Consider the following 72089-nt stretch of genomic DNA (forward strand, 5'->3'; position numbering starts at 1 on the left):
CGGACAATTATACAAATGCAAGAGAACGCACCTCCATTATTAAGAACCCCTGCACTAAATGTAGCGAAGAATGAGTACGTGCCTTGAGTGAGACAATTTTGGACTAATTCCTCAACATTTTAATTGCGTCGGAATTTCAGTGCTACCCTAACACTCATCACTTGATTACAACAGGAAAAATCTTATATAACCTGTGGCGGTGACATGTACATTAAGGGGGGGGGGGGGTCCAAAAAAAAAAATGCCAGAAGAAATCTCCTTGGGAAGAGTGTGTAGAGGAATTCAAGATATTGATCTACTCTGGCCCCACGTAGTGATCAACACCGGTTCCATCTGGCAACGCTAAGCTCCTTGGGGGCAGCAAGGAGGGAGGAAAGTAACATGATCCTGAGGATTCAGCTGGAAAGGGGAGAGTCAATTTGGTGTATTCAAGTCAATTCTTTTCTTTTTTGGTTTTTTCCAATATGCTCTCCATTTTCCTGGTATAATTACTTCAATTCACTCTTTGGTTTCCTTGTCCAGCTATCTCCCAGGGCGCAGAAATGTCCCAGTGATCTTAGAGAAAGGTGTCTTCAAATGTTGTGCGGGCGTTTTATGCCACACGGGGGCGGGTAGGAAATCACCAGACTGCAGACGATTTGGAGACCATACGATAACAATGCTACCAAACATTCAAAACTGCTGAATGCATCTGATACTCCATCTCAAGCACTTGATTCTTTATCAAGAATCCTGTATTTGTGTCTATAATTGAAACACTTTGTATCTCGGCTGAGATCTGATCCCCATGGAAATGAAACTGTCGTGAAGTAAAAACAAGGAATAAACCCTGTGAACATCCAGGGCTAAATTTAATCCAAAATGAGCAAAATTCATTTAGATAAGGCACTAACAAACCAATTTATTAGAACTTGGCATAAAGGTCCCTTAAAGTAACACCCACAAGCAAAGATAGCCTGAGAAAGACAAACCCAGTCACAAATACATCCTGCTAACATGCTTTTTTGCCTCCAACAATCCTTCAACATTTACTTACATCACAGCTTGAAATTATTTATCATATTTAATTCTAAATATTAGAATGAAAAACAAAAGAAAGAAAAGTCGGCGGACAAAGAGAGCCTCTGGAATCACAGATTTCCTAAAAAAATAAAGGTCCTTTGTCTAAAGAGAGGAAATACGTATTTTGTAAGTTCATCGCTGACTTCAAATACGTCCAGAACTTTCCAGGTGACATAATGCATCGCTAAGGAAGCCAATTCTTTTTCTGATTAGAAATTCACAAATTTCTAAACACACTACCACTGTGTGGTACCAGTTAGAATGATGCCAATACTCACCACCTGAAGAAATGACTTTCACGGTCATTTTTAAACCCCATCTTCCTTCTTAACCTTGTCGCAAAGCAGATCTGAATTAACACTAACTCCTATGGAACCGGTTCATTTGCAATTTCCAGCCTTACGGACTTCAAACTGTCTCCCAATCCTAACGAGGACCCTCAGTTATAGTCCCTTCTGGCTGCGTTGTACCTTGTGTCTTCAGTGGCTGACTCATTCCACGCTCTGCTCATGTAGCTTATCATTATCTTGTCCACAGGCAAAATCTACATTGAATTCAGAGGAGAATGGCCCCTGATTTGAGACTCTTGAGAAAGCTATCAGCACTGGGGTCCAAGGAGCATGACCACTAAGGGAAATGTTGCAGCCCGTGTGGATTGTAATTTTCCCCTCTAAAAGTACAAAGTAGAAAACACGAACACTGGCAACCAATTACAGTAACTCCTTCCAATGCATTTCCCTTAGTGGTTTATTGCGGGTCGGGGGCGGTGGGGGGGGGGGGGGAGTTATCCTTCACAGAAATGGACAAGATCTAGAACAACTCTGTACACTGCCCTACCAGCTTTATTTAACACTACTTACGTAACTCACTTCCCCACTGAATAAAAACTTCTCACTTTTCCTTACGTTTATCAATTTTGAAACTACGTAGGCATTTGTCTAATCAGCTTCGCTTCGAACAGGGATATAACTCGACCACAGCATGTTGTTAATATGAAAACGAACAACACAGACCTTTCTGACTGAACATTTTCACTGTCTACCTCAAGACAGGTGTTCTGCATTATACCAATGTCGCAGACAGATGGCTTCTTAGGTTTTACGCACTATGACATTAAGATATTCCCCCCTCGTTATAACGTTCCAAAAATTACTAGTGTTGCCCCTGCTATCTACAGTTTAAAAATATTTAAACTAAGATAATCTATTGTGCTTATCTCAAAGGAAGGAAGGAAAACAACTCGACTATTCTATCAAGTTCGACCCAAACTTCCTGCCTCAGTTGCCACAATTCTGGATCCAGATTCCAAGTTTATGAAAGAAACACAAAAAGTCACAAGGCAGAGCTTCAAGTTACAATATCTTAGAAGGATGCTAGTTATTTTATGCCCCCCAAACATTTTACAAGCTCCAAACCCTTCACGAGGACAGGATTTTAGGGATCTAAAATGATTTCTGCACTTCTCACCATCCAAGAATACGACAGCTCGTAGGAAAAACAGTACGTGTGCAGCAACTCCTTGGTTAGTGTCTCTTTTTTAAGTTTTCAGGCATTCTAGTGACTGAGTCTTGCTTCTAAGAATTATTGAAGAGGTTTATGAAAACACACAGCAGACTATTCATGTGTACTTCTCCCATTAAAATCAACTGATTTCTGTTAGCACTGTATATCAGGACTAATTAAAATTACCGTATCCCACAGCCAGTCTGTACCTTTTCAAACATCCTTCTCCCGTATCCAAAACCACGCACTGTTCTGCCTTCCATCATGCTTCTTTTATTGCTGAGTGAGGCGCTCGCTCCTTCATTAAATAGCATTAAAAATAGACAGCACCGAACTCCCCAGTGGAGCATGCTCTAACAGGGCTAATGCCACAGTTCTTAAGGTAACCATACTCAGCTGGGATCTAAGAGGGAAAGTCACTGGAAGGTCAGCAATTTGCAAATCTAACAGCGCACACAAACCTGTCTCTGAGCTGAATACCGGAAAAGAGAAACCAGCGTGTTGTGAAATTAAGTCACTGAGAAGCTGAAAGTCAATTTCTAAAACTGTGTAAGTTGCTTTAAATATGCCTTACCTAAACCAAAGTATTCTGTTCAACAGGCATTCACCTACCGCAACTGGGTTATATTCTCTCTCATCAACTAACACAAAGCACGTCCGGAGAAATGGAGCCATGTAGGCATAGCGTCTGAATGTCTTAAAAACTGCATCTAAACCAAACTGTTTAAACCAAGCAAATAGTATTGATAAGCAAGGACAGGGAGAGGTTAGCCTTTTGCATCTTTTGTGATGAAGCACAGCCCTTAAAGAATATATGAAACCCACGCTGCAGAAAATTTTAAAATATTCTGCTAGTTGAAGGGACAAGAAGGAGTGAAGGAATGTGACAGAGGAAATACCGGATCAAACACAAATACATACCTTACAAATCCCATATAAACCCGAAATGAGCGCACGTAATTTCTCACATGCGATCCACATTAGGTGTGCAGCAGAAGCAATTACTGCCAAGATAGTAGATCACTTGGCTATTCGAACAGAACACGCTAGAACTCTTCAAGCCACCGTCTTTGGTGAAAAGGACATTAACTAAAATCCTATTAAGACAGGCATGTGCCATGGTGACACAAACACAGAGGATCAAAGGAGTGGGAGCATTCATTTTTAAGTGCATGTCAAAGGTTCCCTAACTTTCAGCAAATGAAAGATGATTCCCCGTCATCTCCATTTCTCTGTTTTCTTAAAACAATCATAGCAATTTTGATCTCCAAAGTAAGCGAGGAGCAGGTGGGAATCGTTTGGAATTATTCAGCATTTGAGCCAAATCTTGTACAGATTCCTTTCAACTTTGGGGAATGTCATCCTTTTGGGAGAGGCTAAAGTGGCATACCCATAGACTTTAAAAATCAGCAATCAAAAGGGATATCTGCACTCTAGACACATTCTCCAGAAAACGATTTCCACCAGCCTTGCAACGTGCACACTAGCCTCCCAATCCTTTGTAACTTTCAACGCCTCCTTTGCTTTTCCTTTTAGACTCGGACTCTGTCCTCATCTTGTATCTTGGGGAGGTGATCAAGTACTGAGCCACATCCACTCCCGCTCCATTTCCATGCAGAAACATGGACTGAGTCAATTTCTCTTCCTTAAGAAACTTTCTAAATACCTGTACTATTCCAGGCAATTCCACCAACCATACCTACAACCTGAGACAGAAGACATTGCATTCGGAGTTTGCAATGAAACACACATTTCAAACACGTAAAAATAAATGGTCACCACCATCGTCTCTACCCGCCCCCCTCCCCCACAAATCCCTTGGGAGCCCGGACCCCAATTCCTGCAAGAGCAACAAACCGATGACAACTTTTCCGCCCCTTGCACGGTTCTTTCAAATGGAATGAGAGGGTCCCAAACTTTCTACCATGAAACCCGCAGACATCGCTGTAGACTTCGCCCAGGAGAAAAACCGCCTCCTCTGTTCTCTTCCAGCTTTCCCTGTCTGCCTCATCTGGGGGAGGGGAGTCTACCCCTCCTGTGATGAAACACAGAAACACAATCAATACATGTATAACATCAACGGTTTTCTACAAACACGAAGGAGGGGAAAAAAAAAAAACAGACGATAAACAATTCCAAAGAAAAGCACAGATAAACGGCAAAAAGGAGGGGGAAAAAAATCACAAAAGACGCGCCAGGTTCACGTCGGAAGAGCTTGATTATTACCTTGACATAACAGTGGGTATCCCCCCAGCGTCTTGGTGCCTCGATTGATTTGATCTAGTTTTTGGTTTTTACTAATATCGTTTCTCAGTGATTGAACTGGCTGGATTTGTTTGGCTTGGCGCTTTTTTTTTTCTTTTTTTTTTTTTTTTTTTTTTTGGTCGATTTATTTAACTGCTAGTAAAACGAGCTCTCTGCAGCGTCGGCGGCTGGGATCCTCGCGCAGCTGCGGCGACCGTGGTGGCTTTGGCTGGCGACCCCGCTGCCCCCGCCGCTGGTCGCCGCTCCGGACGAGCTCAGGGGGCGCCGCCGCCGCCGCCGCCGCCTTCTCTGTCCCGCTGGCTCCGCGGAGCGAACGATGCCCCCGCCTCCGGTCCGGCAGTCCGTCCCTCCGCGCGTCTGTCCGTCTGCCTGCCTGTCGCGCAGCCCCGCGGCCCCGCGCGGGATTCTGGCTTTCCTGCGCTCCGCTCCGCTCCGGCCGGCTGGCGGTCGGCGCGCGAGCCGCTCTGTCCGTCCCTCGGCGCGTCGCGGTCCCTCTAGCAGGGCCGGGTCCCTGTTCCGGGTTCTGTGCCCAGCTCGCTCTCCAGCTCCCGCTCGGGGCCCCGGCCGCTTCCCTCGGACAGCGGAGGGCGTCTGGAGCGGAGGGTGCACGCGAGTGCTGCGCGCTCGCTCGCTCGCTGTCTCCCTCGCTCTCCCTCTCCCCCTCTCCCTCTCCTCCTGCCTCTCCTCTGCGTTCTGCTCTCCCAGACTCGAGCTGTCTAACTGCTCCCACCTGTCCGCGGCTCTGTCACTCCGTCGTCCCACCCCGAGCGAGCCAGCCAGCCAGCCTCGGCCCGTCCCTCCGTCCCGCGCCCCTGCCTCCCCGCCTCCGCCGCCGGCCCCTCCGCCCGTCCCTGCCCTCCCACGCACCCGGCTCCTCCCCGCAGCCCCGGCCGCATCCGTCCCCGCCCCGGCTGCAGCCTCCAGCGCCCCCGCCCCCCCGCCCCCGGCCCGCCACACCCCGGAGCCGGCCGCGGCCGGGCGCGCCGGCAGGGCGGAGGGGAGGGGGGCGGGGGGAGGGGGGCGCCGGGGCCTCTGCCCCCGGGCGCGGCCGGAGTTGGCCGGCTCGGAGCGCGGGCACCTGCCGGGTGCGCCCGGCGCGCGGGGCCATCCGTCCCCCCCCCCACCCCCCCCCCCCACCCCGGCGGTCTCCGCCAGTCCCGACGCTGGAGACAAAGCGCCCGGGCCACGCGCGGCCGCACCGGCGTCATTAATCAGAGGGGAGCCTGGCACGCCGCCCCCTGCCCCTCCGCGCCGCCTCCCCGCTCCCCCGCCGCGTACCTGTCCCCGGGGCGCCGCCGACTCCCGCGGACGCTCGCCCGGGCCCGGCTCCCCGCCTTCCTCCGCTGCCCAGTCCGGCGGCCAACTCTGCGGAGAACACCCCGCAGTGGCGGCCCCTCACTCCGCGCGATCGCGTCCCCGCAGTGGCGGCCCCTCACTCCGCGCGAACCATCCGGAGCCCGCGAGCTCTCGGCGGCTCTCGGCTTCGAGCGGGACCCAAAGTCCGGGCGAGCGGCGCCCCGTGCGCTCCCTGCGAGCCCCTGGCCCGAGCTGCGCGCCCGAGCGCGGGCCTGGGGTCGCCGCCGCGCCGCAGCGGGCAGGGCGCGGGGCGCGGAACAGAGTTGACATCCGAAGAAATTAAAGCGCTGCATTTCCCGTTTGTTCTGCAGAAGTGCTATTTTTATTATCTGTAATTCTTTTTTTTTTTTTTTTTTTTCATTGTCTCGGGGCACACACTACCAAAAGGGGGAAAAAAAAGAAAAAAAAAAAAAAAAAAGGAATCGTGGAGGAATGGGGCTACGTTTCCGGAACACCGCCCACCCTTCCCGAGTGAACGTGGAGCCTACTTTTCCAACATTATAGGTCACCAGCCAAGATATATCACTCTGGCTTTCTGCCCCCCAGCTGAGAGCAAGGCGTTTGATTCTGGGCTTCTTTGCTAGGTTGTTATTAATGTGAAGCAAAATTATACTTGTGCGCGCCTGCATGGAATTGCCAAAGCTCATTTTGACTGGATCCAGCGTTTCAGACGCTGAATAACTGTGTATCTGGTGCGACAAACGCCCCATCCCGCAATAAATGGAAGAGGAGAGAAAATCAACTCTCACCAGCTGCAATTAGTAACCCCATGAATAGACAACAAATAAATAACCAGCATCAACCATGCCACGAAAATTTCCATGTCCTTTGAGTTTCATGTATTGGCATCCATTCCTAATGGCAGACATTATAAACAGATTTATTGAGGGATATGCCTTCCACTTTCTGTAGGGATGTAATTTCAATGGCTATTTCCCTGTTCACATAGTCTAAGATATGGATTATAAATCTCAAACAGATGACGCGCGTAGTTCTAGAAAATTCTGTAAAGATAGGATGATGTTGTACTGGTCCTTCATGAACCGATTATTATTTTCCAAATATTCGAAGTTGTCTCCCTTGGGGGTCAGCTCTTGAGTTGTGCTGCATCCTCAATTCCCACAGTTGGGGCTGCTTGGGAAGAGGGTCAGTGTACTTGCCTTTCCTTCTGGACAGGACTACCTACCCCGGAAGCATCTCTTGAATGGGTGGATGTGTAATCTACTGACAAGAAACCTTAACAGCTTACTCTTAACACACAGTTTTCCTTAGAACGAATCAGATTTCACCCTGAGAGTTGAAAAAAAAAAAAAAAAAAACACAACACAAAAAACAGAAGGAACTCCATATAGACTGGATATAGAAATTATAGAAATCGAGTACCGGGAGGGGGAATCCAATCAGTTCTCTTAGCACTGGTTGTATAAAAGAATGAGACAGAATACGTCAAGAACTTCAGTGCGTAGACAAACATGATGACAAAATCTGCATTTTCTCATGGATTTCAGCCTTTATTTAAAAAAGGAAGCACCCCAAGAAGAATAACGTTAACTTGCTTCAACCAAAATTTTCTACCTTTTCTCATAATATTTTGCCAACGAATTAGGCGCTAGAGAAAGTTCAAGTGTATGCAAGGCCATGTGGACAATTAGCATTCAGCTGTCCAATTTTAAATTTAGTGTCCCAGTGTGGGACTGAAATATACTTCTGGGAATGTGAGGCAGGCCGTGACAATAAGTGATTCTTCTAGACATTCAGAAAGTATTTGTATTTCCTTAAACAGTTTGCAACACTTATCGTTCCTTAGAGTCCTTGACCTGTTACGCATTAACCACCACTAACCTCCATGAAACTCTGGGGCACCTCATTGGAGCTCTGTGTGAGAGATCCACAATGCCAGCTGCAGAAATGTTCATGCATTTGGAAGTATCCCCACTGTGGGGGTGAGAGGTGGTGGTTGTGGGGAAAGAGAAGGTTGTGGCTTCTTTCAGTCCGGATGCTCTTGAATGTATTTGGTATCAGACGGAAATGAAAAAAAGCACACATGTAACCAGGTAACCCCAGCTTGGGGAGTTGAGCTCACCTACACGCTGGCAAACATCTAAGATTGTCGACAAGCTCCTTTAAACACATATTCCCCTAAGACACTAAATTAGTGCCCTTTAATGAAGCTTCCAAATTGGATTTTCAAAAGAAGGCAAATTGCTAAAATAGCCCCGCTACCTTTATAAGCACCTTTTCAGCTGAAGCGAGAAGTAGACTTTTCCATGCTGTTGAACTTCCACCATTCCTCAACAATGAGGCAGAGAGAAACTCCCCTGCAGGGCATTCTCCCCACCACAGTAAAGAGAGACTTCTCGTTTGCCCTGTTTTCAACAAAACCGGCCAGGGTCTATTAAATGCCAGCCTCGGGTTTAAAGCCATACAAGTATGCCTGGTGCAGAAAGGCAGGGGGATAACAAGGGGTGGGGGGAAGATTTGCACGTCAACCAGAAAAGTTTAGTTCCCCATTCTTATTTTGTGCTAAGCCAAAATAACTCTAAAACACATTTCAGAACATCAACAAAGAATGTTACATCACGTATGCATCTGAGCATGAAGAAATGTCACGATCAAAAACAAAGAGGACTGGGGAGACTAGGAACCAAATGTTCCAATGGCACAGATCCCTTGACGGGCAGCCATGTTTCCTCTGGAGTCTGCTGCGCGCAGTGTAAGAAAATGATCCCCGCGAACCCTCGGTGTTCTCACAGGCGGACCAGAAACCAACGGTGTCCTGCACCCGCACACGGTGATGCTTTGCCGAGAGTGCAAACCAAGGCATTTCCTCGGAAACAAACGTGGGGAGTGTTTTCATGGCGCCGCATCTAAATCAGAGGAGGGACAATAAGAAGGAAAGGAGGGACCAAGGAGGGATGTTCGGAAAACCTGTCACTAAAACCATCTGAGCACCAAAAGACTAGGGAGGCTGTCGCCTAAATGGAGTTCCTTCTCTTCCGCATCTCCTGGGATAGAAATGCCAGCATTCAGACACGCCCTTGGGATTTGGGGGGTTGGCCCCCTGCCCCCCCTCCCCCCCCCCCCCCCCCCAGAGTACTGTGTGCCTTCCTTCTCTGCAGTCTCTGCCCTGGGGGACGTGGCTTTGGCGTTGCTGAGGCCTGTGCAGCGGGCAGCACCAGGCTCAGATGCAAAACCTCTCCGTGACTGCAGGGCAGGTATGAGCAGGCAGGGAGTCTAGCAGGCCCTGTCTACGCGGCCGGTGTTCGCGCCCTCCTCCAGGACCTGCTTCGGCAGGAAGCGTTCTCAGCCTCCTCTGAAACCTACCGAAAATGATTCCGATTTTTAAAAACCTGTGCCATCAGAACAAGCCCGGCAATGAAGCAGAAGCAACAGGAGCACAGAGGAGAAGCACAGAGGTAAATGTTATCCCGCCGAAACGCAAGGAGGGATACAGAGCATAACCTAACGCTTGCCAAAGCCCCGCACCTGCCTCCATTCTTACATTCCGGTCCCAGAGACACAGCGTTTGCCTCCATCGTGGACTCCATTCCCCTTTCCACTCAAAGGAAGACAAAGGTTACCAGGTTATTCACAACTTGGAATAATGAAGTTGGCTGCTCGACAATGAGATGATGTTGAAAGGTCTATGAATTAACCACCAGAATAAAGCAGCTCCCACGCATCCCTAATGAAATACAGGACATTTGCATTTTGAAACTGTGCTTCATAACTGAAATGGCGTGTGTGTGTGCGTGTGAGTGTGTGTGTGTGGCTAAAAGGTAAAATATATCCACCATGTTCATATTTCACGAGAGTACTGAGATCTTACTGGAAACCGGTTGCAGGCCAACACCTGGCATCTGAAGAACATTATGGAGATTTGTCATTCTGCATGAATGTACAGCGTGTTCTCCAAAGCTACCCGTTGAAGAAATTTTCTCTCTTCATTTTTTTTTTTTTTTTTTTTTTTTTTTGGAAAAGGAACATACATTTGCAAGATCTACAGAGTCTTATTGTTAAAAAAAAAAAAAGAGGTAGAAGGTCAACATTTAAAAGGAACAAAATAAAAATATCTCAAAATACTACCACCCAAACAGCTATCACTTTGGTTCTCAGCCAATCTCTGTGCATATATATCCACAAATATAAAGCAATGTGTTACATAAATGGATTGCAAAATGCATGTTACTTTATCATCTGCTTCCTGCTCTCTACTTTAGAATAAGTCATGGGAGTTCTTTCCACGACATGGACTATTTCAATATATTCGGGAGAGCAGAGTGGCCTAATGCAAAATATGTGTGTGTTACACACAAGTGAAAGATATTTGCGGGCACGGCTTCCAAACTGGAGGATTATCCCTTTTGGGCAAATCTTAAAAATTTGAATTGCTCATCAAAAGTACTTATACTTTACATTTGGGCATAATACTAGATTTCAAGATGATGTATCAGTTTCAAAATATCTTTTGTTTTGATAACTGATCTTTATTAAAGCGATCTCCTTCCTGGTACAAATTATACAGATTTAAAAATAAATATAACATTCCAAGCATACAAGACATTTTCCTGTGCATATTTGTAATTGAAGTATATGAAATTAAGGCAAAAACTGTTGTTTTGGGGAAGAGAATGACACGAATTAAATACAAATTCTGTAGGTTCACTGATTACCTTTTGGCTTCAGGCTTTTCTTTTAACACAGATACCATTTTTTTTTTCCTATAAAAAGGGTAAATATTTGAGGAAGCTGAGTGAACCTTTGTAGGCCAAGAAGCTATAATTTGGTGGATTGCTGATCTGCCTTCTTTCTCCTCAGAAATAAAGCAAATCCCTAGGAACCATGGGCAAGCCTCCAAACCATTGTTTTGATCTTCTTCCTTGGCTTACCATCGTAATCATTTTGACTACACAGAGCCAAACATCACTAATTTGACTTACATGATCACATATTTATCCTTCAGCTCTGAGGATGGGGGTTCAGACACAGATATACAGGAATACTTTTAAAAACTGGAAGCCTTAGCGGGAGAGAAAAAATAAGGGAGGAATCATCAGCCTATCAATTCAAAGTTGCTTTCGTATGACTACATGTTATTCTAATCCACGTCTATGGGACACGTCACTGTCCAGCCGGCCCTCTTGCGATCAGGAGGGGCCATGTGACGTGTCCTCACCACTATAAGTTGAATGGAACTGATATGTGCCACTTGTGGGCTCAGGCAATGAAAAGCCTCTGAGACTCTCTGGATCCTTCCTGACCCCCCCTCCCTCCACAGCTCCAGAGAAAGTCAAATGTCCAGATGTTCTAGATGATGTAGCCTCCATCAGCCTGGGTCCCTGAGTGACTGCGTGGGGGCATTATACGACTTAGTGTTGACTAACTCGTAGAAGACGTATAAACCAAGCAAGAAAAAAATATTGTATTTCAGGCATTGAGTTTGGGGGATTGTTTGTCATCAGAGCACAACCTAGGTACCCCGATTTATAAACCCTGGGCTAGTTGAACAGCATGCGAGAGAATAACATTCACTGGAGTAAACAGAGGCCAGGACTGGGATTCAGGAGACCAGAATTATGGTCCTACATCTGCCGCGGAATCACCACGAGGCTTGAATAAGTCATTTCCTCCTTAAAGCCTCAGTTATTTTCGTTTCTGAATTTCTAAAATGGGGTGAAAGCACTAAGTGTTCATCTAAGCAATATCACACTGTTGTAATTACTGTATTATATTAAGGCTGTCTATTTTCCAGGAAAGACCTTATTTTCTTCTTCATTTTCTTTTTTTTGGCTTTACTAAAGTATAGTTAACAAAATTGTCAGATATTCAGATATTTAAAGTGTGCATCGTAGTAATTTGATATATGATACAATTTGATAATTTGATACATTGAAAAAGGATTCCCATCATTTAGTTAATCAACACATCCATCACCCTATGTATTTATCTCTTTTTTTTTTTTTTTGGAGAATTCTAGAAATAGCTTAGAAAATTTTATGAAACATTTTCTTGGTACTTTTATTGCATTGAATTTACAGATTGGCACCTTTGTTTTGTCTTCCCAAGTGCAAGCCTGATGCGTTTCTTTTATATTTCAGTTGTGTTTTAGTGTCCCTTGGTATTTATCCATATTATTTTTAGTTGTGGCCTCATTAATTTCTAAAGTATGTTTAATTGTACCATCTCTTACCTATTTGTTGTTAATATTTCCAGAATTTTTTTTATTACTTCTTCCGAAAAACCAGTTTTCAAAAAAAATCTACAAATTCTATTTCATTAAGTTCTTCATTTGTATTTTTCTTTCCATTATTTGGGGTTTGTTCAATTATTATTATTTTATAGCCTCTTAAGGAGTAAGCATAGCTCATTAAAGTGTGATATTTCTTATTTCCTATTATACACACTTAATATACATTTTTTTTATCTCAGTACATTTTAACTGCATAACAAAAGGTTTACCATTAGTACTTTCTTGGCATTCAATTGTACGTTGTAACCCCTGTTAGAAGTCATTTTCATCCCATGAACTATCTAAAGGATTTTTTCTTCTTAATTTTAGTTTATAAAGGTACTATTTTTTTAGGGAATGCTCATTTTTATTACTGAGTTTTAATTTTATTTCATTTTAGTCAATGATTTTGAATTTGTTGAGCTCTTACTTAGGATCTGGAATATGAACAATTTTTGGTAATAGCCTATGTTTTTAGAAACAATGCATGCTCTCTATTTAGTACAGGGTTCTAGACAATCTATTAGCTCAGATTTCTAAAATTAACCCATTTTGTATGTTTTTAAATCTTTTATTGTCCTTTAAATTCTGGTGGTTTGATCTATTTCTCAGAGAACTGTGCTAACATATTCAATTATTCTTACGGATTTGTTATTTTTTTTCAGTCATTTCAATTTTGCTTAATGCATTTTTTATTGTGTTTTGATAGGTGGATACAAATTTACAAATAATATATATTGTGGATAGATTGGTTTTTTCAATATTACCTATGCTTTTTATATCTAGTAATGATTTTACATTTTGTCTATTTTGTCTGCCATTAATATAGTCATTAGAACTTTTAGCTAGAATTGTGCTAATATATATTACAGTCATTTCAAATTTTCTATATTATACATGTGTATTTTCTATATTGTAGTCATGTATCATTTAATACCGTAAAATGATGTCTTTTACAAAATTTAATCTTGAGGTTTGTTTTATAGTTTGCTATCATTTCTATATAGGGATATATATATATATATATATATATATATAGTAAGAAGACTTCTGTTTTTAGTTCTAGACAATTTCCCAGATTTGTTATTGTCTCTCCTATATTCTCTCTTTTTCTTGGACTCATATTCAGTAGAGCAGTAGCTTTTCTCCTTACAAAATATCCTTATCTCTCTGCACAGATTTCTGTATGATTTCCTCATATCTAACTTTGTCATTTTTCTTTAGTGTTCTTCTTAAACCATCTATTGATTTTTAATATTATTATTTCAACGACTATATATTTTATTCTAAAATTCCTATTTTGTTCATTTTCCAACACTCTATTACATGTTCCTAAATTAGATAGATCTATAGTTTTTCCTTCTTAAGTTTTCTTTATCTATTACATGTATCAGAGGAATAATTAAAACCATACAGTTAATGTACTAACTGACTTTCCATGGTTTCCTATCTTCCAGAAAAGTATTCATTAAAAGACAAATGATCTGTATTCTTAAAGTCTGAGTTTGATGGCTTGGTAAAAGGCAAAATTTAAGGATACATTTCAATTTCAGGTATGATTTCTGGCATATTCTAGTCTAATTTTTCTTGTGCTAACATGTTAACTTTATATTTCTCAAGAAAAATTTCACTTTTCTTCCACATTTTCAGATTATTGGTGTATAGCTGTACATTTTATTGTTCCATACATTAAATAAATTTTCCACTGCTACAGTCAGGTACTTCTTATTTCTTTCCTCGTCCATCCTGACCAAAACAAGGGTATATGAATGATTGGATGGATGTGTCAGTCCAAACCAGGGGCTCCGACTGTGGCTCAGAGAACCTGCTGTCTCTTTGGCTGCCACTGAGCTCCTTTTACTTCTAAAAAGCCACCACCTTTGGGACTGAAGCCCCTTTGAAGCTTCTTACTTTTGCATAAACGTTTTGGAATACATCCTCAATTTAATTCCCTCTTCCATCTATGTTTCCTTTTCCATGATAACTAATGCACTAATGACACCCCTTTGTAATTTCCCTGTGCAATTTTGTCATTTTTGTCGACTTAGGCCAGAAAGGAGACGCTTCAGCATACACCTAGCACGCCATGGTAAAATTAACTGCGTATCTTTTTTCTTGAGAAAGGTTTTATTAGTAAGGAGAGAAGCTCAGAAATCACTCTTCCCTGAAAAGATCCATAACACTATCACCCGGATTTATATTATAAAACACATCATGTTTTTGATAATTTACCCTTGGCAAGCAATACTAGTTTGGTGGGTCTGTGCCAACAGGTCAAAGACAAACTTTTAAAATGTATATTATATATTTACACATATACACACATATAAAACAGCATGTAAGTTATTTATACTAATATATTATGGCACATAGAAAAGCTTTTCAGCATGTGTTTTGATAGCTGTATGTATAGCTTTATATCTAGCTTCAAGTTTTTTCTTCTTACTGTGCTAGTCTACTTCTTAAAACAGGCATTGGTATGTGTGTGTGTATACATTCATATATCACATAATATATGTATGATATAGCATGTATACTATGTTTTACATTATATATATTCTGTAAGTTATATATTACATATGTGCATATATAAGCATTTCACATAATATATATTACATACACCCATATGTATTCACACAATGAATGTTTTAAATATATAACACATTATGATGTGTAATATATATTACATAAATATGAAATATAAGTTATATATTATGTATAACTAACACACACATCTACATACACAAAAATATATGTTAACACTTCTGGCAAGTTTCTTTGATGTCTGTGTAGTTTATCTTATCTAAGTGTTAAGATAGTGTTCAAACTTACTTCTTACATAGCCTTAAACCCACTCGGAAGTAAAATATATTCTCTGGCCTAATTAAGAGCAATTTTTATCCAGTAATTTAAAAAAGATTTCAGATACTCTAATTTTCACCTCTAGAGTTTCCATTTTATTCTTTTACAGTTTCTAATTCTTTGCTGAGGTTTCCTGTCTATTCATTTATTACAGGTATATTTTCCGTTAGCTCATTAAGCATGGTTATGATCACTGCTTTAATGTTATTTACTAATACCAAAATCAGAACTATTTGGAGGTCAGCTTTCATTGATTTTTTTTTTGTCTCTTGAGAATGAATAACATTATTCTGTAACTCTGTATATCAGACAATTTTGGATTGTATCATGTATCATGTGAATATTACATTGTGGAGATACCGTGTTGTGTTATGGTCCAATGCGGAGTGTAGATATTTTCCTTCTAGCAGGTAGTTACCTTGATTTAACTCCAACTGCACACTCAATAGTTAAGTCAGCAGCTGAAATCACAGATTTTTTTAAAAAAAATTTTATTACTTTTCTTTATTTTTGAGACGCAGAGAGAGACAGAGCGCATGTGGGGGAGGGGCACAGAGAGAGGAAGGCACAGAATCCGAAGCAGGCTCCAGGCTCTGAGCCGTCAGCACAGAGCCCGATGCGGGGCTTGAACTCACAAACCGTGAGATCAAGACCTGAGCCGAAGTCGGTCGCTCAACTGACTGAGCTACCCAGGTGCCCCACAGATTTTCTTTTTTTAATTGGACTTCTCATAGCTTGGTTAGCACAAGTGGGGCTCAGGGATCAGCTAGAGATTTTAGAAAAGTTTATAGACAGGATTCTTTCTGAATCTGTTCTTTCTAGAATTCTTTCCTTAATGTTCCAGTAGTCCTTTAGATTGTCGTGCCTGTGGGGTTTTTTTGGTTTTTTGTTTGTTGTTTTTTTGGCTTTTTATCAGAGTTTTAGTCACCACACAGGGCTGACTTCTGATCGGCCTGCAATCTACAAGCCATAAAAGATGTTAAACTCAACCATACGAGTCCTTCAATTTAAGGGTCAGTTCCCCTCCAGAATTTGTTTTCTTAATTCCCCAGAATTTTATTGTCATCTCAGGGAGATCTGGTCTGTGAGGAATTTATTCAGCCATACAGGAAGCCGACCTGAATATTCCCCTGCAGTCCATGAAGTGTGTGTGTGTGTGTGTGTGTGTGTGAAGACAGCAAGAAGTATTAGAATTTATAAAGGTCATTCTAGTAAAAATAAACTAAAACAAACTGAGTAAGAAGACTAATTATGTGGTGAGACTCTTCATGTTATAGGAAAGAAAAGGGGAAATTGGACGACAGAGTTTTGTCATTCACACCACTTTGCTTCTGCACCCAGGTTCTCTTGTGTAGGTCCCGTTGTCAGAAGCTGTATCTCATTAATGTGTCTAGACGAAAGGGACCCTCCATGTTCCCACGGCTCCCTTGTCATCCTCTAAAGTTGAGGAAGGTTAGGAAAAGGGAGCCGAGATCAGCGTTACGTGGACTGAGGTACATTACCTGCCATTGTCTCTACTTTGGCTTTTAAACTTATTACACGCCTCGTCTTCCTTATAAAGTTTGAAGGCTGGATCTTCCTCTCTGAAACAAACATACCTGTTTCAACCCATCTAGTTCGGATAGATTTTCCGGAACGTAGTTCATCAAGAATAGAAGAACAGCATCTTATGTCGTCAGCTCTCAGGCTTGAATGACAGTCGACACTTAAATCCTGTCACTGTGAACAGGGGGACGATTTCTAAGAGCTCTTGGAAGTGTTTTGCACATCCTCCTGCTGGATATACTCACCACTATCGGGTGGATAAAATCGAAGCTGGTCTCTCTGACTATGATAAACGTGTTTAAGAACGTTTCTTTTGGCTCTTTTCTTGTGGTTGTTAACCGTAGTGCAGCACGGTAGAATCTTGCAAAAAGTTGTGAAGGGTGTCTCAGTCTGTGTCTAATAATATTGAAATATCAAGTCTTGCCAGTTACTCTAAAAATACGTTAAATTCAGTGTTACTTCTCTATCAGTGTCCTTCTTACATTCTAACGTGCTTACTTGAGTAGAAAGTAAAGAGAGACATTCAAAGATTTTAAAACTTCCCTCGGGGATGCTTCACCCATAGGAAACATTTCTGGCACGGCACAGAAAAGAAAAGAAACAAAAAAATGTTTCATGACGACCTGTCCTGCTTATTAGAGAACACAGGAAGTTCCTATCTTAAACAGAGGGGTTGTGACGTGAAATGTAGCTCAGGACAAGAGGTTCGGAGTGGATGGAACATGATATCAATGTCAATGAGGACGTGAATGGATGATCATTGAGAATAAACAAGAATGGGGGCGCCTGGGTGGCTCAGTCAGTTAGGCGAACAACTTTGGCTCAGGTCATGATCTCGTGGTTCTTGGGTTCCAGCCCCACGTCGGGCTCTGTGCTGACAGCTCGGAACCCGGAACCTGCTTCGGATTCCGCGTCTCCCTCTCTCTTTCTGCCCCTCCCCTGCTCATGCCCTGTCTCTCTCAAAAATGAGTAAACATTAAAAAAATTAAAAAAAAGAATACACAAGAACACCGCATAGGTAAATATCTCCCATGTGACAGTTACTCCAGAAAAAAAGCTCAAGAGAGGAAACGAAACAAAACAAAAGCAATGAAAGAGTGTAACCTGTCCAGCATCCACAGGTCTATTAGGAGGGGGAAAATAGTGCTATGAGTCAGAAAGATGTATACACCTGCTAAGTGGTTTTTGATCCGGGCCAGAGAACACTTAGGTGAAAATAAAGAGAGAGGGCAGCAGAGTGGGATCACAGAAGGGAGGACTATCCAGGCAGACGAGGCTGGGTTCCTGGCACTGATCCTAAAGCTGATGCAGGGGAAGATACAGCAGTCATACGGGACCTCAAGCCTGTTCAATGGCTCAAAGTCTCATTTGCCTAAAAGGAGTGCACCTGATGCGTTCTTCACGTGCCTCGGGCACAATTTCATCCCTTCAGTAGCAGAAAAAGCCTATTTTGGGTCCAGATCCATGCGCTAGAGGGGAATGCATATAGACCCACTGATCTACTCACAGCAACCTTGGGATAAGGTGGGTGGGGCAGGGTCAGAAAGATTCTCTGGACTTCAAAGAAACAGTTCTGTAAAAATTCAGAAGTCTAGTGGGTACCATCTCCTTGGCCTCTAAAAAGAAAAAAAAAAAAAAATGGCTAAAGCAGGTTGGATTAATCCAAAGAAAGAACCTCTAACTTATTCCACCGACAAATAAAATTGGGTAGAGATTGATGGGATCACACAGGCAGCTCTCTAATGGGGTCAATTTCTAAAAGCCCGTGAATTAAAAATGAAACGGAACCTGACCCGAGGCCTGCGGACAGCGGCAGCAAGCGTAGAGGTTTTGTGAGCCGCGTATCCAAAGCGTGTCGCAGCTGCTGTGCGTGACATGCTGGTGGCAAGGGACACAGCCTCTGCCGCGGTGTGGCCCGGGCCCATCATTCTCTGGGGTTGGTCCTGGGGTGGCACTGCAATAGGGCTCATCACTGATTGTTCTCGCTCCCGTTGTCATCTCGGGACCCGGTCTCTAGAAAGTGATTGCTCTGGAAGTCTGCTCCCTCAGAGGTCCTGCAAAACGTCCATCAGTAAGTTCTATTTACCAGCAACGGGCTGGTCTGCATAGTTAAGCCCAAACCTCTGAGGCTGTGGCTTTCCTTCCAGGTTCCTCCCTCCTTAGGTGGGCAAAACAGAGCATCCTGTACTGCCTGCTGTTAATTAGGAAGCTGAAAAAGTTGCCTTAGAAAAACGGATGCCTTCAAATGTTCTATGTCAATGCTTGCTTTCCGCCGAAGCAGGTGCGATATGGCTCTTGCAACACTGAATTACCTTTTTTTTGTTTGTTTTTGGAGCTCTTTTCTTTCTCTAGCATTTGTACATTCTCATTTATTTAGTTACATAGAGCTCATGCACAATTATCTGTCAGTAAGAAGATGGGGAAGTACGATTTTTAGCAAAGGACAAATTGTTGCGGGGCGCCTGGGTGGCTCAGTCAGTTAGGCCTCCGACTTCCGATCCGGTCATGATCCCGCAGTTTGTGACTTCGAGCTCTGCCTCGGGCTCTGTGCTGATGGCTCAGTCTGGAGCCCGCTTCAGATTCTGTGTCTCCCTCTCTCTCTGCCCCTCCCCTGCTCATGCTCTGTCTCTCTCTGTCTCTCAAAAATAAAACAAAAACATTTAAAAAAATTCAAAGGGCCAAGAGTTGACTTGTAGAAAAACTCTTTTTCATTATATTTTAATTCTTTTAAAAAAAAAACAATTTTTTTGATGTTTATTTTTCAAGGAGAGACAGAGCATGAAGGGGGAGGGGCAGAGAGAGAGGGAGACACAGAATCTGAAGCAGGCTCCAGGCTCTGAGCTGTCAGCATAGAGCCCGACGCAGGGCTCAAACCCATAAACCATGAGATCATGACCTGAGCTGAAGTAGGAGGCTCAACCAACTGAGCCACCCAGTCGCCTCTATTTTAATTCTTTAAAATCAAAAATCTGATATATGCAAAAGAAATTTGAAATAAGTGTGAAATTGTAAAGCAATGCAATCAAACAGCTCTAAATCCATGAACCTAGACATTATCTAGAATGTTATCTAGAATATGTTAACATTCTTGAAACCTGCCCATGACCTCATCCAAAGTCCCAGTCCATAGTTTCACTGCTTGATATAATTATTACCTTGGTTTTGTTCCATCATGTCTCTTTTTAAATGGCTTGACTCTATATATATATATATATATATTGCAAATCAATGTTTTTCAGATTTCTTTGCGGGGATTTTTATGAAGAAGAAAACATGCATATCCTGTTTATACTTTCTTGAACATGCTCTTTGAACTCAACATTTTGTTGCTAAGTTCGGCTATGTTTTATATACATAGAAAACATACATTTTCTCACACTGCTACGTAATATTCCATTGCATTATTGACCATTTTTCCATGATAAACATCTGCGTTGTTACTGGTTTTCAACTACTTTAGTCAATAATGCTTTGAATACACTGGTACGTATCTCACTGTACTAGGAGTTTCTGAAGGTGCAGAAGTTTCTCAAAAATACATACCTCAAAATTGATTTGTCAGATCACAGAATATGTTCATGTTTACCTTTTGAAGACTTAAGTCTACTATGTAGCCCAAAACAGAAACATATTTTAATACATGCTAAATGTATTTCTAATGATTATAAATAAATATTTATTTAAATATTTGAATCCCAATCCAGACATCACGCTGTAAAATTTTAAAACATTTTATTTTAAATGCTTAATACCATTAATGTTTCTATACAGACTCCTGGATTAAAACAAACAAAAATTCTGATTTTCGTTGAGGGTGTCAGGCTCCAGAGGTCAAAGCAAACTTATCAAAGTCAATTGTAAGAATCTTTTTTACCTTCTGCGAGGTATTTTTAAATCTGTCTTGCAGCCAAGAAGGGGGTGGTCATATTCCCTGTTATAAACAATAAGACCTAAAGGGAAACTTGCTGGGGGAACTTCTGAGAAACCTTTTCCTTCTGGATCGACATAGAGAAGAAACAGTGAAAAGAGAAAAATTACCAAGCACATGAAAAGCTTCATTAATTTTGAAGAAACATACAACCCAAAATTGATTCCGTGAATCAAAGGGAAAGCAATATGTTGCATGACCCTTCAATTACCTGTTGACTTTGTATCTTGTTCCAGTATTTCTAAGTCTTAGATGTGCAACTTCAATGAAGTATGTGATCCAATCCGTTAACAATGAAATGATGTCAAAATAACGCAAATTCTTTGTTTGTGTATCTTTATTAACAGAGTATATAATCCATAGCAACACTGCTTGAAATCCTTTCTTCTATTGTTCCTAAACAGGCACCCATTACTTTATCCCTCTCAGATCTTCCCCCAAATTTCTTTCCTCCCCCAATCTGTTTTTATTTTTTTTCTCTATTACCTTATTTTCCTCTTCTCTTACTTCTGTGTCCCTAAGTGTGAAGGCACTGGTATGACCTGGAAAGCCCTGTCCTAGAATATAAGGGAAGGAAACATTTTTACCTTTATTGAGACATGTTTAATGACCCAGAATATTGTTCTGTCTGGGTCAGTCTTCCACGTGCACTTGGAAAGAATGTGTATTTTGCCTTTTGGGGCGCAGGGTTTTATAAATGTCAGTAACGTCAAGTGCACTGATACTGTTGTTCAAGTTTCCCATATCCTTACTGACTTTTCCGTCCGTGTGTTCTATCCGTTATTGAGAGTGGGGAGTTAGAATTTTGCTGTAATGGTGGATTTCTCGTATAGTTCAATACGTTTTTTTTTTTTAATGTTTATTTTTGACAGAGAGACGGAGTGTGAGTGGGGGAGGGGCAGAGAGAGAGGGAGACACAGAATCCGAAGCAGGCTCCATCCAGGCTCTGAGCTGTCGGCACACAGCCGGATGCGGGGTTCAACCCCACGAACTGGGAGGTCATGCCCTGAGCCAAAGTTGGACGCTTAATGAACTGAGCCACTCAGGTGCCCCATAGAGTTCAATGAAGTCTAAAAAAATTGTTTTTAATGTTTATTTATTTTTAAGAGAAAGAGAGAGCACAAGCAGGGAAGGGGCTGAGAGAGAGAGAGAGAGAGAGAGAGACACAGAATCCGAAGCAGGCTCCAGGCTCCGAGCTGGCAGCACAGATCCCAATGCGGGGCTCGAACCCACAAACTGTGAGATCATGACCCGAGCCGAAGTCAGACGCTCAACCGACTGAGCCACCCAGGTGCCCCTCAATGAGCTTTTAATTCATGTATTATGTAGTTGTTTTCAGGCACATATGTGTTTGGAATTCTTAAGTCCTCTTGATGAATTGACTCTTTCACTGTTAGAAAATAACGTTATTTTTCCCTTGTCTTTTTTTTTCCTTTAGTTTGAATCTATTTGGTATGAACTTAATATAGCCATTCCAGGTTTCTAAATCTGGTGTTCGCATGGCATACCTTTCTTTCCTCTTATTTTTAATCTTATTGGTGTGTTTCTATTTAACACGCCTGTTTCTTATAGCTAGTATACAATGACTTCTTGCTTTTTCATTCAGTCTTAAAATCTCCAGCTACTGAACAGAGTACTTAGACCACTTACATTCAATGTCGCTCTTGACACGGTTTTGTTTAAATCTGTCATCTGGCTGCCTTTTTCTGTTTACCTTGCCTATTCTTTCTTTCTCTTCTCTATAGATTTTCTGCCTGTTAATTAATTGAACCTTTTCATGATACAATTATCTTTTTTATGGACTTGTTACCGAAAACTCTCTCTCTCTTTTTTTTTTTTTTTTTTACTTTTACTTCTAATGTTGCACTTTTATCAAGTATTTAAATATGGTGGTAACCAAAAAATAAAAAATTTATAAAAGTGGGGGCGCGCCTGGGTGGCTCAGTCAGCTGGGCGTCCGATTTCAGCTCAGGTCACGATCTCATGGTTCGCGGGTTCCAGCCCCGCATCGGGCTCTGTGCTGACAGCTCAGAGCCTGGAGGCTGCTTTGGATTCTGTGTCTCCCTCTCTCTCTGCCCCTTCCCCGCTCATACTCTGTCTCTCTGTCTCTCTTTCAAAAATGAATAAATGTTAAAAAAATTAAAGTGACATGTGAAGATAAACAGACACACAATGTGAACAGGTAATAGCAGATTAAACATTAATGTGTATAAATATATATATGATTCTTTTTTCTGTTTTTTAAAAAATTACAGATACACTCAAACATGTTTATAGTCACATTAATTTCATACGTGAAATAAATGAGTAAATTCATAAGCAGATCAATTGTAGAAGAAGAAAACGTGATGCAGAGCTTTAATTGAAGGAAAGACAAAATCAATCCTTATGTAAAAATGTATAAAAATGACTAAAAATAAAAGGCATAAAGAATAAAGCATATTTTTTCTTGCTATTAAGGAAACGAGGTGTAGACCAACTCTCTCACCCAGTGCAACTACAATCCCCATTACTATTTAACATTATTCTGGGGTTTTACCATTGTAATAAAATGAGCAAACTGGGTATGGTAAGCTAAAATGCCTCCTCTACGGGGGTGCCTGGGTGGCTCAGTCTGTTGAGCGTCTGACTTCGGCTCAGGTCATGATCTCCCGGTTCGTGAGTTCGAAGCCCGCGTCGGGCTCTGTGCTGACAGCTTAGAGGCTGGAACCTGCTTTGGATTCTGTGTCTCCCTTTCTCTCTGCCCCCGCCCTGCTTATACTCTGTCTCTGTCTCTCAAAAAGTGAATAAATGCTAAAAAAAATAATAAAATAAAAAAATAAATAAAATGCCTACCCTACAAAGGAAAAGCTATCTATGTCCTATAAATCTTGTCAATGTAAAACCTGTACACGCTACCTTATTTGGAAAAGCAGGAGTGCAGATGTGGTTAAGAATCTTAAAATGAAGAGATCATTCTGGATCATGTGAGTGAGTTCTAAATCTAATGACAGGGTCCATGTAAGAGAAAGGCACAAGGAGATTACGCAGACAGAGGAGGAGAAGGCAGTGTAAAGAAAGAGGAAGAGGTTGGAGTGTCGCGGCCACAAAGAAGCCACCAGAAGCTGTAAGAAGTAAGGAACTGATTCTCCCCCTGGTGTCTAGGAGGGAGCAAGGGCAGCTGACACCTTGATTTCAGACCATTGATACTGACCTCTGGCCTCCAGAACTGTGAAAGGATAAATTTCAGTTTTTTTATGTCACCACGTTTGTAATGATTGGTTACACTAGCCGTAGGACACTAACGCTCTAGAAAATAGTTAGTGTAAATATTAGAAAGAAGAAGACCAAAATTAAAATTATTTGCAAATTAGGGGGCGCCTGGGTGGCTCAGTCGGTTAAGTGTCCGACTTCAGCTCAGGTCACGATCTCACGGTCCGTGAGTTCGAGCCCTGCGTCGGGCTCTGGGCTGATGGCTCAGAGCCTGGAGCCTGCTTCCGATTCTGTGTCTCCCTCTCTCTCTGCCCCTCCCACGTTCATGCTCTGTCTCTCTCTGTCTCAAAAATAAATAAACGTTAAAAAAAAAATTAAAAAAATAAATAAATAAAATAAAATTATTTGCAAATGATTTTATATAGATATCCTCCCAATGAAACTAAAAAAAAAAAAAAAAAAGCCAGTTCACTAAGTTCATTTGCAAATAAAAAAGACAAAATTAAATGACTTCACATAAAGGTCATTACTGATTAATATAATCAAAAAAGAAACACAAAGATTTGACGACAGTAGCACTAAAAACATATCAACTACAACAACCAAAATAACACCTTCGGATCAAACTCAATACATACTGAAGATTTATATGATTAAAACTACAAACTTTTTTAGGAACATTAAAAAGGTCTTAAATGACAATGCTTTCTAAGTCAGTCCATATATGTGAAATTCTAGTTAATATCTCAGCTGGATTCTTTTGATTGAAAAAAGAGGATTCTAAATTTTTATCTGGAGGAAAACTGTTTAACATTTACCATGGCAATTTAATGAGTGAAATATGTCAACAAAATAAATTTTCGTATGAGGAGGTAGACTGTGGCATATTCATTGTTGGGGGCAGGGGTAACTCCCTGGTTCCTGCAGGAGGACTTGATTGGCACGTTTGAGTAATTCCATGGCTGTTTCGTGAAACACATGACTCCGGTATAAGCAGGAACTCAGCCAAACACCCTTGAGAAGGAGCGGTTGTTTAGCATGAGGACTTTGTTCCAGGGAGCACAGTGGGGGAGGGGGTCTTGTGGCTAAGCCACTTGAGGCACTCCTGGTTTTACTAGATGTCAAGAAATCATGTCATCTTGTGCTTTGATTTTAGACCTTTCGCCACGCCACCGCAAGAATATGGTGCGAATGTTGCCTAACTTTTCCTTTAAGGGCCAGAGAGTAAAGATTTTACGCTTTTGGGGCAATATGGTCTGGGTCATAGCTACTCAGTTCTGTTGTAGCATAAAAGTAGCCCTAGACAATGTGTAAACAAAAGAGCATGATTGTTTTCAATAAAACTTTATTTACAAAAAAAACAGACAGCAGCCTGGGTTTGGCTTGCGGAACACCCTTGATATGATGGATGATAAAAGTGTTATTGGAAATTATTGGGGAAATTGATTATATAATAAATTTTGTCGGGAGAGCTTTCAAAAATATATAATAAATGTTGTGCTAAAATAAAATTCCAGCCTGATTAAATATTTAAATGTACATAAAGAAAGCGCAAGTATTTATATATATATAATATATATGAATATATATAATATATATGAATATACATATTCATATATGAATATATATTATATATATGAATTTATATATATAACATATATGAATATATATTCTAAGTATTTATATATAATATATATGAATATATATGAATATATATGAATATATATGAATATAATATATATGAATATAATATATATGAATATATGTATACATATATTCATATGTGTATATATACATATATACATATGTATATATTATATATACATATATATATGAATATATATTCATATATATATGTATATATATGAAAGTACAGAACTGTTGTTATTCAGGTTATGCCAGGCTGTGTTTTGGTGGGAGGAAAAAAAATTCTCTGAGATCCTTCTGGTTTTTTCTAACAAATGGTTGTTTGTTTGTTTGTTTGTTTGTTTTTGCTTTTGCTACATGAATAATATGGGTTTGGGGGTGTCTTTTCCCCCTGGTCAGAAGTGGAGGCTCTATCATCTTACTGGGCTGCTCATCCAACTTAGTCACAGTAATTGGGGACAGTTAAAGGCTGTCACATCAGTTCTGAAATGGCACAGATATGACACACAGCTCTGCTCACCGTCCTTGTCCAGAACTAGACACGTGGGCTAAGGGGGGCCTACAAAGGGGACTGGGAAATTGTTGGAGAGTAAGTACCCAGGAAAGAAGTATATCCAAAGGGTAATTTATTCACATTTACACGTAGGTATGAAGGATGTCTGGTCTGGGTCTTGTGCTTTCAAGAGCCCAGGATTTCATGAGAACACACACACACACACACACACACACACACACTGAAGAATATAATGGGCCCCAGCGTCATTGAAAATGAAGGACTTTGCACTTTAGAACATGACTCATAACTCTTAACTCTCATGACTAACACCATTTCAGGTCTCAGGTCTCAGGGGGAAAACCCTTCTCCTGGACTTCTGCCCTCCGACCTAGAAACAGAAGGCAACTGTGTTCAACCACCGTGAAAAGGTTTGCATTGCTGAATATGAAGGAGGATGCTATGTCAGGATGCAGGTGGAATTTGAGCAATGCAAGGACTTAGGTAAGAAAAAAGATAAATTAATTAACATGTCACAACTTTCCTCTGGGTGTGAATTTAATGCGTGCATGTACACATATATATATACGTTGATGTTTATATTTATACATTTATATATATTATATTTTGCTGGTACTTAATCCCTCCCAGGGTATTTACTTATGTATCATCACACTAGTTGAACATTTGTACCTAGTGGCTCTGGAACATGTGGCAATATTAAGCAAATTCTATTATTAAATTTATAAATTCAGTAGGATTGCCAGATAAAATATAGGACAGCCAGCAACATTTGAGTCTTAAATTTAAAAAGTGGATAACTTTTTTAGAAGAAGTACATCTTATGCAATATTTGGGGCACACTTGTACTGAAAACTATTGCTGTTTATCTGAAATCCAAATTTAATGGAGTGTTATACTTTTATTTGATAAAGTTGGCGATACGCCTCAAGGACAATACTGATTGTTCGCACTGGCAAATAGATGGATATTAAAGGCTAGAATTGTGCATAGTTTTATGTCAAAAAACATCGTGGGTGGGATTTACAAAGAATTTGCAATATAAATGCAAATTAATTTCATCAAGTTTTTTTAAACATTTATTTATTTTGAGACAGAGAGGGCGTGCGCGAGTGGAGGAGGGGCAGAGACTGAGAGAGAATCCCAAACAGGCTCCCGGCCATCAGCATGGAGCCCGACGTGAGGCTCGAACCTGCGAACCAGGAGATCATAACCTGAGCCCAAGCCAGGAGTCAAATAAATGCTCAACTGACTGAGCCACCAAGGCACCCCTACGTTAAGTTTTCGTTCAAATTTGTGATTTTATTTTTTACTTCTAATAAAAAATGATGAATACCTAAGAAGAAAAATAACATTCCGGAAACTATATACTCTGCTGTTTGAGTTTACATTTGTTTCATATTCAAATTGCACTTTGAATATGTTTCCACTTTATATTTTAATCTTTTATATCCCTATTGTCAGTTGAGCACAAATTAGGAGACAAACTTTGAACAACAACATAATTCTTGATTTTACCCGAAGGGAAGGCGAGAAAAGCAAATTTTATACAATCCATTGATTTGTAGTTTAGATATCTTCATATCTGCCATTTAAACACTGCTGAGCCATCACTAGAACACCTAGACATGAGCAGTAATTATTAATTCAGGGATCGTTGATATTTTTGACTTTCAGTCATATAAGTATATAAATACCACAACTTTTCATACTAATGATCATCACATATCCTTTTGTTGCCTGCTTCCCACACATAAAACAAACACTTACTCATTTGTCTTGGGAGAAAAATCTCAAATAGCAACTAAGGAGCACATTTGTTTCAAAGCCCGGGGTCTCTCAGTGATATGTAATAATTACTCTATCAGATTCCGAAGGAGCTCCATACAATATTCCAGAAAATCATGAGTTTAAAGGAGTTGCCTGCTGCCACCTCCCATCTCACCCTGATGTGCAGATTGGACGAGGAGAGGAAAACCACAGTAAACGTTCCCATTTGGAAAGTGGAAAAAGGAGAGATACCAGTCCCTGGTTTGTAGAAATTCTGAAATCTTTCTGAGCAGACATTTTTAAAGGCTTTTTACTCTCTGGGTACAGAGAATTCTTCTAAGTCTTGATCCTGCTCTTGGGGAAAGGCAACCTTGTCTTCGCTCTTGAAGGTGATGCCCTCTGGGAGGTTCTTTTTCCATTATCTTCCTTGACCCTTCTGGAAGGTCATGCAGCTTTCTTGTTGTACCTCCTGCCTGCAAAAATTTGAGAGCCAAAAGGCCATTTTAAGTCCAAGCTCTTGGTGGTTTCTTTGGTAGTAACTATCTTTCAAAACTTCGTCGGTTTCTTATATTTTGATTTCCGTAAATTCCACGTGCTAACAACTCTAGTCACAGTATTTACCTAAACTGAGTTTTTTCCTATTCCTCCTCCCTGCTCCCCGCAACTCTATTTTCTTCTTCCTCTTCTGTCTCCTCCTCCTCTCCTTCTCTCTCTCTTTCTTCTTCTCCTTCTCCTCCTTCTCCTCTCTCTCTCCTGCTTCCAACAGACTATCTACAATAGGTGTGAAGGCTACACCCTTTGCCCAATCTTTGCCCTGAGGCATATTAATCCACTGAAAAAAATTTAACAGTCAGTGTATAAGCTACACTTTGTTTTGGTTTTGGCTTGCACCATTTTAATCAAAGGATCAACTTTACTGGGTTCTTTTCCATTCAAAATCTATTAACTTGACTCTGGAAGCCGTCTGCTTTTTCAACATTAGAATCTCTGCTTTCTTTCATTTCTACTCACCACCTGCTATCTGATTGTCAAACCAAAGTCTCCTCTGCCAGGTTTTTCATTATAGCAGTTTCTCTTTTCTGTTATAAATTTATCACGAGTCATGGCAACATCACACTACGCTTCAGGTTCTTGTGTCTAAGGAGTATTAGGTAATATGATTTAACCTTACCTCCTATTTACGATGTGAATCGTAGAGGTCAGGGTTGGAATCCACATCTCCTCATTTGTCGGCCCGTGTTCTTTCAGTTTTACTCTGGAGCCGCCTTGGAAACTGTGGTTCTCCTTCCTGACTACGTTAGTCAGGTCTGATGTTGTATTTGTTCTCCAATCAAGGTGTTATTTTGAATAATGGAATGTCACAGTCTTCAAACTTCCCTTTACAGGATGAAGTAGATGTCCTTCCCTTCCTCTGCGGCCCCAGGCAGAATTACCGCCTCCCCCTTCCAAGCTCCCAGAGCACTTCCTACAGGGCCTGTTCCAGTGAAAAACACACCTTTTGTTTTTGCTTTGGATTGTAAGCTCCTTGAGGGAAGATCCTCTACCTTCTTTCTTTTTATCAGCACTTAAGATAGTAAGCAAGTATACATGTAGAAAAAATGGGGGGGGGGGGTGGAAACAGTCTAAAAATTTGTAGGAAACACCAGATGGGAGATAAAGTGTTATAACTGGGACTTCTGGGTACCACATTTTAATTCTCTTCCTTCTTATCCTTTAGTGTCTCCAAAGAATCCTCCCTCCCCCTCCTCCAAAAGATCTTAGGTGAGTTACATCAATCCCTACTAAGGATCTGGTTAGTAATTTTTAGATAACTAGTAAACCATTTATCATTTTACCTATTATAAAGAATTCAAGATTAAATAACCTTTTTAATGTGTGTGTACCCTTAGAATAATGTATAGGTAGTTAGGTAGAGACAGAAAATTTTTAGAGGGACTTATGGGCATTATGATTTTTAAGAGGACTTTACAAGATTATGATAAGGCTAATTTTAATTACAATAATAAATTACTGAATATAGACTAAGAAGTAATAGCAAAACAAAATGATCTGTTATATCTTAGATAAAATTTTGTACACTTTAAGAGATGGAATTTCCTAAATATCTTCATAAGTATATAAAAATATTATGAACAACATTAAAAGGTTGAGATTAAAGCATTTTATTAGCCCCATGTGTCAATTTTGAGCAGTATTGCTAGACTCCATGTTAAGAGAGAAGAAATAGGAATTTTTGTACTGCTGCCCATCTGTACATCTCCCCAATTTTTGTTATTCAGCAAACATAAAAAATTGACCCTCAGGAGCGCCTGGGTGGTTCGGTCGGTTAAGCGTCCGACTTTGGCTCAGGTCATGATCTCACGGTCCGTGAGTTCGAGCCCGGCGTCGGGCTCTGTGCTGACAGCTCGGAGCCTGGAGCCTGCTTCAGATTCTGTGTCTCCCTCTCTCTCTGCTCCTCCCCTGTTCGTGCTCTGTCTCTCTCTATCTCAAAAATAAATAAACGTTAAAAAAAATTTAAAAAAAATTGACTGTCAAATACAAATGACACAAATCAATGGTCTCACCCTATATTAAAGCTTTATTAATTACTTAAGTATGTAAGAATTAACATGTCCTAGCATGCCAAGAGAAGTCCCAGAGACCTTGCATGGTTCTTCAGTTTTCTTCTTTTAAGGGATAAAAGGCCTTTGGACCAGAGTAATATTTAAGTCCTCTCATTGAAATTTTCCAGAGCCTTACACAGTGGAAAACGTGTTAGTCATGAAACATTTCCATTTGATATTCCAGGTAGCCATATTGCTTTTATTTTTTAGAAATCATGCTTCATAAATCCATTTATATTAGTCTTGTCCATCATAAGCGATTCTAACCCAGGGATATTCTGGTAATTCCAGAGATAAGAACTCTTTCCTCTAGCAAACGCCATTAGTCTATTTACCAAGGCGTTTAGTTACCAATATGTTTAAAAGAAGATTAGACAAAGTTAACAGCCTTTTCCTTCCCCGACAACATCCTCCCAATAATCATGGGTCAGCTGTTTTAACTTATTTCTTCTCAATACATTCTTCATTTCTATGGTCAAAGTATACATTATGTACATTCTGTCTTATAACTATAATTGGTTGATCTTATTCCATTTATCACAGTTTTTTTAATGCAGAATTATTTATTTTGATTCATTTCTTGGTTGTCTGGATTTTATCAAATAATTATTTCAAGAAATTCTCATAGATGCTTTTTACCTTGAAATCTCAGGGTTTCAAATTTAACAGTGTTGGCCAATTACCTTGAATAATAGCTTGACAGATAGAGTGTTAATTCAATGTTTCCCTCCAAAACTAGTAGACATTGGTCAACTTTCTTTCTTATCTTGACTGATAATGTTTTAAGCTGGGAGGACAAATAGGTTTTAACTGAAGGGCAAACTATAATCAGTCGGTAGCAACTGACTCTAGCAGTGTATTCCAAGGTAGCATCTGGACTCCGCAGGAAGGAAGACCTTGGTCAATTAGCCAAGTCTGGCAAAGGCCCAGGAGCGAAGAGAGATGGCATAAATACCTTGTGATTGCCAGGCCAGCTGGAAGTGTCACCTTTTCCACAGCTGATGGCATTTCATTAAAACATTTTTTGAAAATAAAAATCCATTTGGAAACAGAGGAACCCAGTTCTAATGATAGAATTTTGAAAATGCAAAGATAGATTTCCCAATCTTTTCAAAAATATAGAGCTGAAATGGGAGAATTCAAAGGAGAAACTGACAAATCTAAAAGAAGAGGAAAATAGCAAAGATATCAGGGTTAAATGACACAATAGGTATGATCAAATAGCTCTCTAGAGTATTTCATACCTTCCAAAGAAAAAACATGCATTCTTCACAAACATATGAAACATTGTAAATACAGATTATGTGCTAGGCAAGAATGAATTTCCTCTCATAAAAAAACAAAAAAACAACAGACAACACATTTTTCTAACCCTGATAAAATGAAATTAGAAAGCAATGATATATTCATGGCTAATGCCCTCCAAAATATGTTGGGAATTTAAATTTCATACTTTTGAATAATAAACTGGTTAAAAATACAATAACAGAATATAAAAACTATTTAAAGTAAATGACCTTATATTTAAGCCAGTGGGAAGTAGCCAAAGCTGTTCTCAGAGGGTATTTCATAGCCCTTATATGATATGGATAGATAGAATAATTGAATAGTGCTTATGTAAATATTCAACTGAAAAAGGTAGAAAGACAAGTGCAGTTAAGCCAAAATTTAAAATAATATAAAAAGATAAGATGAAGTTACTGTAATTTTATTATAACTAAAACAGTTTTTTTTCAAAACAGTTTATTCTTTGAAAATCAGATAACTTTCTAAGGAAATAAGGAAGAATATAAAAATAAACACTCATAGGAAGTAAACAGGTAACAGTGCTACAATAGGAGGTTCCTTTTGTTGAATTCTAAAATGAGCTACGAACAACAAATAATTTTTAAAAGTTTAAAAAAAATGGATATCTTAAAGTATGAGGAAAAAAAAAAAAGACACAAAAAGTTACTTCAAAATCCCCAACCTCAAAAAGCAAGTATATTGTTCATGAATAGAAAAGAAAACAATCTCTATTCCTAAAGGGAAATCTATCAGGTGAGAAGGATGGTTAGCATGAGAACCTTTAAAGAACTAACATGTTTGCTTTTTAAAGAATTATTACCGTGTAATGATGTATTACTCATTTAATTTAAAGTGGATAAAATGTAATTTAAAAATAAGTAAGCAACAGACTCTTAAATATAGAGAAGACACTGATGGTTATCAGAGGGGAGGGGCGTGGGGTGACATAGATGATGGGGATTAGAGAGGGCACTTGTGATGAGCACCGGGTGATGTATGGAATTGTTGACTCACTATATCGTATACCGGAAACTAATATAACACGTAATATAATATGTCGACCAATTGGAATAAAACCTTATAAAAACTTACAATATAAAAACAAATAAGCAATTAGCAAAATGAAGCCAGTCTCTAGCTTCTGACTACTCCTTCTCAACTCCACTCTCATATGAGTTCAGGTCCTGCTAGCTTTCATTTAGACGCAGGAGTCAGGCTCCTTAAATCAAGATACAAGCCTATTCTCTGCATATCCTCTCTATGACTCTTTCTCCTTCTCCGATGCCTTTGATGTTCATTTTAAACAGGTTTCTTCTACATCAGAGCACATATGTGAAGGAAGTTCCGCTCGACACTGTTACTGACACACTCTCTTTTGCCTGGTGAGCACCCTAGGGATAAACCTGCATGAAGGATGGTGTCTCCACAGGGGGCGGGTAGAGATGCTAACTGAAATTCTGCCCTCTGAATAACCCTGTTCAGTGCTGATGTTAATGTGTGCACATCTTCTTTTCTTCAATCGCTCAGCTTTAGATTCAGTAAAGTTTTCCGAGATTCCTTTATGTGCTCAGAACTGTGTTCTGTGCGCGATAGGCTGGTCTTCACAGAAATGTCTCAGGTAACTAACAAGCTGTCTCCACTTGGGTTCCTCAGGAAGCAGATTCTGAGTCAGAGTATCGTCTGCAGAATATTTATTAAAAAGAACACTTGGCGATCCATTCCTGGGGGGGGGGGGGGTGGATGGAAAGGACAAGGGATTGGAGGAAGGAGTCCCGTCCGCCATGCAGTCCTGCTGACCACCTCAGCCAGCCTTCACACGTACACACTCATGAGGGGCCCCAGAGCTATGACAGCCCGCCAGAGCTGCTCCTGCCGAGTGGAAGGCCCACACTTTTACACACCCACAGCCATCAGTCAGCAAGCAGGGACTATCTGAGGCAGGGCCATGACCTTGTACGAGGTCATTCTTGACGACTGAAGTGATCTCTGAAGGGCTGAGAAGATAGTCCACTAGTAGCCTTCCCAGCAACTGGGGAAACTATCCTTTTTCGAAGGGAACTCCGCATACCATATCTACATGTGCACTATATATGCCCTACCGTATACATCTAAGGGGCCGGAGCAGAAATTACAACCCGAGTTTCCGACTCCAGGCTTGAGAGACTTTCCATTACATCCCAGCTCTCTCCTTGGCCTTTTCACTATAGAACATTCCTCCGCAGGGGTACAGATTTTTCCAGGTGAGTCCGGTGAGAGGAAGTTTGGTGCAAATGAAATTAAAGAGAGAAGGTTCATTGTTTGATTCATTTTTTCAGAGGTGGGGGTCAAGCAGAGGGAGAGGTAGAGAGAGAATCTGAAGCAGGCTCCGCACCCAGCAAGGAGCCAGTTGGTGGGCTGGATGTTACGACCATGAGATCATGACCAGCGCTGAAATCAAGAGCCAGATGCTTAACCAACAGAGCCACCCAGGCGCTCCAAGAGAGAAGTGTTTCATTCTTAGCTCTTCCGTGGTTGGCTGTGACTTTGAGCACAGCAATCCTAGGAGTGAGCATCCATTGAACTTTTATTACACACCAGTGACTGTGTTGCATGTATTCGTCTATCTGACCCTTTGTTGCCTTGATTTTAGGCAACGATACCTGCTGAGCAGCTTTGCAATGTGGATTAAACGCTCGAACATTACCTAAATCTTTTTCCGTCGAACGGGCTTGACATGCACGTTAGTTCGTCTCTGTTCCTTACAGGGCATGAATGATCCAGATCCCCCCGTGTATGGATTGCTCTACTAGCCTTGACTTGCGATAACACTTACCATGATAGTTACTATGCCTCCCGTTTATTGAGAATTTACTATTTTCCAACCAGTATGCTAAGCCTTTTACATACGTAGACTCACTGAGTCCTCACGATACCCTTCTCTGGCAGGGAATTGATCCCATGAGTCTGTCTTGCCGGGAAAAGAAACCCCAGAGGAGAACATTTCTCTTCCCAAACCACCACCGTCATTCATCATTCACTCTCTGTGAACACACACACGCACACAACACAGTCTTAATTCTCTTTCTTGAACTGCCTTCTTTTCGGCTTCTCTGTGCCTCCACCTGTAGACAGACTTAAGTTTTTTTCTTTTGTTTTATATCCTGAATTATGTCATGCTCAAAAATTACAGTCTCGGAGAGAAAGAAAAGCATCCTCCCCTTTGCAAAGCTCAGCACGAGTGGGAATCCTGCCATTGAACAGTCTGCCCGTGTTCAATTTTAGCATCATATAATTTCCTGCATAATTGTTTAAATGTCCTCGCTCTCATCCCTGTTGCTCTCCCCACACTTTGCTATTTTTTTTTTTAAAGCAAGCATCCAAACTGCATGTCTGGTTCGACAGGGAGTTTCACAGAGGACAAATGCAGGCTGCATCACACGCCTCGAGTTACAGCAACCCCCTAAGAACACAGTCGTGCAGCCGAGAGAGAAGTCCCCCAGCCCGCCGCTGCCTTCGGTGACCTCTCTTCTCTCTCTCTCTTCTCTGCCAGCCGCTTGGAGGCCGGGCATGTGAAAATTCCTCATGTGTTCGCGTCGTTCGATTCCCAAATACCACATAACCAAAAATATTAAAATAAAACTGCTCATAACATTTTCCTGAATGCCATCTGGGCCCCACTGGAATCCGAAACTATCTGTCAAACTCAAGATAACCACGTTTCCCCCTCCTTTGTATGTGTTAATGTTTGTCATAATGGATTTCACTTTAATGCCCCAATTACATTTATGACATTCTTTCAACCGAGTGGCACTAATGACTTTCATTATTATTTATGCTCCTCCTTAATTATAAGACTCTCACCTCTCTCATTACACACTCCTTCATAACCCCCTCACTTGCATACATGCTCTCTGGTATGAGGCTAATGTGCCTTGGCTTCCAATTTCAGAAAACACAATGATTAATTACTCTTGTTAAATCGCCCTACCCTAGGGTGATCAGATTGGCAAGATGAGAAGGGCCAGATTGCTACTCCAGAAGGATTTCCCAGGACACCTGTCAGAAAGGGGGAAAAAAAAAGGGAGGAGCCCCCCACCCCCCAAACAAATAAATGCATGGCATCCATGCTCGTCTCAGTGCCGGACGAATCGTAAGAAGATGCGAGTTCAGATTAAAATAAAATCCCAAAGCTTTGGTACAAACGCCATGCGTTGCAGATGATGGTAGTAAGACTCCGTGAGATCGTTAGCAACCAAGCGAACTACACGCAACGCACCGCTCCTTCCGTCAGTTCAAACGGTCTCCGGAAGGAGTTCACCTGCCCTGGCAGATTGCAAACATTGTACAGATTCTTTCAGCTCCTCCTTCGAGGAAAGGGATTTCTTTTATGCCCTGTAAATCCAGGCTGGGCTTCTGATTTGATATAGCCCAGAGAACGCGGCAGAAGCAACGCTGCGTTTGTTCCTGGCCTGCGTCTCAAGAGGCCTTACGGCCTTTCCCCCGCCTTCTTGGTCCCTTCCACCATTCCCACGGGGACAGACCCAGCCTCTCCAGATGGGTCAAGGCCCATTGTTCCAGACAGCCCCAGTTGACTCAGGACTGCGAGGCGGCTGTATGAGCAAGCCCGGCCAAGAACAGCCACGTGTGTAATGAGCCGCCCAGCTGAGCCCTGCCCGAACCGCCCGTCTGCGAAACTCTGACCTCGGGAAGCGATTGTTGTTACCAGTGTTTTAGAGGGGTTCGTTACACACCGCAGGCTGACTGGTGTACTTGTAAAAAGAGAGGCATCCGGGCCTCAAATCTATGATGAAGGTTGAGGAGGAGATCAATCATTTTACGGGGAGTACCGAAAAAAACGAAACAAAGCAAACGAACTCCGCAGATCTGAGAAGGAGCTAGTGTTATCTTTCCCGCTCTGCAAGACCAAGGCCCAGAGGTGGCCCGCCATCAGGCCGCTGGAATAATTTGCTGAAGACCTCGGACGGGAAAGCAAGATTCCGGAGCCTGGGTGGCTCAGTGAGTTGAGCATCCAATTCTTGATTCTGGCTCAGGTCGTGGTCTCACGGTGGTGAGATCGAGCCCCGAGTTGGGCTCTGCGCTGAGTATGAAGCCTGCTTAAGAGTCTCTCTGTCTCTGTCTCTGCCCCTCTGCTGCTCAGATACAGGTGCGCACATGCTCTTATCCTTTAAAAAAAAAAAAGAAAAGAAAAGAAAAGAAAAAAGCAAGTTTCAAACCAAAGGCTCTTCGGCTCCGAAGATGATACGGATTCAAACACCACACTTGCTGGTGCACGGATCCAGGCCACGTCTTGGTAGGAGGCCACGTATCCTGTCTTCCCTGTACCTTCCCTACGGCTCGGGGCCAGGACTGGCAAGAAGAGGTAGCTGGGGGCCGGGGACGCAGGGAGGGTTGCATGGCCTCCTGGTTCTGCCCTCCCCAGGGGACGGGCTTGGCCCTTTCGTATCTCTTTTACAAACTAATGGATTGAAAAGAGTTGGAGGCAGTTACTTAAACCACAGCCATCGGCACATCCAGGCACAGCCGTAAATTTGCTCAAATGCTGCATTTCAGTGTGTAAAATGCTTTTGCTCAGAAGTATGAGTTATGGTGAAAGAGTGAATGTCTGCTTAGAGGACCGAGCATTTCTTAGGACAGCCCCTAGGACCGCCGTTATCAGTGTGCTGGCCATTTGCTGCTCCTTCATGGCAGAAAATTTTCCATCTGAAATCACAGTGTCTTAAAAATCAAGCTGGTCTCACGGAGACACTTGCTGAGAAACTAAAAGGGCCGAATCCTTTATTTTTAAGCTATTGTGTGCCTAAATTTGATTTAAACTACACCCAAGTTGAAAAATGATAGTTTATTTACAGTGCCCCCAATCTATATTCTAATTTGGATTAAGTGTCCTTCTAAGGCCGTTATGTTTTGATTCATTCTTACCTATTTCAAATTTCGTATACCTATAACTCTGAGGGAAACTTTATTTTGTATATTATTTAATAATTTCTTCAGAATCTTTACCCATTTCGGGGCGCCTGGCTGGCTCAGTCGGTGGAGCGTCTGACTGTCAATCTTGGCTCAGGTCATGATCTCACAGTTTCTTGAGTTCGAGCCCCACGTCGGGCTCTGCCCTGACGGTGCGGAGACTGCCTGGGATTCTCTCTCTCTGCCTCTCCCCTGCTCGTGCTGTGCCTTTCTCTCTCAAAAGAAACAAACATTAAAAAAACTAAAAAAAACAATCTTTACTCACTTAAAAAATACCCAACAATATTACTCCCGTTTTTGGTGTTTTACACAGGGCTTAGCCCCGATGCTACCTACCAATGGGCCCCCTGAGCCCCTGAGTAAAAATATAAACTTTTTGATTTCCAAGATACCTTTCAAATCTATACAACTCATTATTTTATGGAAAAAGGATCTGTGCTTTACCCATGTTAGAAGAATTTGGATTCATAGGCTATAAACATAAAAGTAGAATACATTTGTATACGGAGGCTTTTCAAAAGATTTACCGGTCTTAATTTTGGAGACCAAAGTCTTCCTTTTATCTAGGTTTTTATCTTCATACCAGTTAGTTAACATACAATGTTATATTACTTTCAGGTGTACAAAATAATTATTCAACACTTCCATACATCTGGTAACTATCAGTTTCTTCTCTGTCATGAACGTCTGTTTCTAGCTTTCCTTCTCTCTCCCTCTCTCCTATTTTTTTCCCTTCGCTTGTATGTTTTGTTTCTTAAATTCCGTATATGAGTAAAGTCGTATGGTAATTGTCTTTCTCTGACTGACTTATTTCGCTTAGCATTATACTCTCTGGCTCCATCCACATCCCTGCAAATGGCAGGATTTCATTCCTTTTTATGGCTGAATAATATTCCATTGTAAATATATATACCACGAATTCTTTATCCATTCATCAATCTATGGGCACTGGGACAGTTTCCATACCATGGCTGTTGTAAATGATGCTGTTAGAAACAGGGGTGCATGTATCCCTTTGAATTTATGTTTTTGTATCCATTAGGTAAAAACCCAGTAGTTCAATTGCTGGATCAAAGGCAGTCCTATCTGCAACTTTTTGAGGAACTACCAACTGTTTTCCTCAGTGGCTGCAATAATTTGAATTCCCACCGACAGTGTAGGCGGGTTCCTTTTTCTCCACATCCTTGCCAACACCTGTTGTTTCTTGTATTGTTGATTTGAGCCATTCTGACAGGTGTGAGGTGACATCTCATTGTGGTGTTGATGGGTATTTCCCTGAGGATCAGTGATGTTGAGCATCTTTTCATGTATCTTTGGCCATCTGGATGTCTTCTTGGGAGAAACGTCTGTTTGTATCTTCTGCCCGCTTTTTAAATGGGATTATTTGTTTTTCAGGTGTTGAGTTTTATAAGTTCTTTATATATTTTGGATACTAGTCCTTTCCTGGATATGTCATTTGCAAATATCTCCCCCCATTCCATAGGTTGCATTTTAGTTTTGTTGATTATTTCCATTGCTGTGCAAAAGATCTTGGTCCCAAAGGTTTATTTTTCCTTTTGTTTCCCTTGCCTCAGGAGAACATTATCTAGAAAAAAGTTGCTATGACTCATGTCAAAGAAGTTACTGCCTGTGTTCTTTCCTAGGATTTTTATGGTTTCAGGTCTCACATCTAGGTCTTTAATCCACTTTGAACTTATATTTTTGTATGGGGTAAGAAAGTGGTCCAGTTTCATTCTGTATGTTGCTGTCCAGTATTCCCAACACTATTTGTTGAAGATATTTTCTTCTTCCCATCAAATATTCATTCTTGCTTTGTTGCAAACGAATTGACCATATAATCGTGGCTTTATTTCTGGATTTTCTATTCTGTTCTACTGATCTATGTGTCTATTTTTGTGCCAGTGCCCTACTGTATTGATCACTATAGCTTTGTAATATATCTTGAAGTTGGGAATTATGATGCCTACAGCTTTGCTTTGCTTTTCCACGATCGCTCTGGCTTTTTGGAGTCTTTTGTTCTTCCATACAAATTTTGGGATCGTTTGTCCTAGCTTTGTGAAAAGTGTTGGTATTTTGAGAAGGATTGCATTAAATGTGATTTCTTTGGGTAGTATAGACATTTTAACAATATTTGTTCTTCCTCTCCATGAGATGGAATTTCTTTTCATTTCTTTGTGTCTCCTTGAATTTCTTTCATCAGTGGTTTATAGTTGTCAGAGTACCATTCTTTCACCTCTTTGGTTCGGTTTATTCCTAGATATCTTATTATTGTGGGTGCATTGGTAAATGGGATTGTTTCCTTCATTTCTCTTTCTCTTGCTTCATTATTGGTATATAGAAATGCAACAGATTTCTGTATATTGATTTTGTACCCTATGACTCTACTAAATTTATTCAGTGGAGCCTTTAGGGTTTTCTGTATATAGTATCATTTCATCTGCAAAGTGAACGTTTTACTTCTGTACTTCCCTATATATTTGTATCCTTTTTATTCCTTTTGTTGCCTGGTTTCTGTGGCAAGGACTTACAGGACTATGTTGAATAAAGTTGGTTAGAGTGGACAACCTTGCCTTGTTCCTGATGTCAGGGGAAAAGCTTTCAGTTTTTATCCAGTGAGGATGATGTTAACTGCAGGTTTTTCATAAATGGCCTTTACTATGTTGCAGTATGTTCCCTCTAAATCTATTTTGTTGAAGTCTTCTATCATGAATGGCTGTTGTGCCTTGTTAGATGCTTTTTGCCTGCATCTAGAAATGATCATATGGTTCTTATCCTTTCTCTTATTGATGTTATGAGCCATTTTGATTGATTTGTGAATATTGACCCACCATTGCAACCCAGGAATAAATCCCACTTGATCCTGGTGATTTTTTTTAATGTAATTTTGAATTCAGTTTGCTAGTATTTTATTGAGAATTTTTGCCTTTGTGTTCACCAGGGATATTGGTCTATAGTTCTCCTTTTTAATGGTGTTGGTATCTGGTTTTGCTATCGAGGTGAAGCCAGCCTCATAGAATGAATTTAGAAGTTTTACTTCCTTTTCTATATTTTGGAATAGTTTAAGAAGAATAGGTATAAACTCTTCTTTAAATGTTTGGTAGAATTAGCCCATGAAGCCATCTGGTCCTGGACTTTTGTTGGGAGTTTTTCCATTACAGATTCAATTCCTTTGCTGGTTGTCAGTCTGTTCAACTTTTCTGTTTGCTCCTGTTGCAATTTGGGTAGTTTAGATGTTTCTAGGAATTTACCCATTTCTTCTAGTTTGTCCAATTTGTTGGCATATAGTTTTTCATAATATTCTCCTATAGTTGTTTGTATTCCTGTGGTGTTGGTTTTTATTTCTTCTCTCTCATTTGTGATTTTACTTCTTTGAGTCCTTTCCATTTTTTTCTTTATAAATCTGGCTAGAGGTTTATCAATTATATTGATTTTTTTTTATTTATTTTTGGGACAGAGAGAGACAGAGCATGAACGGGGGAGGGGCAGAGAGAGAGGGAGACACAGAATCGGAAACAGGCTCCAGGCTCCGAGCCATCAGCCCAGAGCCTGACGCGGGGCTCGAACTCACGGACCGCGAGATCGTGACCTGGCTGAAGTCGGTCGCTTAACCGACTACGCCACCCAGGCGCCCCAATATTGATTTTTTTTTTAAAGGACCAGTCCCTGGTTTCATTGGTCTGTTCTATTGGGTTTTGTTTTTTTGTTTGCTTGTTTTTGTTTCTATATCATTTATTACTGCTCTAATCTTTATTATTTCCTTCCTTCTGCTGGTTTTAGGTTTTGTTTGTTGTTCTAGTCCTAGCTCCTTTAGTTGTAAGTTTAGGTTGTATATTTCAGATTTTTCTTGCTTCTTGATCTAGGCCTGTATTGCTATGTAATCTCTCCTCTTGAATCACATTTGCTGCATCCCAGAAGTTTCGGACTGTTGTGTTTTCATTTTCATTTGTTTCCATGTACTTTTTAATTTTTTCTTTGATTTCCATCATTTAGTAGCATGTTATTTAACCTCCACATATTTGCAGTCTTTCCAGATTTTTTCTTGTGTTTGACTTCTAATTTCACAGTGTGGGGGTCAGAAAAGATACATGGAATTATTTCAGTCTTGATTTTATCGAGGTTTGTTTTGTGGGCTAATATGTGATCTATTCGGGATGATGTTCTGTGTGGACTTGAAAAGAATGTGTATTCTGCTGTTTTAGGATGGGATGTTCTGAATATATCTGTTAAATCCATCTGTTCTCGTGTGTCATTCAAAGCCATTGGTTTTTTGTTGTTGTTGTTTATTTTCAGTTTAGATGATGTAAGTGGGGTCTTAAGGTCCCCTATTATTACTGTGTTATTATCAGTTTCTTTATATTTCTTATTAACTTTTTAATGTATCCAGTCGTCCTATGTTGGGTGTATAAATATTTACAATTGTTATATCTTCTTGTTGGATTGTCCCTTTATTATTATATAGTGTCCTTCTGTGCTTGTTGTTACAGACTTTGTTTTAAAGTCTATTTTGTCCAAAATAGGTATTGCTCCTCTGGGTTTCTTTTGACATTCATTTGCATGATAGGTGGTTTTCCACCTCCTCACTTGTAATCTGCAGGTGACTTTAGGTCTAAAATGGTCTCTTGTATGTGGCATATAGATGGGTCTTGTTTTTTAATCCATTCTGTTACCTTATGTCTTTTGATTGGAGCAGTTAGTCTATTTCCATCCAAAATAATTACATATGTATATATGTGTATTTGTTGCCACTTTACTATTTGTTTTGGTGTTGTTTCTGAAGATCTTCTCTGGTCCTTTCTTGTCTTTCCCTCTTTTGTGTCTTGCGGATTTTCATTAGTCATACATGTCTTCTCCTTATTCCTTGCATGTTTATTAGTGGTTATGCATACATGGTTACCATTAGGTTTGTATATAACATCTTCTGCATTTAGCAGTCTATATTAAGTTGATGGTCATTTAAGTTTGAATCCATTTTTTTCTCCTCTTCCTTCCATTTTATATGTATGTTGTTATATTTTATATCTTCTTTTTGTGAGTTCCTTAACTGATTTTTTACAGAGAACTTCATTTTTAGTGTTTTTGTGTCTATTACCTCCTTACTGTCACTTTTTGTCTCTCTTTTCCCCACAAAGAGTTATTTTTAACATTTCTTGCAGGGCTGGTTTAGTGGTCATCAACTCCTTTAGTTTTTGTTTGTCTGGAAAACTCTTTATCTTGGAGGCTAACATCTTACTCAAATATGTTCTTACTGTCAGATAATTACATACGGAGAGACAACTGAAGAAAGCTATTAATATGGCGCCTGTAGCCTTCCCCATTGGACTTTGTGGTCATGTGATAATGAGTTTTACGCAGAAATCTACACAATAAGACTGGTGGGAATGCCCAGTGCTCACCCAAACTACAGCTGTTGATTAGCTTTCTCTGTAATTTTTCCGTGGCTGAAGTCATCCTGTCCTGCCGTAAGTTAAATATCATTCACATATTCTTCTGTACTTGAACTTCTACGTTCTAAAGTTTTGCAAGTCACAACTTCCCTGAAACAATAAAATCCAGCGGCAAATCCTAAACCCATCGCCCGGTGGGCTATGTCAGTATCCCCTGGATGGCCTTAAAAATATCTGAACTCTTGTTCTGAGCTAGGATGTCTTAATTTAGTAATTCCAGGATTGGGCCAAGGATTCTGTGTTGTTAACAAGCTCTTGAGATCTATTGGCTGTCAAATTGCTTCATGTGAGGAGATGAAAGAATGAACTGAGTTTTATTCCAAATGACAAAACTGTTATCCTTGACTTTGTGCCCAACCCCTGACAAGGGGTTGCTAAGGAGACCTGGGAAATTAACCACGGCAAAGCAGAAGGTGACACGAACGTGGGGTGCTTATTAAAACTCTTTGCTGTGTCACCTCAAGGAATCACTTAACTTTTCTGAGTATCAATATCCTGCCTTCTAAAAACAAAGTTTTAGACAAGACAGTGATCTTTGATCAGGTGACCAGGACCTTCCTCCAGGGTCACTGCAGCGGTGAGTCTGAGCAGGGGTTGGACCGACCAGGCCACACAAGGGCCCCTGTAGTTGAGTACTCCTTTTTGACTTGTTTACAATGTTAAATGGGATTGTGTCTGGAGAACGGGCTCCAGTGATAAAAGACTGGGCAAGGTGTCTCCAAGGGCCATTCTGGTCCTGCTGTTCTGTACAAATAGCCATGAAAGGGAGAATTACACCAGAACAGGATCGCTTGAGAAGGGAGGCTGATAGCACAGTCAGACCCACAGTTACCGAGCAATGAGGAGCAGCTCTGTCCGACAGACTTACGGCAAAGCATGGTCTCTCATTGATTTCTGCAGCTATTAGAAACGAACTCCCTAAGCTAAGGAAACAAGCCCGGTAATCATGATTCGAACTCAGCAATTGTGACCCTTTACTTGTCATGCTGTGCCTCTGTCATGCTGTTATACAAGGCCGAGCACTAATCATGCTTGCTACATAATAACCTCTCCTAGCACACCTTCAGGGTGAGGAGAAGGTAGCCCCTGGTATATTTGGGACAGTCCTACTCCTTCTTCAAGATGTCACTCACAAACCACCCCGACAGTGAAACCGCTTCTGATCCTGCTCATCTCCACTCGGGGAAGAATTCATCATTCCCAAACCTGAGTTTTCTCAGCACCTAATGTGGATAGTAAATAAAAATGACAGCACTGAATAGAATTTCTTCTCTGGGCTCGGTGTTCTTTCTTATCTCAGGAATTGCCAATGTTTTCCCCAAGTAATAATAATCATTTCATTTTAATCTGTCTTTCCCCACCATCAGACTGAGCATTGCCTGGAGTTTAGCAATCTTTTTGGTTGATGAATGAATGGATGGATGGATGGATGGGTGCTTTCTTTATACTTTCTATGTTCTCATTCTCCCGATCTTCCTAAATTCTCTTGACTCCAGATCAAAGCTGCTGGCCCTGATTCGGTGACTCAGCTGGACTGTGACTGAATGAAAAGAAAGGGCACTGAGGTATATGGCCGACCAGTGGACTAACTCATCTGATACTTACTTCCCCCAAGAGACACGTTAGCTTCCCTAATCTCCAAGTGGTGCTAAGTGTAGATTTGCTTCTTGAAGGTTGTAAACTTTGAGTGTGGAGAGGGAGATGGGGGCGGGGGGAAGTATAGAGAAACCCTTTTAACCGGGCCCATCCTCATTGAGGGGTTTTGTGCGTTTGAGTTAAAATGATTTTGACTTGTGTGTTAATTCCTGTGTGACTCTGGACAAGTTCCTTATTACATCTAAGGCTCAGTTTCTTACCTGTGAATGATGTGTCACACTAGCATTGATGTCTTTGTATTTTTGTAACAATTTAAATTAGCCAATAGATATAAAAATTGTACTCAGTGTTGTATCAGGGATGGCAAAGGAAATGTTCTAAGTATAGAAATTGTTTAAATTTTTTTATTTAAAATTTTTTTTAGCATTTATTTATTTTTGAGAGGCAGAGAGAGACAGAGCACGAGAGGGGTAGGGGCAGAGAGAGAGAGAGAGAGAGAGAGAGAGAGAGACAGAATCCGAAGCAGGCTCCAGGCTCCGAGCTGTCAGCCCAGAGCCCGATGCGGGGCTTGAACCCATGAACCGTGAGATCATGACCTGAGTTGAAGTCGGAGGCTCAACCAACCGAGCCAGATGCTCCAAGAAAATTTTTAATTAGATGTTAAAAATTACCCTTTGTTAATCCACTGAATTCTAAATATAGGCTTCTAGTGATAAAATCTCTTGTCATTTCTGGGGTGGATCCTGATTTTCAAAACTAGTATGTGATTTGTCCTGGATTTGACACGTATTGGTGAAGAATCCTAAAGGCAGTACCAGAAAACAAGAATGAGGACAATGCAGGTCATTTGTGAAAATGGCTGCAATTATTTTGCTCCACGTATCGGAGCTCTTTTGTAATATAATTTCAGTCTCCCTCCCACCTGGGGGTGGATTTGTTGAATCTGGCCTGGGCTTGTGACTTACTTTGGACAGTAGACTGCAGCGAACATGAATGCCAGTTGCAAGCCTGGGCCTTCAAGTTTTCCACGCCCATGTTTGCTCTTTTGGAAGCCTGCCTGACCACCATGAGACGTACATCACCTGCATACATGGTTGTTTCAAGCTACTGGGATTGAGGGTGGTTTCTTACGTACCAATAGCTAACTGATACAAACGACACGGGCTTTGAGATCTGCCAGCCAGATATCGAATAAGGGTTTCTACACCACATAAATGCAAGCGATGGCGTATTGTGTGACACTGTCATATGCATATTGAACTGGATTTCCCCCAACTGTAGGATAGTCAGACTTCCCCTCTGAGTAGGAAAAGGCCCGTTGGAGTCAGAGAGATTTGGCTTGACTACATACCTCAAACTTTATTCCGACTTAAAATTGCAACCTCAAGCTGACTGTAAACGACCAGGAGATCCTTACAATTGTCACACACACATCACAGACACACAGATATCCCTTCACGTTTGGCTTTTCCATAAACACCTAGAGATCTTTCTCGCTACGTCTGTAGGTTTGCGAGGTGAGAATTTTTAAGGATGAGGTGTAACAGCAGAACAACAGCTGGAGAGTAAGGAACTAAATAGGATTTAAGCTTTGCTGTCATTCCGTGAATCACGATTCTACCCTGTTCCCCGCTGACTGAATGCCATCAAGTTGAATCAGATAATGTCCACAAAACAGTTTATTCCCCAGAGATAGGCTCTCATTTTAAAAGATGTTTTATACAAGGAGGGTTACGTTCACATTCCCCCAAAGCCATTGCTTGCCTTCCTTCCTCCTCTCTTTTTTAAAGTTTCCTCTTCAGTGTAGATCGTCTGCTGTGGTTGTAAGTGAACAGCTTTGTTGGTCACCCATGCTCCTTCGTTTTGAATAAGGTTGCACTTCTGGTGATGCTTAATTTTCTTAATTAGTGCACAATCAGAAAGGTAGAACCTGAAAGTCATGGGCAATATCTTCCAGTCAGCAACTCTACATGTGATCCGAGAAACATTGGGTGGGAGGAAGGTCAAAGGAAAAACAAAAAACGAAAAAACACACAACCCAAATGACCAAAGGAATTAGAGCAAGATATAAAAAAATCAACCCCACTTTCTGAAACAATGAAAATCCCAAAGGATATCAAACTTCTATCCAAGATAATCCTAAAAGTAGAAGTGAGAAGAATCTGGAGACTAGAGAAAGCTTAGTAACTTTCAAATAAATTTTATACTTGTTATTGAGGAAAACTATTTTCAAGTTTTTTTTTTTGAGATTTGCTTTGAAAATCACTGCAAAAGTAATACAAACATGAGGTACTAATTCCATCTATGCTCATGGAGTTAAATAAAAATGAAAAGTTTGCATCACTTCCCTCCTGACCTAGTTTACTCCCTACGACTGATCGTACGTAACCATTTCAGGTGATCGACACCATAATTCAACAAGGGAATTCTTTTCATGACCTTTTGAGTTGGTCTATTGGACCCCTGAATCGGATCTGTTGTATGCCCTCCTCCCTCTCCTTCTTCGTTTTACTTAGTTTTGTTTTATTTTGCCAGAATTTTTTTTTCCCATGAAAACTATGGGAATTAAATTCCTGGGTCCGTTTCTGAGTAAGTCTTTACTTATCTTGACATTTTGCTTCGTTCAGTGCTTGCCGACAGGGCTTGTCCTTGAGGAATGCTCTCTCTGGGAAGTCTGTCACTATGTTGTAGAACATCGGAAATAAAGAAGAATAAGTCGCCATTTTAAGTCACTCTCATGTAGGGGTATTTGTTCCAGAGCCAATTGTCCACATTTGCACCGGAAGCCCTCATTTCCTTCAGGAAGATTATTTTATTTATTCAAAGAGAATCACTTTCATTTCATTCTGGAGGTTGAATGAGCTCTATGGTGGCTCTTTATAAAGGATAGGAAGAGGAAACAATGTGATTGACATGTTTGTTCCATAAGTAGTTTCCAAATTGACCATTTTGGGTTTTTTCCATCTCATTTCCACTGTCTAAACCTCACTTCTGCAAGTTTGAATTTCTCCGTTCAGAGGAGAGCATTTCTCATCTTTTTCAGCCACTACCAAAGGGCACTAGTGGCTGTTTCTCTCGCTCAAGTTTATCCGTCAATCCATTTCCATCCACTTGTCATTGTCCAGAGATTTGTCTAAATTCTCAGAGCTCACAAGGACATGGCCTTTATCTTCTCTCAGCGTTGTTTTCACTCTTCCATCTTAAGAAGACATAGTCTTTGACTACAAATATATAATCATTGCTATTTATCACATCTCTATCATTGAAATTGCGTAGATATATCAAAAAGAATGCCTGATCGTAGCACATTTTAATGTCCTAACCAGGCAGTTACATCCAGAATAACAAATATATAGCTGTGGTATCTTTTCAAACCTTGAATTATGATTTGTTCTCTTGTCCACTGCATAACTGTATGAGCACGCTGAAGAATTTAAAATTCCTATTACGGGTATCTTTTGTTATCCCCTGCTCTGGTTTTGTAGATATACTTTAGGAGGATTCATGATCCAATGCTTTTCTCAGGTATTTTTTTACACAATAATTTGAGTTTTGGTTTTTTTTTTTGTTTTTTGTTTTTTTTTTTTTAACCCTGGCTCCTAGAAGATTATCCTCATGACCTTCCCCTGGTCACCAGTATAGTTGGATCAAGAATCTTTTGGATGACTAGAATAGTTAAGAGTTTCCTGGATGATAAGGTGTATTTATTTTTAGATCAGAGAAGTAGTTTAGGTTAGGGGTAGTAAGAAAGGTGGTGACAAGAATAATGTCCATCCAATCACTGCAGACCCTACCATTAAAAATCCATCCCCTACGTTATCCCCAACCCTCTGTCTCAAATATCCAATTCACCAAATCAGACTAGTTTTCACTTTTGACAGATAAGGCTTTCAGGTGCCCATGTCAATATTTTTCCAACCTGAAAGACACTTCCTATCCCACCTTTGCCTGTGAAAATCCTCTGAGGTCAAAGCCTATGCCATTCTCCCAGCTGAATTTTCTTTCTCTTCTAATAGTCTATAATAACACACATCTATTATTTTTTACAGTTTCTGTTATTTGCAAATATTTTAGCATACTGCCTACGTATCAAAATGAGTGTGATAACTCCAGGATATAAAGTCTTTGCTGGTCTGTTTCCCTTGCTTTTGTTCTTGCTCATGGTATCTTTTTTCTTTGTTAGGTTGGTTGACTTCACAGTGGGATGCTCATCATATTAGTAAAACTGGTTTTAGGATTATCAGGTCATGGATAAAGGTGTGCTGTTCTACAGAGGACGTGGCTGAAGGCACTATCTGTCCTAGACCACCGAAAATCAAATTCAAATCATGAAGTTCCTTCGACTACTCATATGAACCTATGAACCTAGGCTACAAAAAGGCCCATGATAATTGGATTCAATCTTATCCCAAGGATGTGGTGCTTTCGAGAACAAGGTATTTGTGGGTTTCTGTTCCCCACACCATGTGAGTTCTGATCATTAATAAAAGACATTAACAGGATAAGGTGTCAAAAGTAAAGTTCAAATGCCTAGGATCAGTGAATGCCCACAAGGAAAAGCTAAATTGTTTACCTTTGAGTCCCAATTTTCCTTTCAGTTTTTCTAGGGGCAATATTTTACTATTTCATTAGTTTTTAGAGGCTATCAAATTTAAGAAATATTTTTATCTAGCATTTTATGTTTATCTTCAGTTGGTCTGAAAAAACTTCTTGGGAAATCAGAAATGCTCAAAGGACATTATCTACATGGCTCCAATTCTACAATATTATTCTATTCTATTCTATTCTATTCTGTTCTATTCTATTCTATTATATTCTATTCCATTCTACTTATTATAGAGTTGTGTCTGTCACCTAGCCCTCTAGATTGCAAGCTCCTTCAAACCAAAGACAAATTTCATTCATTTTTGTATCCTTTCCTGACTTCTTTATTTCACAGACACTAGAAAAAAATATATTGAAAATTGTCAATTTTTATGTTTTTCTATAATTTATCCATTTCATATAATTTCTATACATTCTTGACATAAAGTTTTTCAGAATATTCTATTATTATTTGTTTATAAATGTAGGATCTTCAGTGATGTGCCTTTTTTGTTTGTTTTGATTTGGGGAAGATATTTGCAAGATATTGAGTCTTTTATTCCTCCTTGATTATTTTTACCAAAGGCTGTCAATTTTAATAGTCTTTTCAAAGAATTGACCTTTTGAGTTTGTCGATGACCTTTATAATGTGTTTTTTTCTGTTTCACAATACTCTAAACTTCTCTTTATGATTTTCTTCTTTTTTCTTTCCTGAAATTAAATGTATTCTTTTTCTAAATTCTTAGTATAAACACTAAGAATATTGATTTATCTTTGAGTATTCCTCTTTTCTAATACATCTTAGAATGTATTAGGCTCTACATTCCACTCTAAACACTCTTAGGCTCTAAATTCCACTCTAAACATGACCTTAGTGGCATCTCATTTCCATTACGATAGCTTCTTTTTCCTATGGGTTATTTAGAAGTGTGTTTAAAATCCCCCAATACAAGATATAACCCAAGTTTCCATCAATGTTAGAATGGACAGATTGGGAATATTCACGGGGTGAAATGCTACTGACAAGGACGTTGAAGGGACTTCTGTTACACAGGACGACAGGGAATAATAACATCCATAATCTCAGAAAACAACAAAAAAAACCCCAATAAGCACTCTTATCTATGCACATGTGTTATGCATAGAGACACGTTAAAACACAGCCATAACTAAAATATCGCAGGGGGTTAAAGGTCAGGATGGTGATCAGTGCAAGAGCTGGGAGCCGTGATGGGCAGGGTTGAAGAAGTGGCTTCCCGGGTACTGGTAACATGCTAATAATACGTTATGTGACTCTAGTGGTGGTTTGCACGGGTGTGGTCACTAGCATCATCTCACCATCCTGTACAGTTACCATTTGCACAACTGAATGTTTGCAAGTGAAATGCTTGAAAGAGTGTTGCACATCTTCAAGTGATTACTACCAGCAAGATACTACCCTGGACATCAGTGGGTATCAATGGTGACTGAGGTATGGCTTCAGCCTTTACAACATAATAATTGAAATGGAAAAAAAATTCGACAACCACTTCTATGGCGCCTATGTGGATAAGGAGAAGGAAAGAAAACTGCCTCAAGATAATTTAAGGTTTGATGGGAATAACACCACTAGAGTTGGGTGTCCGGGGTTGGGAAGTTGAAGAAGTTGAAAAATAGAGTTAATCATAACAGGAGAGCATTCTTCTCGAAGCTAGAACCAGCAATCCTAAAATTTGTATGGAACCACAAAAGGCCCCGAATAGCCAAAATAATCTTGAAGAAGAAGACCAAAGCGGGAGGCATCACAATCCCCGACTTTAGCCTCTACTACGAAGCTGTCCTCATCAAGACAGCATGGTATTGGCATAAAAACAGATACACAGACCAGTGGAATAGAATAGAGAACCCAGAATTAGACTCACAAATTATGGCCAACTAATCTGTGACAAAGCAGGAAAGAATATCAATGGAAAAAAGACAGTCTCTTTAACAAATGGTGCTGGGAGACTGGACAGCAACATGCAGAAGGTTGAAACTAGACCACTTTCTCACACCATTCACAAAAATAAACTCAAAATGGATAAAGGACCTGAATGTGAGGAAACCATCAAAACCCTAGAGGACAAAGCAGGAAAAACCCTCTCTGACCTCAGCCGCAGCAATTTCTTACTTGACACATCCCCAAAGGCAAGGGAATTGAAAGCAAAAATGAACTATTGGGACCTCATGAAGATAAAAAGCTTCTGCACTGCCAAGGAAACAATCAACAAAACGAAAAGACAACCAACGGAATGGGAAAAGATATTTGCAAATGACATATCGGACAAAAGGCTAGTATCCAAAATCTATAAAGAGCTCAACGAACTCCACACCCTAAAAACAAATAATCCAGTGAAGAAATGGGCAGAAGACACAAATGGACACTTTTCTAAAGAAGACATCCGGATGGCCAACAGGCACGTGAAAAGATGCTCAACTTCACTCCTCATCAGGGAAATACAAATCAAAACCACACTCAGATACCACCTCACGCCGGTCAGAGTGGCTAAAATGAACACATGAGGAGACTCTAGATGCTGGCGAGGATGTGGAGAAACAGGAACCCTCTTGCACTGTTGGTGGGAATGCAAACTGGTGCAGCCGCTCTGGAAAACGGTGTGGAGGTTCCTCAAAAAATTAAAAATCGATCTACTCTATGACCCAGCAATAGCACTGCTAGGAATATACCCAAGGGATACAGGAGTGCTGATGCACGGGGGCACTTGTACCCTGATGTTTATAGCAGCACTTTCAACAACAGCCAAATTATGGAGACAGCCTAAATGTCCATCAACTGACGAATGGGTAAAGAAGTTGTGGTTTATATATACAGTGGAATACTACTTGGCAATGAGAAAGAATGAAATCTGGCCATTTGTAGCAACGCGGATGGAACTGGAGAGTGTTATGCTAAGTGAAATAAGTCAGGCAGAGAAAGACAGATACCATATGTTTTCACTCATATGTGTATCCTGAGAAACTTAACAGAAGACCAGGGGGGAGGGGAAGGAAAAAAAAAGTTAGAGAGGGAGGGAGCCAAAACATAAGAGACTCTTAGAAACTGAGAACAAACTGAGTGAGGGTTGATGGGGGTGGGAGGGAGGGGAGGGTGGGTGATGGGTATTGATGAGGGCACCTGTTGGGATGAGCCCTGGGTATTGTATGGAAACCAATTTGACAATGAATTTCATATTTAAAAAAAAAACACCTATATTTTCAAATGCAAGACTTTAATCATAAAAAAGTATCATGAGAAAAATACATTGATAAAAAAGAGCTATAGAAAGAATCATTATGATTTACAAAGCCAGTCTTAAATATATGACTAATCTTTACTGACATACATAAATACCACCTTTATAAAGCAGGTGACTGCATCAAAGTCAGTTTTAACAGACTGATTTACTTTGTTTTTCAAAAGCATCGTAAGAAGCAATCCCTAATAAATATTAATTTTCCAAACAAACAAAACAATCGTAACAGGAGACGTTTCCTGAACCATTGCAACGTGCCAGGCGTTCATTCACTTAACCTGTACAGCAATCTCGAACGGGTACCACCATCTTCCTCTCACAGGAGAGCCAGGAATCAAACCCAGGCTGTAAAGTTTAGCTTTAAAGACCATCCTCTTACTGTCTTATGAGGGGACGAGTCAACAAGGCAGAAGAGTGAGCAGACCGTTGCACGGGAAAGCAAATACAAGGCCTAGTTCAGGGAGACAGAACATCGCAGTTTATTATTTTGTACTCATAAGGAAAACGCGATTCTCTGAGCTCCTCTCTCCTGCCCATTCTGTTCCATACGAGGAAGCTTGATGAAAGACAAGCTATTTCAGACGCTTGTGGCAAATAAAAGGGGGAAATGAAAGGTTCATCTCTACGTTTTTGAATTTTACTGGCTTAGGCTTAGAGAGCTGATATCCCACCAAATAAAGTGGTTCCTTGAGCTTTTTTTCTTTTTTCCTTGGGTTTTGTGTTAGTTTGTTTGTTTTGCAGAATGCACCTGAAAACGGAACGTGTGAGCCGAAGAGAGAGAAGAGCCAAGCTGTGTGGGCATTCCTTCTTTGGAAACGATCCACGTCTTTTGCAGAAGGAAAGAAAAATAGACACTGGTTTTCTGGGTCTGACTTTTCCCAAAGCCCTTGAGTTGGACCCCTTAGTTCACGGCGCTGAATCTATCTTTGCCTAGTAGATGTTTTTAAGATATAAAAGAACAAAGCAAAGCAAATTAAAATAAAACCTTCCTGAGGCACACGCGTAGGTTGTGTCTTCTGTGCAGGCCCCATCACCCCGGTGTTTTACGTTCCATTTGCATCAGTTCGATTGTGTTATCTGCCGGCCCCACTGAGCATTTGAGTCTCCCATTTTTGCGTGAAGAGTAACACGATTGCACCTAAACTTTGCGCGCGATAGACTTCTTGCTCTCTGTTCTCTTAAGTAAGATACGTGTGCTCCTTAATCTGTTTTGCCATCTGTAGAATGGAATAATACGCCTCTTTTGAGTTTTTGCGTATAAAGTTCTTAGTACAGCGGGTGTCATGAAATGAGCTCCCAATAAGGGTCACTACACATTGCTTTAGTTACTGCTATAATTAGAGATAGTCTGGGGCCCAGTGTATCAAAACGTTTTCCGTTTTCCCCTCTCAAGAAGACACAATTCCCAGGGCCTTTCCACACTGTCTTCTTACACCTATATTTATTAGGGCTCAAGTATCCAAGCAAAGTTCACTTTCCCTAACATTGGAGGTCTGGCCCTTGAGAGTTTTCAGTGTGCTGAATTTGCTGCTGGCATAAATTCACTCTTGGTAACGGGGGAAACATCGAGGCTGTGCATTGAACCCATCACTCTCATTTTCCCACGTAGTCTTCTGACAACAAGTTATTATTATTATTATTATTAGCCTACCCAAAGCCATGACTGGTGTTTCAAAGTCCCACCTGCAAAATAAAATTAACCCTGTAGTTAAAATATAATTACGTGATTTCTAGTTTACCAGAATATTGCCTGGCTTTTATTTTGGCAATTTAGACAGCGTACTAGTGTAAACCAACTCTGATTTTCTTCGTGTTTCAGAGAGATGCACAATCCAATGGCAACGCCTATATTGAAATGCAGTAGAGAACTCTGAGGTCTTAAAGTGATGAGGTTTTCAGCTGAAGATTTCTCTGGGCGAAAAAAGAAAAAAAGGACAGAGATCTTGAAGTCTTTCAGTGCTTGTGTCAATATCTTCAGGTTTAATACTTTACTAAAAACATAATAATTAGCCTCATAATCAGGTCATTAGTTTATAGTATGTAATGTTGCTTTTGTGGTGACGATTTTCAAAGGAAGTTCTAACTTGTTTTATTGTGTGTAAACTCCAATGCTATGTGAAAAAAACCTTTCATTTAATTCAACAGAGGATAAAGCATGGTGAATTCGCTTGTCATTGAACCTTTGTCCAGTTAGGCTAGATTGTTTGCTAAATAAAGTAAAAATAACCGATTCTTCCCTAGAAATGACAAAATAATTCATAATTTTGCCAGATCATAGTGGCCAAGACAGAAACAACCTGAGGACCCATCAATGGATGAATGGTTAAAAAAGATGTAATATGTATAATGGAATAAAGGGAATATAATTCAGCTTAAAAAGACATCATATATATATGTGTGTGTTAACATTTTATATATATATATATAATGGAATATATATATATATATATATATATAGTGGAATATATATATATATATATAGTGGAATATATATATATATATATATATATAGTGGAATATATATATATATATAGTGGAATATATATATATATAGTAGAATATATATATATATGAATAATAATTCAGCTTAAAAAAGATACAAATCTTGCCATTTGCAACAACATGGAGAAAACTAAAAGGCATTATTATGCTAAGTGAAATAAGGCAGACAGAGAAAGACAAAGACTACATCGTATCACTTACAGGTGAAATCTAAAAAATCCAAGCAAAACAAAATCTAGATCATAGAGTAAAATGGTGCTGCCTTGCCAGGGGTTGGAAGATGGGAGCAATAAGGAGAAGTTGGTAAAGGGTACAGAGTTCCAGTTATAAAATAAATAAAGTCTGGGAGCATCATGGATTACATGGTGACTATAGTTGATAATATTATATTGAATAATTGAATCTTGCTGAAACAGTAGAACGGAAGTGATCTCACCCAAACGAAAACATCATCGACAACAAAGGACAGGTAAATATGCGAAGGGATAGATGTGTTAATTAATTTGATCGAGGGAATCCATTTACGTGTATACATATATCAAATCACCACATTGTACGCTTTAGATATATTACAATTTTATTTTTCAATTATATCTCAAACGAAAAATGTATATTTAATATACAGATTGTATAGAATATACATTCTTTGATATATAATATATATTCTTTCATATTTTATTTTTTCTTTATAATTCGTCATTTATTTTATACATTGTTTTATATTTTATATTTTAAGAATACATATTATATATAAAAAGATAGGCATTCTTTTATGTTTTATGGAATACATGATTGAAACCACGAATTGCTGGGTTTTTCCCTATGGGTATCTTTTTGGGTACTGGTCCAATCTCTTGTTTTAAGTTTGTTCAGATTTCTATTTCTTACTGATTAACTTTGTAGTTTGTGTCTTTCTAGAAGTTTATACATTGTATCCACGCTAATATGTTGGCATGCAATTGTTCATAGTTTTTTCTCATGATCCTTTTCATTTCTATATGGACACTGTTAATGTTCCTTCTCTAATTCTCGATTTCAGTAATTTGAATCTTCTCTTTTTCTTCTTGACCAGTAGCTGATGTTTTGTCAGTTTTGTTGACTCTTTCAAAGAATTAGGTTCTGGTTTTTCATTTTGTTATTCTCTATCTCATTAATTTCCATCCAACTCTTTCTCATTTCCTTTCTTCTGATTTTGTGAAGTGTATCTTGATCTGTTTTTTCCAGTAGATTAGGGTGAAAAATTAGCTTATTGACCTGCGATTTTTCTCTTTAATATGGGTCTTCGGAGCTATAAATTTTCCTCTAATCATTGCTGCATCCCGTAAGTTTTGCTGTGCTATGTCTTTAATTGTCATTCATCTCCAAGTAATTTTCTAATTCCCCTTCTGATTCTTGTGGCTTTGGTTATTTAGAGTATATTATTTTATTTCCAGTTTCTAACTTGTTTTTGTTATTGATGTCTCATTTGATTCCATTATGGTTGAAGGAGATACATTGCATGTTTTCAACCTTTTTAAATTTATTAAAGTTTCTTTTGTAAAATATGGTATATTCTGGAGAATGTTCAATGGTCACTTGAGAAGGATGTGTATTCTGCTGTTGGTGGGTAGTGTGCTAAAGCTGTCTTTTAGGTCGGGGTGATTTGTAGTGTTGTTCAAGTCTTCTACTTCCTTGTGGATTCTCTGCCTGGTTGTTCTATTCATCATTGAATGTAATCCAACCATTACTTTTGCATTGCCTGTTTTCACTTCAGTTCTGTCAGTTTTTGCCTCGTGTATTTTGGGGACTCTATTAGGTGCATATATGTTTATAATTGTCATATCTTCCTGAGGATTGACACTTTGATCAGTATAAAATATTCCTTTTTTTTTTTTTTTACCTAGCAACATTTTAATTTTATTTTAAAGTCCATTTTGTCAGACATTACTATAACATGTCCATCTTTCTTATGGCTTCTATTTGCATTATGTATCTCTTTCCATTCATTTACATTCAACCTGTTTGTATTTTTGAATATCAAGCATGTGTCCCATAGTCATCAAATACTTGAATCTTCTTTTAGAATCCATTCTGACAATCTCCACCTTTGGGTTGGATTGCTTAACTGGGTCATATTTAATGTTATTAGTGATATGATTGGATTTAAATCTGTCTTTTCACTTTTTGTTTTCTTTACGTTTCCTAACTTTTGTTTCTTTCTTCTTTTATTGCTTCTTTTGCATTAAGCAAATCAATTCTAATGTAACGTTTTAATTCCTTTAATACCTTTTTTCACTACAATTTGCAGTTATTTGGAAACGTTTTCTCTAGGACTTATCCTGGTAACTTGAGACAATTTTCAGTATTTTTTTCCATGATTCCTAACTGCATCTCTGTGCTAACTTTCTTCTTCTTACGTTGGTGTTGATGCCGAAAGACAATGGAACGTGGGTGCTTGCCAAGGCATCGCCGTTCGTGTGTGCGACCATGTACCCAAGTGCTTGTAAGCAAACAGGCTAACATGGTTGAACCAGGTTGACAAGAAGCAGCCTGGGAATGGCACACTACGAGCAAACTATCATTGCTTTCCCTTGCTCTCCCTGCAAAGCATGGGCAAATTAATGAAAGGCTTTATCTTTATCATAAAACAACAGTCTCCATAGCGCGGAGAACGCAAACAGTAACATAACAGAAGCATGCCGCAAAGATTAGTGGCAGAGAAAGGGAATGAATAATGTAACAAGATCTTAAACTAGATTATCACACCAAGGTAGCTTGTCAGAGCCCTGGGTAGCTTATTTGACAATTTATCTTCCTCAGCAGTAGCTGAGTATGTGTTGGCCAGCCTCATTAGAACACTCGTATGCAGCTCCTGTCCAGCATTCTTAGGGATTAAATTCATGCCAAAGACAAGATGGTGATGTGTCAGTGCTTGAAGCCACAAATCACATGGGGCCCCGTACCCCTATCCACATAAGCCAAGAGATATTGACTTGGGGTCATCACAAATGAATAAAGGAAGAAAATAAAGCAAAACAAAACAATCTTTTCGTGACAAGCCTTTCTTTCCCCCAGAGAAGCATCTTAAGCATTCATAGAAATTTCCACTAAATATTCCAACGGCAGAAAACTGTTTTGGAGTAATTAAGACAGCATCTGTCTAGGCCCATGCGAAATTAGTTGAAACAAATAAACAAAACTGTGCAGTTAGACTCGCCCACGATATTAGTTGGGTCTAAAACTTAGGGTGTCGCTACCATGTCATGCAAATGTTTTCTGAAATATTTATATTCCCCGTAATATTTTGTCAGAATAAATATCACCTCATTATGCCAAAAGCCCTCTGCTAAGCATGTGAAGTACTACACAGGAAAAGGAGTGGAAGGTCATAAAATGTACAGAGACAAGCATAGTCTGAATAGAATTCAGTCCAAGGTCAAGAGGCCCATATTGTATTTGCTTGGCTCTTTCCAAATCAGAAAATCTAAATCAGATTCGCAAAGCACAAACTCACTCCAGGGGAGCATGGCCGAATCATCCAGTTCCATCCTGATAAGATTTGTGTGATTCCGGGAGTAGACAGACACAGGTGACCAGAAGACAGAGCCACAGAACAGTGGTTCATCCAAGATGTGATGATGCAAGTTCTTCACTGAACTGTGTGTAGGGGCCAAGAGTGCCCCTGATTTGTTTGTTTGTTGAAAACCAACTCTCCAGGGGCGCCTGGGTGGCTCAGTCGGTTAAGCGGTCGACCTCGGCTCAGGTCATGAGTTCGAGCCCCGCGTCGGGCTCTGTGCTGACAGCTCAGAGCCTGGAGCCTGTTTCGGATTCTGTGTCTCCCTCTCTCTGACCCTCCCCTGTTCATGCTCTGTCTCTCTCTGTCTCAAAAATAAATAAACGTTAAAAAAAAATAAAAAAAAAAAAAAAGAAAACCAACTCTCCAGAGTCTAAAAAAATAACAGGTCTACCTGTTCCCCAGGTAGGCCTTATGCTTATTGTCCAAGGTGAATCATAAAAGCAGATTTAGTATGATCAGCTAAAGGAGACTGCAGAAGTACAAATATCTCTTAACAGTCAGGTGGCCCGTCTCTCTTCTGTGGGTCAGTGACTGACTTGAGTTTTCTGGAATCTAGATCTCTCACCATCCTTATTCTGTTGACACCATTCACTGTAATATTTCTGAGGAATTACTTAAAATTGAAATTTCTCCGAAGTTATATGCTGATGACTATCAGCCTTTGCCAAGAAACTTCTTGTAATGACCATCTTTGAGGTGGACTCCAGTGAATTTCACCTCGGAAATGTCACCAAGTTAGTGCTATCTTAATTTACTGAATTTCTTTTGGAAAGTCAGCCTCAACTGTCAAGGACTGGGGTCCTGAATTTAATATCTTTCTTAAGCAGTATAACAATTAGGGGCCAACCAGAGAAGTAGAACTATTAAGATCTACACCTGTGTTTCTATCAATGTCTATATTCCCTATCTTATCTCCCAGATAAGGGATTTGTTATAGGGATTTGACCTTACACAATTGGCTTCTGCCCTGGCAGACAATAGAGCAAGGCAGACAATACCAGGTGTTAAATACTCAGGAATTCTGTGAAACCATTGTTAGCTGGATACCGGCACGCCACTGGGAATATGGACACGAAGTGAGTGAGAGAACAAACCGGAAGCAGCGAGGATGTGCTGACCTCCATGAAGACGAGCTGGGGCCCGTGTCAGTCTTTGCCTTGGAGCGTCCAACTTTGATGAGGCAGGTGGCCTGCATTATGGAATTAAGCACATGCCTGGCGCAGGAGTGGAGGTGCCAAAGGAGGAAAAAGAATGGTCGCTGGAAGAGAAGGGGACCCCACTGTTGAGCCTCCCTCCACCAGTAAAGGTGAGCCACCAGAGGTACCCTAAGTGCACAGATAGCAAAAGTGCCAGACCACACGTGGACCTGCCAAGTGTAAACGTGGCTGCTGTTTCACGGCTACCTGCCAAGTCTTGAATTTCCCTTGTGGTCAATTCTCACCCACAACCATGCGGACAGAGGAATTCTGGAAGACGTCATTCTGAATTAGCTAAACTGACACGGTAGGAAGTCACCGCAGTGGGAAGCGAGCAAGTTGAGGGCAAAGACTCCACTAGGGACTTGTCCGAGTTAGGTGTCACAATTTTGTTTTTTTTAGAAATGGATGGAACACATATTTATCCTCCCGTCAAAGTCCGAAATTTAGTTATCCTACCTCAAATGGATGGAGTGGCTTCTATCACAAGTAACAAAGAGCTTCGCGCTGGGAGCAGCTTAAACTAGCATTTAAGCTTTTGGAAGTTCAACCTCTCTTTTCAATCAAGGATCTTATAATTTTTAGGTTTGGGTAATCTCTCCTTAGAAAATACCTAAAATTTTAAACAAACAAACAAAAAAATCTTTGTATACTGAACAGTCATTGTCTTGATTCTAACAATGCTTAAAAAATCAGTACGGACCTATCTATCCACTAGCAAGAACATGACAAGATGGAGTAAGTATCTATAATATACGATTTATATAGAAAGTAGACTAGAAAAAATATATAAAGTATTTTAAGAAAAATTTTATGAAAGGGTCGAAAATGATACCACTTGTGTTAAAATAACAGTAACTTATACGTAGGAAAAATAGACTAGTTCAGTATTAACATACCTTTCTCGAGCAGGTTAATTTTTCCTCTTTCAACTTTTTTGTAGTTTTCTGTTAGCAAAATTCCTCTCATTTCCTGCCTTTCTTAATGGCCCCAACCAGTTTTCTAAATTAACACAAATAACAATGGATGCGTCTGAGATTAAGTCAGGGGCTAGTTCTTACTCAATGCCTACTAGAGATTACACAATTTGATGTACAGCTTAAAAGCAATCAAGTATACTGGTCTACCAAGAGCGGTGCACCTTAGTGGCAAAGATCGGACATTTAAGTCAGATTTCTAGAATTTCGCACCCCGAACCTTTCCTTCCCAGATGTGTGATGCTGGAGAAATTATTCAACTTTCTCATCTGTTAAAATGGTAGCAATGACAGAAACCGCCAAGGTTTCTGTGTGGGTTCAATGAGTACCTATGTGTGAAGCATTTAAATGAAGGCCTGACATACAGTAAGTACCACACAAGTGCTATTCTTTAGTGCTGTCATTATTACATGGGATAAAAAGATATGAATTCATGGTTTTTCTTTATTTCATTTGGATTAATGAGACTGTTCGGAAGAATTTTACGCATAAGTTAGATATTATTTGGCCAGTTGCAACAGTTCCTTTCAAAAAGTATACAAAAAGATGTATTTACATTTACCTAGCGATCTTAACTCATAAAAATCACACGGGGTTATAAGCAAAGGAGAACGCGACAATTTCAGAATTACGTTATGGTCGTATCTTGTCCAAACCAAACTTTGCCAACAAATCACAGGATGAATTCTCTTTCTCACTCCCTTTATCCTGTTGATGTGCTTTGTAATAAAGAGCAATTCCACACATGTTTACTAATTTTCTCTGGGTCCAAAAAAGGAGAAGGAGAAATCCAAGATGGCATTGGTTTAGTGGCTTACTCTTAGCCCCAATCGCCCCACAGAGACTTCGGGAACACATTGTGTGTGGTTACAGTCTCAAATGTTCTCATTTGATGGTTGACATGTCCATACTTAATTAGAACTAATAAACAATGAGACCTGCTCAGTGAAAGTGAACATAAGCCAAAAGGCAGATCAGGGAAAAAAAAAAATCCAAAATAGGTGAGATAGCAAGCATACACTCCTACCACTGGATGTTCTTGAACATCCCTCGTTTGTGGATTTACCTTCAAATATCTGCAAAGGTTCCTCCACAAGCTCACAGCTCACTTTCAGATGAATCTAGGAAAGGGCAATAAACAGTTATCTACCAGTTTATTTTGTAAGAATGCTAGGCCTATAAAGCAAAGCGGCGAACATTAATAATAAAAGAAAAACTCAGGGCAGGATCTGTTTTGTTCACTATTATTTTTCTGCCATGATTTTTGGAAGCTTTCTTCAGCAGCCTCAGGTTTAAAAAACCCCAAAGGAATGAAACTTTGTTGGTTTTTTTTTTTGAAGAAAAAATTCGGAAGAGTATTAAAAGTTTGAACGCAATGGTATAGAAGCATAAGTTTTATTACAGTCTTCATCATTTATTAGCAATTATGAAATTGCTTGAGTTTTGCTGAACCTCAATTTATTCATATGTACCTTGAGGGAAATAGTGCCCATGGAGTTGTTAAGAAAATAAAGTCCACTTATCTTTGTAAATACCTAGCATATTCAGTGGTTACCCAGTTCCCTTCATTGAGCTTAGATCAAGATACTAGATACTAGATATTAGTATCGTTGGAGCATCATCTCTTTCTTTAGTCCTCTATGATGAGTCATTTTAGAACATTTTAAAGCATTTGCCTATCTTTTTTGTCCATCTGTCCTCTTTGTTTTCTTTTTCTTTTTTTTTTTTTTTTTTGGCCTAAATACTGGGTGTTAGATCTCATGCATAGATCCTCTAATTTTCTTTTATTTTCTGACTTAGTATTTTCATATAGTTTTTGACATTTCTTTGAGTTCGTCTTCTAACTCGTGCTGATGATGTGGAATTTTGCTGTCGTGTACGTTTTTCATTCCCATGAGCTCTTTTTTGCACTTTGTTCTCTTTGGTATTTTTGTTTCCTTTTCTGGTTACATGGATGCAGTCTCTTACCTTTACGGAAACATTAACGATAAAGTCTTACTGTGGGCATTTTATCCTGCTTCGTGGATTTTCTCTCTTTTCTCTTTCATTTCCCTTTTGATCTTTGATTATATGTTTTCTTTGTCCCTTAGCTCTCTTATTTGAGGAATCCACCAAATGTCTTTGATTACTGGTCACCCACTGATGTTGAAGACGGAGGCATAAAACCGCCGATGGGAAGCTCTGTGTGTGTGGTGGGGGGCAGAGGACTGACTCTGGGCTTCCTCAAGTAGTGGTGAGGTGGGGATGAAATACTTTATTGTGCCCACCCGCTGACTTTCAGGAGCCACGACTTGCAGTTCCGTTGCCCTCGCTGCATTCACTATTGTTCCATTCCTTTACAGAATTAGCCTCTTGGCCTTCTGGGTCCCAGATTGTTAAGCGGGGTTTGAGTCAGAGCCAGGGGTCCAACTCCTCTTCTTACAAACTTTAAAACAATCCTCAAGGTTTATAGCTTTAGCAAATCCAAGTCATTAGTCCTCAACCATTCTGCGTCTTCCAAAATGGAGCCATCATCTCCCACCCGCTCTCTGCTCTCCGTTTCTCTTTGTCGCGTGATCATTTTAGTGGGAGAAAAGATAACTGTGTGTGTTCGATCATAATCTTCGCCTGGAAATATCCCGCTGAGGCTTTTCTATGGCTGCCTATTGCAGAGGAAATATCTAGGCAAATCATGGTCGTCGGCCAATCAAATGCCTCATGAAAGTCCAAATATAAGAGAATTAGGTGGCACTTCCTCTCTCTCCTTTTGTCGTTGATGACGAGGTCGAGATTGTTAGTTCATCCTCGCCAGTCCAGGATATATGTTATCTCTGACAGTTAAAGGCTGCTGGGGTGTGCAGCCTCCAGGGATGAGAGAATTTGATAATTCCTCAAACATTCTGAAGCAAGTGAGGGAGACAGACAAGAAAACCAAACAAACCAAGACTAAAGTTTAATATGGTGAGTATGAGGTTGGAAAGCACTTGGGGCCACAGAATCCCAGCGAGGAGCCATTCAGCCCACAGAGAGGCAGACGTCACAGCTACAGGAAAGATGTTGTGTTAGCTATCTACTGCTGCATAACAAATTACTCCGAAACTTAGTCCTTAAAAGAACAACAGGGGCATCTGGGTGGCTCCGTCAGTTAAGCTACTGACTTCGGTTCAGGCCATGGTCTTGCGGTTGGTGGGTTCAAACCCCACATCGGGCTCTGTGCTGACAGCTCAGAGCCTGGAGCCTGCTTTGGATTCTGTGTCTCCCTCTCTCTCTGTCCCTCTGTCTCTCTCTCTCTCTCTCTCTTAAAAATAAATAAATGTTAAAAAAAACAATAAACACGGACTGTCCCTCGTAGTTTCTGTGGCTCAGGAATTCACGAGTGGCTTGGCCGGGCAGAGCCAGCTCAAGGTATATTCTGAGGTTGAGTTAGATGTTGAGTAGGGCTGCAATCCCCTGAAGGCTTGACTAGGGCTGGAGGATTGGCTTTCACTCACATGGCGGCAGAACTGGTCCTGGCTGTGAGCAGTATGCCTCCGGCCCTCCTCCTTGTGGGCCTCTCGAGCGTCCTCACAATGTGGCATCCGTTGTTCCTCGGGGAAAACAAAACAGAAGAAGTCCCAGTGGCCTCATGACTAGTCTTGGAAGCTGTTCCCTGTCAGCCCTGACCAGCCCTGATCCAGCGTGGAGGGAGACTAGCAAAGGCGTAAATACCACAAGATACAATCATGAGAAGCCAATGGTAACAGATGTCAGACCCTCCTATGGACGTAGAGAGGTGATAGGGAGCTAATGGGAGCAATGGGGGAATTTAGGGGTTGGCGATAAGCACTACGCATGCAAAGGCTCCGACATAAAAGCCAAGGGGGTGCTGGACGGTTTGAGGTGCTTAGAAGCTCCTCATGGGTAGGAATCGCAGCCGGCGGTGAAGCTGGAAAGGTTGACGAAGACCAAGTTGTGAAGTTTTTGACTTCAGCAGGCCACTCAGAAGAGCGTCCCTAGCGCGAGAGAACTATGAAGACGGGAAAAACACAGGGCATTGCAGAGGCAGGAAGATGGCAGGAAGCTGGACAAACAGCAGAAAACATGCGCCCCTTTCTCTACGTGGTCTTCACCTTTGCTTCCTTTTCGTCTTATTGAAGGTTGGTGATGGGCATTCCGAGGTGGTAGGAGTCTTTGAAGACATACCGTATGAAATATTCAAGCATCACTCAAACCTTAAGAAATCAGCCCGTAGGAATGTCACGATGCCGTTTAACAGGTGTGAACACGTGTTATTAAAGGTGAACCGGGGAACCTCTCCTCCTCCAGCAGAGCCAGTATTTATTTTTTGCTTCTTAGTTATCTCAGTGACTGCTCTGAAAAATGAAAGGGCCATCTGGCTTGGAACAGAGACTGGAACGGAAACGTTCCGGAGTCCGTGGGATCTGCTTTTATTATTCTAATGAGATTTAGAATGCTGAGGGTATCCACATGGAGGGATTTGGGTTCAGGCAAATGCACGGTGGCTGTGTCTTAGCCCCTGTCTCTTCTGTCTGTCTGTGTCTCATTTCTGTCTATCGCTCGCTACCTGCCTGTCTCTGTCTCTCTGTTTCTCTCTGTTTTACAAGATAACTTGTAAGAACCAGCTTACAAGATATTTTCCAAGCAGATGTGTGGCCAGAAGGAAAGCGAATTTGAAAAAGGCCTGGGGACGCCTGGATGGCCCAGTTGGTTGAGAATCTGACTCTTGATTTCCACCCAGGTCAGGATCTCACCGGTAGGGCGATCAAGCCCCGCGTGGGGCTCTATGCTGACAGTCCAGAACCAGCTTAGAATTCTCTCTCTCTCTCTAAAACGAAAGGGGGCTGATACGTTGTGTTCCAGTCAATTCCATGAACTGGGCAGAAGAACCCTTGCAGCTCTCAACATGTCAGTCCTTTCCCTCAAACAAGTCAGTATTCCCATTGCTTTCTACCAAACTCTGCTTGTATACATGGGTCGGAGGAGGGACAGGCACAGGTAGCCAAGGGTGTTGGCCAGAGTTCTGGTCATGTGACCTCTCCCTCTTAGCTTTTTTTTTTTTTTTAACATTTATTTATTATTGAGAGACAGAGAGAGACAGAGCATGAACATGGGAGGGGCAGAGAGAGGAGGAGACACAGAATCCGAAGCAGGCTCCAGGCTCTGAGCTGTCAGCCCAGAGCCCGACGTGGGGCTTGAACTCACAAACTGTGAGATCGTGACCTGAGCTGAAGTCAGACCTGAACCGACTGAGCCTCCCAGGCACCCCTTAGCTTCTTGATTTTAAGTTCCCTTTGGGCTGCTGTGTCAACGTGTGTTTCCATAGTTTAAGGACTTTCTCAGACATTTGGGAGTGGAGCAGTGATACTTTCTGAGGAAGAAAACACATGCATCCAGGCCTACAGCATAGATGGTCATTATCATTCGCTGATGATTACATTTTAAAAGAGGGGCTTTGAAAGTCAGCGGGGAATGCCAGGAACAGGGCTCCCCAGAGATTCTTGAACAGATCATTCTTGACAGGAGTCGGAGGAATTAAGATACAGCTATTGCCACACGGCCCAAGAAATGAAACTGAGGGGTGGTGAATTGATTAGGGGAGTCCTGAGCTTCTGGAACCACAATGACATCAATGAATGAAATAAACAGAGGACCACTAATAGCCAGGTTTATAACTTTGCCTTGAGCAGGCCAATAATATGAGCACTAAAGGCGGCTGAAGGAGCTGACGGCCGGCAACTTCTTCTGAGCTTACGTGGCTTTTACAACAGTGCTTTCAAAACATAACATTTTCTAATGTATGTGATATTCAGAGGCGTCACTTACGAGGAGATGACAGAGTTGATAAAACAACAACAAAATTAGAGGTAAACTAGAAAAGCTTTCAAAAGTTATGTCTGGGAATCTGGATTACTATTATTTTTTTAAATTGTTTTTATGTTTATTTATTTTTGAGAGAAAGAGAGAGAGAGAGACAGCATGAGCGGGGGAGGGGCAGAGAGAGAGGGAGACACAGAATCCGAAGCAGGCTCCGGGTTCTGAGCTGTCAGCGCAGAGCCCCACGGGGCTCGAACCCACGAACCGGGAGATTATGACCCGAGCCGAAGTCAGACGCTCAGCCAACTGAGCCACCCAGGTGCCCCGAATATGGATTATTTTTAATTTAATCAGGGAGAGAATGAGTCATGCTATGAAGAGGGAGTTTCAGCTTCTTGGCAATGTATTTATACCATGTGAGTCCACAAAACAGTCCCTCTGAGGCTCCAGAAAGGAGATTCTAGAGAGCCAGTCCCACCAAAATACTAACTGTAAAATTCAGGAACGTACAGCTGAATGTTAAAAACAAAAATATCTTTGTTCTTTCAGGAACATGAAGACATGTAGTCAACTGGAATGATTTGTAGCAGAATCACAAAAATGATCTCTGTAAGAAGACGTAGGTTTTTGGAAACGTAGCCAAAGAAGGCTTTAATGGCTTTCCCCCCAATTATTATATCAGATAGTACGACACATTATTAACCACTTTGAAAATGTAAGGAGTATAGAGAAAAAAATAAAAATTACCCCCTACTGCTACCAACAGTATGGGTCAACAGTTAGGTAGAATAAATATTTCAATCGAACCAAACAGACTTTGTTTTCCATTGCTTCTCAGTGAAAAACTCTGCCTCTGCAGGGCTCAGGCAGCCTGAAGATGCTAGGGATTAAGCCATTCTGTGTTTTGCGAATTATTCATATTTTCGTATTTTTCATAAATATACATTTTTTTCACTGAAATGTTTAAAACTGCAATTGACTATGGGAACGGTAATTTTTCTGTAATGTTATTCTGTCAACACTAACAGCAAATGCTGGTTTCCTAAATTGTTATTTATTCATTCTATTTTAAACATCAGATATATACTGAAGGTGTGCATGATTCCTTGATATCCATGTACATGCTGAAATGATTACTACAGTCAAGCTAATTAACATTTCATCTTTTCGTAGAGTTTCCGTCTGTGTGTGTGTGTGTGTGTGTGTGTGTGTGTGTGTGTGATGAGAGCACTTGATATCTACTCTTTTAGCAAATTTCCAGTATTCAATGCAAAAGTATTAAGTACCTCAAAAGCATTAACGTACATCACGCTGTGCATTCGATCTGTAGACTTATTTATACTATATAACCGCAAATCCTTGTTTAAAGTATTCTAGACACTACCAGTAGGGCTTTCCATGTGCAGCATGATTAACATTACCTAAATGATCTGATACTTATAATGCATTTCTTAGTAAGGAATACATGACTAATACGTTATAAACATATATAGGCCCAATATGCTGGGAAGTTTGATAAGAATGTATGACCTGACTTTCAGGCTGTCTGTTGAGTTGTCCCAAGGTCAGAGATTTTCTCAGCTCTCCTGTCAGGACGAAAACCAAACTGTAGGATCTTAGCAAAACAGAGCGTCACCTGAGTGTATTGGCATCCCATTGCCTTCCCCACATCCTGGGCTCATTCCTGGCCTCGAATCTGCTATCTTTTAATTCCAGAGTCTTTAGCCTGGGGTATGCCCTTGAGTCTTAAAGCCTTAAAGTCTTCCTGTCCTTCACGCCAGCTACCCGGAACGTGTATTCATAAAGGAATCATCATTTTCACAGCAGTTAGGTAGAATAAATATTTCAATTGAACCAAATGGACTTTGTTTTCCATTGCTTCTCAGTGAAAAACTCTGCTTCCGCAGGGCTCAGGCAGCCTGAAGATAAGGCCTTGCCCTCATGGTGCAGACACAAAGTGGGGACGCTGACCCACATACAGCGTAGTGTTGCAGTGTGGTCATAGAAGAAAGAACAGGGGAAAGGCCCTTAGCTCACAGTAAGAGTAAATGGAGAAAAAATTTGACCCCCAGAATCATCTAAACTTCTCTGATTACATTAGCTTGGGGTCCTTCTTTTCAAGATGGCTGCCAAGAATGGTGTTTTTGTTTGTGTTTGTGTTTTTGCTGTTGGTGCTTTTTAGTTTGTTTTTCTCTAAGGAACCATGTGAAAAAAAAAAAAGTCACTGCTGTTTGGTATCCTGTTAAGACAATTATTTTTTACAAATGTGGCTGGTTAAAAAAAAAAGTCTAAATATTTTTCAGTTTATTGCCCATCTGTGATTTGATTTTGCTGAACTACTAAAAAAATAATAATTTGGCAAGATAGCAAAACTTTTACCTAGAAACCTTTCTTACATTACCAGTAGGAAAGTCAAATAGTAAATGTGCTCTTAGTGACTCACTGAATGAAAATCAAGTGTTAGAAGAAAATAAAGTTTTCTTATCTGTTTTGGGTTTTTTTGTACCTGGCCCTCCTGTCACATTAGCAGCCGTGGCACAAGACCTCTGAGCTCAGGACTTATTTCTGGTGTGTCCGGTGACACTTTATAGGCCCATATGGGCCCTAATAAAAAATAAAACAGAAAAAGTTCCTAGACACCCAATGAAACATTTACTGCTGTGTGGACTGAGCTATGCCATTATCACTTCTGTGTAAGTGAAAATGTTGCAAAGCAGCATCTCACATCGAATAATTAATGGGAAAGTATGCATACAGGTTTCAGGGAAATATTGAAATCTATACCCTGTGTCTATACCATATTGTGTTACGGCTTTGAACTACACAATGAGTCACACAATGAATTGCTAAAAAATGTCACACCCAGTGAAGTCATTCCAAATCGCTGCCAAGTCTATCAGCGGTCTTGGGTAGATATTTTAATTTTTTGTCCTTTATCCTCCTGAAACTACAAAATGCTTCTAACTGGAAGAGGTACCGGGGAAGTTTGATGGCCGTGAAAATTATCCCAAACACAAATCGTCAATCAGTTCTTTATTATGGCGGCAGAGTGGCAAGATTGTTTCGTATCAGCCCACGAGTTTACAATGTTTTACGTAAGGAACTTTTACGTCCACGACTTTGCCACCCTCACCGAGTCTACATAAAGGAGGAAGGATGGATACCGTATTTTGAATTATGAGAACAACATATTCCAAGATGTCACGACTTGCTCAGGTTCTAGAGCAAGACTAGAAACTAGATCTCCCGTCTCCTTCCCCAGAGAGCAATGGTGACATGAAAAAGTAGTTCTCACGGCAGATTAATAAATGGACAGCCTACCTGTCGTCCCAAACTCAAAATAATATAAAATGCCAGTCCCTGAAGCGTGTGGGTGGCTCAGTCTGTTAAGCATCCGACTTCGGCTCAGCTCACGGTCTCACGGTCCCTGAGTCCGAGCCCCGCGGTCGGGCTCTGTGCTGACAGCGCGGAGCCTGGAGCCTGCTTGGGATTCTGCGTCTTCCTCTCTCTCTGCCCCTGCCCCGCTCGCACTCTGTCTCTCTCTGTCTCAAAAATAAATAAACATTAAAAAAAAAAAAAAAGCCGGTCCCTTAGCTAACACAATCCTTTAAGATTCCATCATATCTTGAAAACAGATAATAGAAATGCATATTTATTAAGCCCATGATAGGTGCAAAGCACTGTTCCAGGTACTTTGTAAGTAATTTCCATGGGCAAATCTGGGCTCAGTTGTTGAAGTCTGAGAATGGGAGAGTTTAAATAAGGGGTCTGTTGGGCACCTGGGTGGCTCAGTCGGTTAAGTGTCCAACTTTGACTCAGGTCATGATCTCACGGCTGGTAAGTTGGAGCCTCACGTTGGGCTCTGTGTTGACACCTCGCAGCCTGGAGCCTGTTTTGGCTTCTGTGTCTCACTTTCTCTGCCCCTTCCCTGCTAATACTCTCACTCTGTCTGTCTCTCTCCGTCTCTCTCTCTGCCTCTCTCTCTCAAAAATAAATAAACATTAAATAAAAAAAGACATACATAAATAAATACACAAATACTGAAATAAAGGGTCTGTTGAAGACCCTTCCAACTTTAAGAGGACATGACTCCATGACTTGAGATTCCAAATTGAAACACAAGACCAAACTAAAACCTCACATCCTTTCTGAAAGCAGGCACTTAAGTCAACCATATCGTCCCGCTTCTCACACACCTGTCCTTGAGTGTACGTCCCCCACTGTCACATGTCACGGTCAAAGCACCCCTGATTGGGCAAAGCTGGTGCTCGTACTCTCAGATTAAATGTCACCACAGAGTAGCAATTTCATCCCTGGACCAGTATTTTCTTATGTGCACCTTCTTCTCTTGAGACCATCTGGATCTAATTAATGCCTGACATCTTCAATTACTCAACAGTCCCCGCTACAACAAAAGTTCAAGAAGGTCAACAGTTTGCTTATTTTGTTTATTGATGGACGGCCAGCGCCTAAAATTGTGCCTGGAAATATAAGCAGCTCACTAAGTATTTGTTGAATTAATAATTGGTTTGCAAACTGATCATTCCAAATCCGAGATGGGAAGACAGACCAAGTCTCTGGATTCATCAGCTTATTTATTTATTATTTCTCAGTGTCTATTTTCCGCCGGCTGCCCGAGTTAATCTGGTTTAAAGAATCTACCAAAGGTAAGAATCTCATGTGGCGGCATAATGGCTGACCATTACAAAGCATTTATATGAGGCACACCTTGAATATCAAATGTCCAAATTTAGGTGGGGCGCAAGTCTCGCCTCCCAGGGTAGGAGTAGTGGTCATGCTAATCTTCTTGCCATCTCGCCATGCGTTATGCAGGGCCAGTCCGCGAGACGGTAGGGGAGTGCCTCTTTTTGTCCTGTATGGTCTCGAGTTTCCTCATCTTGTGAAATTATGCTTAATGAATAATCCTGTCTAATTACAAGGTGCTTTGTTAGTGAGGATCAAATTAGATCATTGATAGGATGCCCTGTGAAATTGAAACCGTCAGGCATACAATCCTTTGCTTTGCCACAAGTATGCCATGGCTTTTGTTCAAATGGTATGGATCTCAGTGTTTCCTACACGCCGGGCAGGACATCAACCTGTTCTCTAGAGCTAGACATTAACCCTTCTTGACCCTCTTCCCAACAATCTAGTCTTCTCACCATGTGCCTTCTCCCCTGCCCGTGATGTGCAGTGTAAAATTTTCACCAGGGCTCACTCTTTAGGGCATAGAAGCTGTCATCTGAGAACACGCCGTTTTCTTCCACAGTCAGCGATAATCCCTGCTATCCTCCACGGTGATGTGTAATGCCAAAGGGTGCCTAACATGGAACTCAGAGGACTCAATCTAAGAAAGATTTCCCGGAGGAAGAAGAAGAGGAGGTACTTGGAAATTCCAGGATTGACAGGTGTTCCTATAATGGGTCGTAGATCGGGGGAGAG

Source organism: Panthera onca, chromosome C2 (assembly GCF_046562875.1).
Source record: "Panthera onca isolate mPanOnc1 chromosome C2, mPanOnc1 haplotype 2, whole genome shotgun sequence".
Classification (NCBI taxonomy): domain Eukaryota; kingdom Metazoa; phylum Chordata; class Mammalia; order Carnivora; family Felidae; genus Panthera; species Panthera onca.